This window comes from Balaenoptera borealis (genome assembly GCF_965194805.1).
Source record: "Balaenoptera borealis genome assembly, chromosome: 19".
NCBI lineage: Eukaryota > Metazoa > Chordata > Mammalia > Artiodactyla > Balaenopteridae > Balaenoptera > Balaenoptera borealis.
In genome coordinates this window covers 34,155,144-34,227,232 of record NC_138878.1, presented here as the reverse complement: position 1 = coordinate 34,227,232, position 72,089 = coordinate 34,155,144, and the positions used below count along the sequence as shown (strand labels likewise).

General features: G+C 45.1%; 1 long non-coding RNA gene across 1 annotated transcript; it reads left to right on the top strand.

Annotated features, from left to right (window-relative positions):
• Positions 1-18,003: 18,003 nt before the first annotated feature.
• Positions 18,004-48,466, top strand: LOC309616978. Its single transcript, XR_014237698.1, has 3 exons — positions 18,004-36,404; positions 36,850-45,071; positions 45,377-48,466. It is a non-coding gene; the product is annotated as an uncharacterized lncRNA (long non-coding RNA).
• The last annotated feature ends 23,623 nt before the right edge of the window (positions 48,467-72,089 follow it).

Here is a 72,089-nt window from a genome sequence, read left to right as displayed (position 1 = left end):
TTATGGTGGACAACTCAGGCTATGGCTAGATTATTCAGTTTAGTACACCATGACAAGAAGCTTGGTGTGTTATCCCAAAGATCATATTTTGAAGCAATAGGGGTGGTGGGTAATAAAATTTTCCAAACTGACCTTCCAAGTCCAGTTCAAGAAGGTAGGAATGTGGACAAGATGACCTTGAAGGTTCCATCCGCCTCTGTGATTCTGAGTTTATTTCCTATGTCCTCTCTCTTCCAAGGAGGCTTCTCAGTTGTCCATCACAACAGGCAGTTTCCTTGTTTATGTGATTATAGCATTTCCCGTATGACCCTCTCAACATAGTACCTATCATATACTTTGTTTATTTAATCATTCATTCCTTCAGCACATATTTGTCTGTGCTTTCTCCGTTATAGGTATAATGTTAGATTTTGTGTGTAAAAAAAGATGAGCAAGATGGACATAACCCCTACTTCCATGGAGCTTATGGTACAGCAGGGAGGCAACATTACACAAATAATGATGTAAGTTCCAGAGATTTATAGGCATTCTAAGATGTCATGAGTTGACTTGATTGCTTCTGGGGGGTAGAGGACCAAAGATGACTTCCCCAAGAAGTGTGGTTTTTTTCAACTGAAAATAAAAGATAGGTAGAGATTAGGAATAGAGGGTAGCAAGAGTACTTCAAGTGGAAACAGCAGTGTGGACCAAGGCCTTGGAGTGGGAAGGGCTTGTAGTATCTCAGGAACTGAAGAAAAAGCAGCATGGCTGAGGTGTGGAGGGGGATGAGGGAGAGGCTGAGACTGTAGAAGCAGTTCTGATGGACTATCGGAAGTGTTGTAAGGTCTTCCTTTGGGGTAACAGGAAGTCACTGAAAAATTTTGACATGATACTATTTGCATTTTACAAAGATTACTCTGCAGTGGGGAGACTGGCTAGGAGGGCCAGACAACAGAGAGAGCTTAGGGGGCCTTTACAAAGAGGCAGGCTGGATTAGGTGTGGTAGTGGAGATAGACAGAAGTGGACGGATTTTACTATTACTTGTTTGATTAGCTACAGGAGATGAGGGAGATGGGGTTTGTTGAGGGCTTTGGGCTTGTGTGTATATGCCACAGCCCACCAAGAGGTCAATAACTTCAGTGGTTCCTCCACCTGTAGAATAATTGATTTTTTATATTATAGGTACTTAGTAGATTTTAAAAAACATAACAGCTTTACTGAGATATAATTTATATACCATACAATTCACTTATTTAAAGTGTACAATTTAGTGGTTTTTTAGTACTCTCAGGGTTGTGCACCCATCCCCACAATCAATTTGAGAACACTTTCAACATCTCCCCAAAGAAATCCCACACCCATTAACAGTCACTCCCCATTTCCCCCTACTTCCCATAGCCCTAGGCAACTGCTAATCTATTTTCTATCTCTATGGATTTGCCTAATCTAGATATTTCATAGAAATGGAATCATAAAATATAAGGCTTTTTCTGTCTGGCTTCTTTTACTTAGCATAATGTTTTCAAAATTTATCCACACTGTAACATGTACTAATATTTCATTCCTTTTAATTGCCAAAGAATTTCCCATTGTATGGATAGACCACATTTTATTTATCCATTCATTAATGGATGGACATTTGGGTTGTTTTTACTTTTCGGCTATTAAAAATAATGCTCCTCTGCGCTATTTACAATAGCCAAGACGTGGAAGCAACCCAAGTGTCCATCAATAGATGAATGGATAAAGAAGATGTGGTACATATATATGATAGAATATTACTCAGCCATTACAAAGAATGAAATAATGCCATTTGCAGCAACATGGATGGACATGGAGATTATCATACTATGTGAAGTAAGTCAGACAGAGAAAGACAAATATCATGTGATATCACTTATATATGGAATCTAAAAAATGATACAAATGAACTTACAAAACAGAAACAGACTCGCAGATATAGAAAGCAAACTTATGGTTACTAAAGGGGAAGGGTTGGGGGCAGGGAGGGATAAATTAGGAGTTTGAGAGTAACATATACACACTACTATACATAAAATAGATAATCAACAGGGACCTATTGTATAGCATGGGAACTATACTCAATATTTTGTGACAAACTATTTGGGAAAAGAATCTGAAAAAGAATACATACATACATATATATATATAATATATATATATATTATATATATATATATATATATATATATAATATATATATATATATATAAAAATCACTTTGCTGTACACCGTAAACAAACACAACATTGTAAATCAACTATACTTCAATAAAAAAATTATCCTTCAAAAAAAAATAATGCTGCTATGAACACTTGTGTACAAGTTTTTTTGTATGGACGTATGTTTCCACTCCTCTTGGGTGTATATCAAGGAGTGGAATTGCTGGATCACATGGTAACTCTGTTTAAACATTTGAGGAATTGCAAGACTATGTTCCAAAGTGGCTGCACCATTTTACATTCCTACCAGCGGTGTATGAGGGTTCCGGTTTCTCTGCATCCTCACCAACACTTGTTATTTTCTGTTTCTTTATTATAGCCATTCTTGTGGGTGTGAAGTAGTATCTCACATTAGTTTTGACTTGGATTTCTCTGATGGCTAATGATGTTAAGCAGCTTTTCATGTGCTTATTGGCCATTTACACATTTTCTTTGGAAAGATGTCTATTCAGATTCTTTGTCCATTTTGAATTCAGTTCTTTGTCTTTTTATTATTAAGTTGTAATCGTTCTTTATATAGTCTAGATACAAGTTCCTTATCAGATATACGATTTTTGCACATTTTTTCTCATTCTTTGGGTTCTTTCCACTTTCTTCATTGTGTCCTTTTGAAGCACCAAGGCTTTTAATTTTGAAGAAGTCCATTTAATCTAGTTTTTCTTTTGTTGCTTATGCAATGGCCTAATCCAAGTTCACTAATTTTTACACCTATGCTTCCTTTTAAGAGTTTTATAGTTTTAGCTCTTACACTTAGGCCTTGATTCATTTTGAGTTAATTTTTGGATGTGGTGTGATGTAGGGGTGTAACCTCATTCTTTTGCATGTGAATAACTGGTTGTTCCAGTACCATCTGTTGGAGAGACTATTCTTTCCTCATTGAATGGTCTTGGCACCCTTGTCAAAAATCAAATGGCCACAGATGTATGAGCTTATATCTGGACTCTCAATTATTTTCCATTGTTCTATATGTCAATTCTTATGTTTGTTAGTACTACACTGTTTTAAGTACTGTAGCTTTGTAGTAACTGTTGAAATCAGGAAGTGTGAGTCCTTCAACTTTGTTCTTCTTTTTCAAGATTATTTTGGCTTATTTTTTCAAGATTATATTGGGGTCCCTTGTAATTTCATATGAGTTTGAGGATCAGCTTTCCTTTTCTACAAAGAAGGCCCTTGGAATTTTGATAAGGATTGTATTGGATCTATAGATTGCTTTAGGTAGTATTGATATCTTAATATTAAGTCTTCAGGTTCTTGAGCATAGGATGTTTTCATGTTTATTAAGGTCTTTTAATATTTCTTTCAACAATGTTTTGTAGTTTTCAGAGTATAAGTTTTACACTTCGATTAAATTCATTGAGAGGTATTTTACTTTTTAATGCTATTGTAAGTGAAATTGTTTTCTTAATTTCATTTTCAGATTGTTCATTGCAAGGGTAGAGAAATACAATTGACTTTATATATTGATCTTGTATTCTGCAATCTTGCTGAACTCATCAATTCTAATAGCTTTTTAGTGGATTTCTTAAGATCTTCTATACACAAGATCATGTCATCTGGAAGTAGAGATAGTCTTACTTCCTTTCCAGTTGGATGCATTTTATCCCATTTTCTAGTCTAATTTCCCTGGCTAGAATCTTCAGCATGATGTTGAATAGAAGTGCTAAGAGTGGGCATCTTTACCTTGTTCCTGGTAATAAATTTTATTTTAATGAACTTGAATTTAGATGGCAAGTTTCTTGAAAACCTCTTAAATGAAAAACAAACAAATAAACAAAAACTCTCAGTAAAACAAAAAACCAAACATGATACTTTGTAGCTATGCACATTCTACTCTGGAAGGCTTATCCGTCCTGAGATCTCTCTATTATGGTGCCTCAGTGTTCAGTGATGGCAGAGAGTGTATTCTCCCGAAACAATGGAAACTGTGATGCATGACTTGGCCCAGAAGCCCCCCTCGAGGAAGAACTTGTTGCCAGCTGCTGGGGATGCAGTCAGCAGATGGTCTCCAGCTATCAGCCCATTCAGGGATTATCTGAGCTGCCTTGCCCAAGGTCACACCTCTTCCTGGATGGTCTAAAGGCATGATCATCTTGCCCCAACTCAGGACAATTCTGAAGATCATTCTAACTCTAGAGCTCCCAGTGGGCTTGGCTAAGGCTATTGTCAGGGCTACACTGCACCTCAACTTCTCCCTTCCTTCCTCTTCTGCTTCCTTCTTCTCCTTCCATTAGTGTAGATCCCAAGGGCCTTCCTTCATAAACATCTAGCATGCTAAACTACGTATCAGAGTCTGCCTCCTGAGGAATCCCACCTACAGCACTCATGCCTGCCTGTTTCCATGTTGATGGGACCCAGAATTCAAGTACCTAAATAGGGAGATGTGTCATAAGGATAACATCTTTTGGGGAGATGTTTTTTTTTTTTTTGGCTGTGCCACGTGGCATGTGGGATCCTAGTTCCCCAACCAGGGATCGAACCCGTGCCCCCTGCAGTGGAAGTGAAGAGTCTTAACCACTGCACAGCCAGGGAAGTCCCTGGGGAGATTTAAATGACTTTTTTCCCCCATGTGTGGGCCCTGAGTCATTTCTCTTTTGGGAACCAGTAATAACATTTTATGCATTCCTGGAGTGATTTTTTTACATTTTATATATTCCTACGGTGATTTTCCAACCAGCTGTTGAGAGCTGGATGTATGATCTTTACCAGTATGCTAACTAAGGTGTGAATATCCTAGGATGGTTGATCCTAGCCCATGTTGAGTTTCATTGATTTAATTTTGTGCAGGTCAACATTTTTTTTTTATTGACTCTGGGTATAGTAGGCTGAAAAATGACCACCCAGAGATATCAAGACCCAGTCCTGGGGGCTTCCCTGGTGGCGCAGTGGTTGACAGTCTGCCTGCTAATGCGGGGGACATGGGTTCGAGCCCTGGTCTGGGAGGATCCCACATGCCGCGGAGCGGCTGGGCCTGTGAGCCACAACTACTGAGCCTGCGCGTCTGGAGCCTGTGCCCCGCAACGGGAGGGGCTGCGATAGTGAGAGGTCCGTGCACCGCGATGAAGAGTGGCCCCCGCTTGCCGCAACTGGAGAAAGCCCTCGCACGAACCGAAGACCCGACACAGCCAAAAATAAATAAATAAATAAATAAATAAATAAATAAATAAAGTAGCTATAAAAAAAAAAAAAAAAAAAGACCCAGTCCTGGAACCTATAAACATTATCCTCTAAGAAACAAGTCTTTGCAGATGTGATTAAATTAAGGGTCTTGGCATGGGGAGATTATCCGGGATTATCTAGGAGGATCCCAAATGCAATCACAAGTATTATATAAGAGAAAGGAAGAGGGAGATTTGACGCAGACGGAAGAGAAGGCAATGTGACTATGGAGGCAGAGATTGCAGTGATGTGGCCACAAGTCAGGGAATGCTAGCAGCCACCAGAAGCTGGACGATGTAAGGAACAGATTCTTCCCTAGAGACTCAGGTTGGGATGTGGGCCTGCCACCACTTTAATTTTGTCCCAGTGAAAGTGATTTTCAACTTCTGGCCTCCAGAACTATGAAAGAATAAATTGCTGCTGTTTTAAGCCATCAACTTTGTGGCAATTTGTTACAGCGGCTTCAGGAAATGAATATACTGAGCTTTACCTGTGCTTTCCCCCCCGGGCTGACATGTCTCTATACTCCTGAACCAATATTGAAGACAGGGAGAGCTCTATAAGTAACATCTCCACAAGCTTACAGAGAGGAGACAGCCCCCACCTTTTCCTGGTACAAGGTCTTGCTAGGCAACTATGCTGAAGGGCAGAAGATGTGGAGAGACAACTTCTCGATATTGGTACAGGTTGCAGCTAAAACCAAGGACAAAACAATGGGTCTGGAGGCTCTGCAGGATCCAGGCTCACTTAGGTCTTTTACAAATAAATTATATGTTTCTCCTTATGACTAGGAGTTGAATTCACCAAGACAAAGTGAACTAGACCATGTACAGAATCATCCTAATTCTTTCCTTTATTTGCATGCAGTCTGTCTCATTTTTACAGCATTATCATAAGCTGGGGACCCTGTTTCCAGGAAAATTGAGTGAAGTAAGAATGACTTAGATTTATGTAATCTTAACTTTCCTTGGTGAAATCCAACTGTGATCTTGGGATTGACCTTGGGTCCCCTCATTATGGGCGCACAAATGCAAATGTTAGGCATTTCCTCTTCCTTTCTGTTTATCTTTTCACCCAAGGTTTTGGTGTCCTTTTCCCTCAGTTTACTATCTTAACTAATTTCATTTCTATTAGTCTCGATAACTTCCTTCACGCTGATACAAAAGATTCCCCATGGATGAGTACTGTTAATACTTTTCATTGAAGACAGTGAAGATTTGCTTAACAAATCCACAGAGGATACAAACCTGTAAGGCAGAGAGAGCTTTCCAATTCAAGCATAGGGTGACAGAATCAGGATTTAGAAAGATTTTTCATTGTTTGGAAAGAGATATCCGAACCACCATATCGAAACAAAACAGAAAGAACTATAAAATCATACGTTTAGTTTCAGAATGATCAATTGTACATGTGCAGAAAGGGTGAGACTTTTTATTTTACAAGTGAAAGCCATTTATATGAAAAAGATCTGGATGATTTAGTTGAGCCCAGGCTCAATATAAGCCAACTGTGTGATGTACCTGCTAAAAAGTTTGCACAATTGTAGGCTGCATTAATAGGAGTATAGTGACTAGATTGAGGGAGGTGATTGTGTCTGGACTGGCCAGGTTGTACATGTTCTTTTCTGGTGTAGGATGGGTGGACTATTTAAGGGGAGAGTTCAGAGGAGGAAGATGATAGAGGATTTGAAACACAAAGAATGACTGAGGAATCTGAGATGGCTGTGCTGGAGAAGAACAGACCAAGGGCAGGCAAATCACTATTTCAAATTCTTGTGGGACCAGCTGTGTGAAGGAGACGCAGCTCAGGGCAGTCCTGTCCTGGGACCAGGGCTGGGCAGATCTCAGCTCACATTAAGCAGTAAAATCAGAGCCGTCCAGCAAAAGGAGGAGTTGCGCTGAGCTCTCTGGAGTCTTTGTGCAGAGGGAAAATGAACATCTGTCAGAAAAGTTCTGGAAAGGTTTCCTGTATTTGGAAGGAAATTGGACCAGATGAGCTCTTTCCAGCTCTGACAGCCCTTGGTTCTTTGACGTCCATTCAGGCCTCACATGAACTATGTAAGGGAAGCAGAGTGGTGATATGATGTCTGTTCCGGAGATGAGAGTTGAAGTAACTTGTCTAAGAATTGCAGAGGGGTGACTGAGCTAGGATCGAAACTCAGGCTGATGGACTCCCAGCCCACAGCTATTTCCACAAAACTGGGGTTTGCCCTGGAAGCACCATATGGAAAACTGATTGTTATTTCCGCCTGGTTTCCTGAAAGTCTCAGGAACCGGGACCCTCTGCTGGACCGGGCCTGGGGGAAGGAGGAAGGGGAGGGAGGAAGCTGCCACTTGCTCTGACTTTCTGAAATTCAGGTTTGCTCTGCCCGCTGTCCGCCTTCACTTTCCTGGCTGTGCACACCTGGATGAACAGTAAGAACAGTGACCAATTTCATGCCATCCCTCTGAGGAATGTGACGCCCCAGAGGAGCCAGACCAAATGGATCAGACACTTCCTTTCTGCCCAAGTCGAGGGGCGTCTCCCGGGCTTCTGTATGCTTTTCTGGCCTGGTGAGGCAGCGGATCTGACTCAGGTGCATTTTTTTTTTTTTTTTTTTTTTTTTTCACGTGGTGGGCTCCTGGCAGGAATCATCTGGTTTCCTGGTTGCAGATATCTTGGCAAACTGGGAATGATAGGTTGCAGACGGGAGACACTAGAGGTAGGGAGATGGTTAGGAGGACTTGGGGATGGCTGCTGGGGGGTAGGGTGAGTTGGTGGGGTGAGGAGGAAGAAGTGGATTTGAGAAATATTAAAGATGTGTTCCCTGGCTGCTTGCAGGTAAACTTCCTAGTAACTGGAAGGACTGAGTATTTAGGCGTTTCCAAGGGAGGGATGCTGGACCCCGCTGGTCCATCTGATAGTGGCTGCATCCCTGACTCGGCAGCCCTTGGTGTCTCTGCCTCTGTGTCCCTTCGGTTTCTCTTGCAGGTGGGTGTCCTTCATGGGAGAAGGCCTCTGTGGCCTTTGCTGCCCAAGAATCAGCTGGCTGAGAGCTGACCTTCCTGTTGAGAGCATGCGCATTAACCCAGGTCTTAGCCCTAAGCTCTGCAACATGCAGAGGCCATGAGGGCGCGTCCTCGGCATCCGTTCTCCTCCTCTGCTGCTTTATCCCCAAGCCTGTATTTCACATTTGACTTCCAGCCCAGGCAGAACCCATCCACCTCTTCCACAAGACGGCTGAGGTTTGTCAGTAGGCTGCAAATGAGCAGCTTCGATTGCTCAGGAAAAGATATTACAATTTTATCTCCTTGTACTGTTCAATAAAACGTTAGTATCTCAGCATTTTTATTTAACAATAGGCAACCTTAGGCCAGTAATTATGCAACAATTATAATCATAAAAACTGTCCCCTGCTGCTCACCTAGAAACACGAATATATTAAACCAAGACTAACCATCTAAAAGACGAGCAGCAAAGCCCCCTCATTTTTAATGTCCCCGCAGTGCACCATGGGAAGCTAATAATTCACCCTCTAATTAGTATCCCTTCTGCTGCTGCTGGCGCAAGGACAGACAAAGAGGCAGCGGCTTCGTTACAAACTCGCCTGGGTAATCTTTAAATGTCCGGATGCTCTGCGGGTTGGCTGAGCAGAGCGGGCCTAAATGGGGTGTGTGGTTAGAGGCGGGCAGCAGCGCACCTTGTCCTGACATGGGGCTCCTGCCCTAACGAGCTCCAGGCAAGCACCCCACCGGCCCATCCCCAGACCCCTTCGCTTTTGAGCCACGCCATATTTCTTCTTGCTTGTCCTTTATTAAACGTGACCGTAGGAAGGGACTGGGGTGGCAGTGCTTGTAGAGAGGGTAGACTGTGAAGGCATGACAGCCCCTCTCAGTGTCCCCAGGCCGGGGCTATTGATGGCGAGGGCTGCCCTAATTGAAGGGTGAGAGAGCCAGTGGGCACTGATGGGAGACTCTGAGGACACCATCTGCCCCGGAGAGGAGGGCATGTGTGTCTCCCCAAGTACCTGGTTTACTTCACTGCCCCTGATCCTCTGACCCCAGCCCAGAGGCCTTCCTGCACACAGCCCTCTGAGGGGTCATGGGATCAGGTAGGGCTCCTTAAGGACCACGGAGTCCCTCCTGGTTAACCCTGTCATTGTGCAGGTGAAAACAGCCAAAGCCTAGGTCAGGAAACAGTCACCAGGGGTGACAAACACAAATGTTTTCAAGGCCCCCAGTGTCAAGGGTAGTAGGGAGTGGTGGGGACTGCGGTGAATTGAAGCTTACACACTCCAGCCATAGCGGCAGCTCCTACTTAATTCTAGCTGGTTAGCAACATGCTTAGAACTTGGGCCTAGTGTGGTTAGATCTTTGGATTTTGTCAGAGAAACCGGAAATCTATAGAATTTTTTAGGTGAAATCTTCTGAAGTAAATATTTTTTAACACTTCAGAATTACACAATTGTGCACTTTTTCTTGTTTTGTTTTGGTTTTATGTTTTATGCAACATGCTTCGCCAAGTCAGACCTAGACTGCATGCTTTCAGTGTGGGACTTCTGGGTCGTGGACCAGCATCTGTGGGCCACCTAGCCAAATGACATGGATTTCTCTGTGTTTAGTTTTGGATCCAATTTGACCAGTAATTGGCCTTCTCTGCACCTTGCCTGTGTGGCCAGCCGGTCAGGCTCTCTCACTGGACAGTTGCAACCAGGGTGGGAGAGAGTCGTGGAATAGCTGGATACAATCAGGCAGCCAGGATTAAGCCTAGGTTTAAGAAAATGAGGCATTTCTCTCTCCATCGCCAGCTCATTAAGTTTCCCACTTTGACAGCTGAAGCATTCCCAAGGCTGGCTGAAGCCAGATTTCTTTCCTCCAGAGCCAATTGAGAGCGAGAGTACTGAAGATTGGGTAGCGAGGTTCTCTGTGATCTGAGATGAGAGGGCAGCAGAGGGTTGTCATGAACTCCTGGGGTATTTGGGCTGATTCTCTCAGAGCGCCACCCTCCATCCAGAGACCGGGTCTTGCCAGGGGAGATGGATGGCAGAGAACTGAGCCGAGAGGTCAGGACTGCTTTGCTTGAAAAGGGGAGAAGTCCCCAGGCTTTCACTGGAGCAGCCATTGCTGCCAAGGTCTTCTTGGCATGAGCCTTCGCCACATCCCTGCTTTTGAAGGCTGCCCCAGCCGTTACCAACAGGAATGTCTGGATCGTCATCCAGGGTGGGACAATCCAGCAAGAGTGTCAGCAGGAACCTCAGTAAGTTAGATCAAGGTTGAGGAGACATCAGAGGGCCTTTCTTGAGCCCCAGGGGACCAGAGATTTGGACTATCTTTAATGCAATGATCTCAGCTACAACGGACTCACTGAGTGTCTTTTCCTGGGGACTCCCTAGCAGAAAGAGAATGCATTTTATTGGACCCTTTTGTTTTTCTCAAATAGGAAAAATGAAAACAAGACTGGAGCTCTCCTCCTGGCCTGGGGAGGAGACTGTGTCCTGAAAGATGTCTGGAGCAGCAGGCGAAGCTGCTGCAGTGACTGGGAGAACCGCCCGGGCACTCAGTGGCTGATCTTTTGGCAGGAAAAGCTGAGGGCTCTTTTCCTGGGGAGGGCGTTGCTTTAAGTAGGTTTTATTCCTTTTTGAGCAGTAAATTTTAAAAATTTACAATAGGTTTTGATCCAGGAAAACACCATCGATTGGTAACACAACAGACAGATATTTCTATCACATCCTTGAGTTCTTGTTTCAAATATCTACTATCCAAGCAAATGGAGGAAAACTAACATTTTTTTACTCTGTTGTTAGGGTTGAAGTCATATTTTCTCATGTAGTTTCTCAGTTACATTTTCTCACTCAGTTTCTTATTCGTTACATTTTCTCATGATGTAGATATTATTTTCCCCATTTGCAGATGAGGAAACTCGGGCTCGGAGAGATTAAGTAATTTGACCCAGGTCACACAGCTGGTAAGAGGATGGAGTAAGTTTCAAATATACATAAAGACGACTGTAACCCATGTCCTCCCACCATCTTGGGTGGTATCCCCTCGTTTCATCCTGCAACTTAGTGGTTTTCAACTTGGAACATGTTTCTGAATCAGATTCCCGTCTTTCATCCCAGAATTACTGAATCATAAACATAGCAGGGCCCAGGTTTTTATTTATTGATGTGTAAGGCCTCACAGGCGCTCCTGATGCACACCTCTGAATGAGCACCGCTGGTTTAGAAAGAAGGATAGAAGATCTGGAATCAGGAGTCCTGGGTCTGAGTCCTTTATAACGCCCCTTCTCACCTCTCAACCTCAGCTTGTCATCTTAAAGCAAGTTCAAAGATGCATTACCATGAAAGTTTGTCCTAGGAGTCAAAGGAAATTCTGTCCGTGTAGGTACTTTGTAAACTCTAGAGTTGCTATGCAAATATTGGTCATCATTCTTGTAGACACACCAAGATTTGGGCCCAGTCTTTCCCTCCAGAATTACACAAGTTCAGGGTCACACTGGCACTCTTAGTCAAGAGCCCTTATTTGAAAATCCGACAACCTGGCTTCTTCTTCCTGCACAGTTGTTTGTTGATGAATTAGTTCTATGTGTAGCATAATAAACGTCATTAGCATGACTAATCACACACCTGATTATCCAACCCACTCCCCCTTCCCCAATGTATTTTCTGCATCTCACACCTAACACATCCAGCGTTGATGTAGAGCCCTTGTTAGGGCTGATGGATGGTGCGTGGGGATGTTTGCTGGATGTGCGCTCAAATTCCGCCCATGACCGGAAAGACTTTTTGAGAGTGGCCACACACCAGGGCAGAGATGCTCAGGCCCAAGGTACCAGGTTTGCCCCTGCTTCTTTGGCTTGGCTTCCAGGCATTATTTTTACTGCTGTTGTTGTTGTCGTTATTTAGTTCCTACTACTACTACCATTTGTTGAATTCATGTATCAGGCACTGTGTTAAACCCCTTTATGTTCATTATTTTATCCATGGAGGTATTGTTTTATTTATTCCTTACAGAAAACTTAAGTGTGGGTATTACTATAATTATTCCCATTTTAAAGAAAAGAACACTGAGAGAGAAATTAAGTAACTTGCCCACATCATCCATTAGGAAGTGGCAGAGCCGTTTGGTGCATAAGTCTGGCTGGCTCAAAAGCCCATGCTCACAACACTATCCCACACTGTCTCCCTGTGCAGAAAGGAAATGAGCAAGACCTGCTCTGCTGGTGGATTTGGGTAATTTAAGGGCTTGATGAGTGGTGGAGATGGGTGAGCCAAAGTTATGGGGAGCTGACAGGTGTGCTCTCCTGGTCGCTAGGGAGGCGGAGTGGGTGGTGGCATGGTGATGTCGTTGGCAGTGGTCCCCTGTCCACGGTGGCTGGGGGTGGATAAGAAGGTGCAGTTTTGTGCTGTGCAAAGAGGACAGGATCTTAACCAGAAGACCCATGTCCTGGTCCTGGCTCTTCCTCCTACTTTCTTTCTTGCCCTTAGGCTTATCACCTAACCTGTCTGGACCTAAGTTTTCTCATCACAGGGCTGTTTTTAGGATCAAATGAAATTAAGGTTGTGAAAGCAATTTGTAAGCTGTGAAGTGATTTCCATATGCAATGAATTATTTTTAACCTTCCCTGCTGAATGAGGGCAGACAGAACTGAAGACCTACATCCTCGAGTCTTACAAAAGTGGAGATTCACCTTCTAGCTAAGCTGGCAGTGGAGGTGGGGAAGGCAAGGCAGGTGGTCCACACTGGTGCAAGGATGCCAATTCTGGAGAGGACCCTCACCCCACGAGCCCTTCCTGTGACCTTGTTAATGTGAATGTTCTGTGCTTCTCAGAAAAGAAGCATTTTTGAGAGTAAATTTCTGTAACGGTAGTAAAAAAGAGCCCCCAAATTTGAATGTGCAACAATCAGAGTTGTTTTTTCTGCTTAGCACTAAACCTTCCAGTCTAAAGACAACTCAGCCAGGCCTGATGTGTGGGATGAGTGACACTAGGTGAAAAACTGTCCAGTACCTATGCATTGTCCACCGTCCCAGAACAGCAACACAGGTCTCTTGTCCTACAGGTTGCCTCTGTGTTTTCACAACTTAAAGGAACAACTAGGTTTGGGCTGAAGGGTAGAGCAGAGGGCAGGAGATAAAGGAAGAGCTGTCCATGGTAGCACGAGATCTTCAGAGCTCGATTAGTCTGGCAGGGTGAACCCCTCTAAACAGGGAGCGTGAGAGACTCGCTGCTGAAAGATTCTTTGGAGCGGATCCAGACTAGTCATGGCAAACGTGGGGCCAGTGTGCTGCTCCTCTGTCTCACCTCCCTAGTCCTCCTTTTCTTTGATCATGACAGACATCACTAATCGATAATAGCATTCTTTCCTGTTAAACCTCAAAACTCTTCAACTCTGCACACTGAGCAACCATCCCCAAGAAACTGGAGTTGCCATGAGTAAAGAAACCCAGAATTTGCTGCTTTGGAGCAAACCACTCATTTCTAAGAAGGGGGTTTCAAGTCCCAGAGAGGGAAGGAGATTTACGCAAGATTACTGGCAGAGTTATAACCAGAAGAACTCTCTTCACTTTACATCCTGGAAACTCGAGTCTCTTCTTAACCTGTCCATACCAAATAGAGTCATTTACGTACTAATTTTTAATAGGCTCCTTAGGAGAAGAAAATACCTATGGTGTAGTGAAAGGAAAGGTAAGAAGATATGTTAATTATCTACCACTGAATAGCAAACCACCCCAAAACATCTTAAAACAAGGACCATTTATTATTTCTCGTGAGTCTGTAGGTTCATTGGCAGTCCTGCTGAGCTGGGCTTGGCTGGACTGATCTCAGCTGGGCTTGCTTATGCATCTGCGGTCAACTGGTGGGTCAGTATGTCTCTCCTCCACACAGCCTCTCACCCTCTAGCCGGCTGGTCCAGGATGACTTCAGTGGGGCAGCATGTCTCTCCTCCACATAGCCTCTCATCCTCTAGCCAGCTGGTCCAGGCTTGCTATTGTGGCGATGGCAGGTTCCAAGTTGAGGCGAAGGCTCAGAACTGGCATGATGTCACTTCTGCCACACGCTATTGGCCAAAGCAAGTCTCGAGCAGGACTAGGACTAGGGTGAGGGGAGCGAGGCACCTAGGGCACACATTTTAAGGAGGCACTCACTCTCGGTTGTTGACCTTACACAAGCTTGACCCCGAGAGTGAGAGCCTCCTTAAAATTTGAGCCCTAGACACCTTGTTTGCCATACCCTAGACCTAGCCTGGGTCACAAGGCCAGCCCAGATTTAAGGGGTGAAGAAACAGACCTCACCTCTAATGGGAAGAGCTGTAAAGCTACATTGCAAAGGTTATCTATACATGGAGGGGGAAGAAGCATGGCCTTCAATCCAATCAATCAATAGAAGGGAATTGCAGGCCCTCAATAATTGGGGTGAACCAAGAGCTTCACAGAGAATGGTCAACTGAAGTTTATAAACCTTAACTTCATGATTTTCTCTCATCAACCCGATAGCCAGTTATCTCAAAGTTATTTCAAAGAGACCTTCATCCCATCTCCATTTGCTATTCCTAAACACTTCCTCAGTACTGCACTAGTTGGAGTCAGCTGCAACACCGCCGGCCCTTGGCATCCCTGAGTGTAGTCTAAAGTCAAGCGTAATGGAGTCAGTGTGGTGACCAGTGACCAGGACTGCTACATAGAGTCATGGATTTTAGGTTTCCAAAAATAATAGGCATAGCTACCAATTATTTAAAAATTGATTGCCAATGACACTTTTCTACAGAGTCAAAGGGTTTTTTTTTTAATAGTATGTATAGCTTTAACATATTTGCTAAAATCTATACTATGTTCTTTCTCCAGTAGTATTCTAGGAATTTACAGAATTCATGGGTGTTCAATTGAAGAGATTTCTAAAGGATCCAGGTGTCTGAGTGCATGTTTATATCTGGACCTGAAAAATGTGGATCCTTTGGGGCCAGAGATATTGTGAATAGAATCAGCACCTGGATTCATGGCTGCAGCAGATGGAAGCTGTTTTCTGCATGATGATGGAAATCTAGTCACCTGATATATTGTTAACACAGTTGATTTTAAAGCCACTCTTAAGCCAAGAGCACCATGCTGGGTCAATAAGAGTGAAATTCATCAGGCTACTTGCTTGAGTAATGGCATCAGCTATGGTATGATGTCCAGGATCTGGGTCCTGCATCCAACTCTGGTCCATTTGTCAAGGAGGTCTGGACTTGGCCTTTAAATTTTTTGTCTTCCTTTGCCACCCAACCCTCACGTCCTGACCTCTAAGGTGGGCCTGATAGAAGCCTGTCCAAAACTGAGCTCTAATCATGTCATGTTCGATGGCTCTTAATGGTCTCCATGTACCTGGTCCTGATCCCTCTCTCTGGCCATATTTCCTTATGCTTCCTTCATACAGAACATTCTCCAGTCAAACTGAACCTGCCTTTCATATGTGCCCATGGCCTCCCCTTGCCATGCCATTACTCACTCTGTCCCCTTTCCTTGGAATGCCCCTCTCCATCTCTGTAAGTCCAGATTCTATCAATTTGATTAGATTTGACATAGATTAGGTTCCACCTCTTACATGAAGTTCTCCTTGATCTCTTTCTAGAAGTGATTACTTCCTTCTCTGAGCTCCCCTGACATTTTGGGGGTATTAAGAATATGGTTAAGGATGGAGTCTTTGGAAATGGCTTAGAATCAAATGCTAATTCTGTCATTTTTTGGCTGTGTGAATTTGAGCAATATTCTTAACTCCTCTGTGCCTTAGCTGGAAAATCGGATTAATAATATAATCAGTTTATAGGTTGTGGTAAGAATTGAACACTTTATTACATGCATAGTAAGTGATGTGTCAATGAATAAAATATGGCTAATAGCAAAATCAGTCACCAATTCAGGCTGGAGCTTTCCCTAAACCCATGCACACATGGTCACCTAATTTATCACAAAGGAGGCAAGAATATACAGTGGAGAAAAGACAGCCTCTTCAATAGTGGTGCTGGGAAAACTGTACAGCTACATGTAAAAGAATGAAATTAGAACACTACTTAACACCATATACAGAAACAAACTCAAAATGGATTAAAGACCTAAATGTAAGACCAGACACTATAAAAGTCTTAGAGGAAAATATAGGAAAAACACTCTGACATAAACCACAGCAAGATCTTTTTTGACTCACCTCCTAGAGTAATGAAAATAAAAACAAAAATAAATAAATGGGACCTAATGAAACTTAAAAGCTTTTGCACAACAAAGGAAACCATAAACAAGATGAAAAGACAACCCTCAGAGTGAGAGAAAATATTTGCAAACAAAACAACGGACAAAGGATTAATCTCCAAAATATACAAACAGCTCATGGAGCTCAATATCAAAAAAATAAACAACCCAATTAAAAAATGGGTGGAAGACCTAAATAGACATTTCACCAAAGAAGACATACAGATGGCCAAGAGGCACCTGAAAAGCTGCTCAACATCACTAATTATTAGAGAAATGCAAATCAAAACTACAATGAGGTATCACCTCATACTGGTCAGAATGGCCATCATCAAAAAAATCTATACACAGTAAATGCTGGAGAGGGTGTGGAGAAAAGGGAACCCTCTTGCACTGTTGGTGGGAATGTAAATTGATACAGCCACTTTGGAGAACAGTATGGAGGTTCCTTAAAAAACTAAAAATAGAATTACCATATGACCCAGCAGTACCACTACTGGGCATATACCCTGAGAAAACCATAATTCAAAAAGAGTCATGTACCCCAATGTTCATTGCAGCACTATTTACAATAGCCAGGACATGGAAACAACCTAAAGGTCCAAGAACAGATGAATGGGTAAAGAAGATGTGGTACATATATACAATGGAATACTACTCAGCCATAGAAAGGAACGAAATTGGGTCATTTGTAGAGATGTGGATGGACCTAGAGTCTGTCATACAGAGTGAAGTAAGCCAGAAAGAGAAAAACAAATATCATATATTAATGCATATTTGTGGAATCTAGAAAAATGGTACAGATGAACCTATTTGCAGGGCAGGAATAGAGACATAGACATAGAGAATGGACATATGGACACAGGGAGGAAGGGGAGTGTGGGACGAATTGGGAGATTAGGTTTGACATAAATACACTGCCACGTGTAAAATGGATAGCTAGTGGGAACCTGCTGTATAGCACAAGGAGCTCAGCTCAATGCTCTGTGATGACCTAGATGAGTGGGGTGAGCGGGGGTGGGAGGGAGGTCCAAGAGGGAGGAGATATAGGTATACATATAGCTGATTCACTTCATTGTACAGCAGAAACTAACATAACATTGTAAAGCAATTATACTCCAATTAAAAAAATCCTCTAAAAAAAAATTGTTGGGCATGGACTCTGGATCACATTGGAAAGATCTTGAATATGACACTTTGCCTGGAATCCTGGGCCAAGGACAAGGCCTGGCATGAGGAGCTGGTTAGAAGTAGGGACCAAGGGCAGAAGTCCTTCCCTATGGTGTTTTGGGGCAGACTGCCCTCAATTCTCCTTGCCACCATGAAATTAATCTCTTGTTTCTAAATTCTAAAATATGTAAAGCTGATGCAATAGGAAACATATTAGCTTGGGAGTCAGAACATCTGGATCTCAGTACAAACCTCTCCCCCTTTCTGAGCCTCAGTTTCCTCATTGGAAAAATGAGGTGGTTGGTTTAGATCAGCGGTTTTCTAACTCATCCTCTTTTTTCTCTATTCTTTTATTTGTTCCCTTCTTTCTCCTCTTCTTATTCCTATTGTAACCTAAGCCATTTTTACCATAAATTCATATTCAGAGAGGTTCTGTTTGAAATGAGACTGGAAATCGTGGGGCTTCTGACATTCAACTCTCTTTCCCTTCATTACTTCCTATATTGGTCCAAGAAGCACTTCTAAAGATCCCTGGGGTTCCAGCAAACCCTGGATTGGGAAAACCCTGGCCTCTTTGTTCTTAGGGCCCTTATGCTTCAGCATTCTGTGACTCAGGGCAACAGAACCCAAACGCCTTTAATTAAAATCATGTCAACTTATCCCCATTAACTATGATTGATGCACCAACCGGAGAATAAGTGCATTAATGCTATAATTATCTGTTGAGGATGTTTTATTGATTCTGCAATGATATTTTAGTCAGTTTGTATTATTTAGTTTCTGACTTAAGTCAGGAAGAAATGGCTATTGGTGAAGAAATTAATCATCTAAATCAAATTGTCATTGATGCTTTTAGAAATAAAAGCCTAGCATAGGACTACATCTCTTAGAGGCTGATGTTCGTTGTTATGATGACTGATGATTTGGGCTGAGGAGAAGGCTTCGGTCTGCCCCTCCAAGGTTGCAGGTGCAAGTCCCCCTTGGGCTTTTGTAAAAGTCTTTTCTCCAGCTCAGCCTTCTGGAATCCATTCTGCGTCAGTAGACAACTCCAAGGCAGGGCGATCTTAAGGATTTGTAAGTTTCCAGGTCTTCAGGAGCTTCTCTGTCTGAGCAATGGCACCTCTGCTCCTTTGTCACTTGAGGGGACAATGGGGAAGGTCTGAGAGAATAAGGACCTCAAATTGGGAATCTGTTTCAGTGAGAAGTCTTTTAGTTGCAAGTGACAGGAAACTCAATGCAAACATACCTGAGCAAAGAGAAAGCTGGCTCTCCTGAGCAAAATGTCCAGGGGAGGATCAGCTTTCAATGGGGTCTGGTCCAAGCTCAGGTGATGTCCCAAGGCCTGGCTTCTCTGTGCCTCAGGCTGGTTCTCCTACAGATCTGGGTCTTATTTTCTAACCTTGTGGTGGCAAGAAAGGAGCAGCAACTCCATCTCCCCACTTCCAGCTACATGTCCTCTGGGGAACATTGCCTCTGTCTCTCCTAGACACCCAGGAGAAGACGCACCGTACTTCGCTGGCTCTGCTAAGTATTTCCCTCTAGTGTAAAATGTTGGTGGCCATGGGTTGGCCATAGTTTCTGTGGTCCTGCTGGGTTCTGCTGGGCTCCCCACCATGTGCCTTCTCATTCAGGCTGCAGGAACAGCCCCTATGTGAGAAAGAGCAGGAAACTGAGCTGACCCACACAATCAATTTGAAGCTTCTACTTAGACGTGGTGTGTCATGACCACCTGTATTCTATTGGCCAAAGATATTCACACGGCGAAGACAGTGTCATAGGGGCTGGGAGGTATGCTTTTCCCATGGAGAGAGAAGTGAGTGAGCATTTGCAAACAGTAATATGATCTACCATAGTTCTCAATCTATATAGGCTGAGAGGGGAAAGGGGGCTTTCCCAAAGAAAACCAGTGTGCAATCCTCTGGAAGAATGGTAAAGATCAGTCATCTTCCTTTGATATATTTTAATCCCCCCATCCACTAACTCAAGTTTCTCTGCTGCCTGAGGTACCACCTACCCTCTCTCCCCCAGTGAAGGGAGTCGTAACCTGCAGAGGAAAACTATTCTATATATTGATTGCTCTGCCATCCCTGCAAGAAAAAAACAGTGAAAAGTCTTTCTTTAGCTCAAGCTACTGCTATGGGCTTATACAAGAGGAAGGTGGGGAGAAAGATGAAAAAGACCTTGTATCTCATTTTGGGAGCTTCACTGCATGGAAAAAGAAAGAAAGAAGCAGGGTATGGAAGGCAAAAGCAAGATAGAAAACCATTCTTTCAAGAGCTCTTTATTCTAACCTGTGCAGAGCAATGAAAATGCTTGCTACCCATACATTGTTTAGACCAGAGTGATGGATTGGTGAGCAAAGGCAAGAATCCTGGTCGGGGCAGAGGGCAAGTCCTTGCTCAATGGGAACATGACTTCCTTCTCTTTGATGTGTCTTTGGATGAACTATTTACTTGCACTTGCTTTTAATTTACCGGCCAACAATTAGAGCTGGCTAACAGGCCAAAAAGCTGGCATAATGTACCCAATTATCTCCTGAAAATGTATTTCTGTGATTGGAACTTTAATTGCAGCTTAAATCAAATGCTCATGAACCCAGTCACCATCGAGGGAATGAGACCAGCTAATGAAAAAATGAGAGCTCTGACTCCAATTCAGAGGTGGAGGGACACAGGGAAAGGAAATTGTTCCTTTAAAAAATTCCCTTCCCTTTTTAAAAAAATTGCTGTTGAAGACATGAAAGTCATAAATCCCACCACAAGGCAGCGATGTTACAAAATGGGCAGCGTGTTCCAATCAGACCACAAATGGAACACGAGTCTGTTTTGTTTCCTGGGATTCACTCTCATGTTTGCCTGCCTGGGTTTGTGTGGACACCAAGGTTCGCGCTCCCATTACTCTAGATCAAACAGCTACGGCTTTAGATTTCAAATTCGCCAAACGGGCTCCCCTCTGTGAATGACTTTATCTGCTGATCTGGATGTGGAGCTGTGCTGCAGGGTCACATGGGGAAGGGGCCCGTGTTCCTGGGACTGATTCATTTATGCAGATGTGGCCTATGCCCAGAGCCCAGAGCTCCAGGCACCTCTCCCCGCTAACTCATGGTGCTTAATTCAGATTACTTCCTTTTATGAAGAGCCAATTTGCCAATTATCCTTGAGATTGTTGATTAGGTGCCTTTTACCTAAGATCCTGTGCCATGGGCTATGGATTTCTGAGGTTCATTTAGTTTCCTCTGAAAGATGAGAGGGGCTTGGCTGAGAATCACAAGCACTCCACTATTTTCCAATACAAGCAAGTGTTTTTTCTTAGAGTCTCATACCTTTGGCTTTGCATCTGGACAATGTGGATTATACACAGCAACAGCAACAACCATAATAGCTACCATTTACTTAGTGAAGTGGCTGTCTTTCTAGCTGCAAATTAGAATCACCTAGGGAGTCTTAAATAGTACTGATGCCCATGTTCCCACCCTCCAGAGGTTCCAGTTTCATGGGTCTGAGCTGGAGACTGGACATCAATATTTTTAAAAGCTCCCTGGGTGATTCCAATGAGCGCCCAGGATTGAGACCCATCAATTTCATGTTTCCAATGGGCCAGGGATTCTGTAAAGAGATAGGCACAGAGTCACAGGAGCTTGAATGAGGTGAGTATTTTTATCCCCATTTTATAGACAGGGAAACGAAGCCCAGAAAAATTTAGAAACTCATCCAAGATCACTCAGCTAATAGGTGGTGATGGCAGGTTATTAGGATTAGGTTCTCCGAAGAGGAGAGATGTAGGCACAGGCTGTTTGAATTGTTTGAGGTTTAAAGACCAGGGGAGTTGAGACAGCATGAAAACGGATGGGAGAAACAGATGAGTGGCAGTGTTTTCCTTTCCCAGAGACAGGTGTGAAGTCCTCTGTGAGAAGCCACACCCCTAGTGCAATAAGCATACACACCATGCCTTTGGCGCAACACAAAGCAGGGGATTGTACTCGGTTTCCATGAAGAACAGCTTATCCAAGTATCTGAGAGATGCCTGAAGAGAAAGCTCAGTGTCCTCAATCTCTCCTTCCAAGAGAACTGATATTTGTCAGATAGATATTACTCTCCTTCCTCTGCCCAACAGAGGAAGAAGCTCTCCTTTTCTTGCCATCAAAAGCCAAAAGAGAGCTGGGAGAGACATCCGATGGCAACATGAAGAATATACATGTTGGGAGAGGGAAGGCTGATGGGTTGCCTGGGAGGTGGGTTGGAACTGAAAGTGAACAAGGATAAAACAAGAGGATGCTTCAGGCTGGCATTATATGCAAGGAGGGATGGGGGGTGGGGTCTTTGAATCTGAATTGCTCTGAAAAAGAGTCTAGCTGCCAAATCTGACCACAGAGGAGATTGGCCACTGTGACTCCTAACCCTCTGTTGTCAAAGGGAACAGCTCTGGCACTGGCTAAGACTTTGCTTTTTGTCATATTGTGTTTGTGTTCAGCACTTCTCACTATTATTTCTTCCCCACTTGCCTCCCTGTTATGTTATGCTGGCTGAAAGAATGCCCATATGTTTTAGAAACACCTTGGCCATGGATGTAGGGGCTGAGCAGAAAACAGATATGAGCTATCGTTTTGCCAGTCTCTCTGTGTTCTTCTTGTTCCACATGCCAAGAATCACCTCTTGGGAGTAGGTCAGCAGTTCTAGAATCTGTTTTGTTTACTGATATATCTCCAGTACAGTGCCTGGCACATAGTAGGTGCTCAAAAATATATTTGAATGAATGGATATATAATGAAGTCCAAGGAAAATGGGAAAGTCACAAAATCACCAACCCAGGGCTAAGAATACCAGAAACCATTAGAGGCAAATTCTCCTAAGACTTCTCCACTGGTACAATGGCATTAAGTTGAGGTGGGATACAGGATTGTCATGAAATGTCCCAGATTTTATCCTCCATCATTTCCCACATCCACTTACAAGTGAGGTGGATTTGGGCTGTGGATCATTGTGATTCAATATCTTTGCATGTAGCAAGAAAATAATACCTTTCTTAAAGAGTTTTGGGAGGATTAAAAGAAGTAACACATATAAATCACCTACTATAATGCTCAGCGAATGCATTGAGCATAAGTGCTCAATGAATGGTAGTTAATAATTATTATCCAGAAGGTGTGACATGCCCCCTTGACACTGCATACCAGGGATGATTAATCTGTGACCTTTGGTTAGCTAGTTGTATTCTTCTAAGCCCTTTACTCCCATTTACCATTCATTTTCTTATTCCACTACCTATACTGAGTACCTACTTAGCCAGATTCTGAGCTAGATTCTGGGGATGGAATAATAAACCAGGCAGAGCGTTCCCTGCTGCAATACCCTTGATGCTTCCTGCTGAGATGACAGCCCTCATCCCAGGAGCCTCCCTTGTAGATCCACCCACTTTTTTCTGGTCAGGGGAACATCTGGCCTTCTGTCACACAATCTATAATGTCAATCACTTTACTTAGCTTGATTTGTGGCATCCACAATAGGGGAGATGGAGAGCCACTGCTCCCTCTATTGGAATGCTTTTCCCCTAGAACCTTGTTTGGCTTACCCCTCTTCACTCAGAACTTCACACAAATGGTGTTTCCCAGGGAAGAATTTCTGCATTCCCAATCTACTCTACCCCATCGGTCCACGTTACATCACCTGTTCTATTATCCTCAGAGCACTTACCAATGTCCAATGTTATTTGAGTCATATAATCCTTTATTTGTTTATAGTCTGTCTCCCCTTCTAGAATATAATCTCATGAGGTCAGGGACAATATATGCTTTTTTAATAGTTGGTACCATTGCACTGAGAATGGGGACTGGCATATCATCGTTATTTGATACATGTCTGTCTCCAAACTCCCAGAGGCTCCTTTGGGCATCTCCCAGAGATTCTGGAAGGTAGAATTTTCTACTGCAGGATGATAAGGGATTCATCTAACAATAGAGTCAAAGAAATCAGCCATAACCAGCGGAGTTGACAGTGTCCTTTTAAGAGCTGGCATGGAACATTTGATAAAAATACAGTGAGAGATCAGAGCACAATGAATCATATTTAGGAGAAAATTTCTTTTGAAAAGCCCAGGGTAGGTCATGTTTTTTTCATGCTTGTCAACTTGGCTGAATAATTTGCTTAAAATAAGTGGACGAGAATGGTAAGTTGCTATGTAAGGGAAATGAAACAGACTCCTGACTTCGTGTGCAACACTTTCCAGCTTCTGAAGGGTCTGGCTTGGGTGGTGGTGAGCTTTGTGGGTGGGGAGGTGGCTCATGCATTTAGACAGGTTTAATGTCTTCTTGGCTTCAGCACAAGATTTCTGGGGCATCAGCACATTAGCCAATTTCCAATGCAAACAGATTTGATCCATCACTGACGTTGAAAAAAAGCCCTACCTCTCAGATCTGTCAGGTTCTCAAACATGAGGCAAATGAGTTAATATCTTCTCATTGTTTTCTTTATGAAGCCTTTGTTAAGCCAATCTTGAATAATGATGTGTCTCTGTCGGCAGTCTTTTAATAAAGTGAGAGTTCCTTTATATAACTTCTCCAGGGAGAATGCTGTGGCTTTAAAAACACGGGGAACCACAATGTCCAAAATGTAAGCAACAAGGCTAATCTCCACAGTGCTGGGCCTGGGATTTTAGCAGCAGACCAGGGAACAGCTCATTATTCGTGGCACTGGCTTTGGGGGCAATGTGCACAGGAAGCTAGAGTTGGATGTCTTTTAGGCTGTAGAGGGAGAGGACGGATGCTTTGGTGACTGGGACAATGTAGACTTAGTGCCAGTCTTAGCAATGGGGGAGGTTCAGTTTATGACTTAGTGCCAAAGCCATGGCACAGGGACAAATGGAGAAAAACCACATGGAATGGCCTAGTTCTCCTTGCTTCCACCTGTCTACAAATAGGGATGCAAGTCTCTGGGAAACCCATATATGGCTTACTGGCAGTTCACAGCTTGCTCACCAGGCCCAACCTGGACAGCACCCAGTATTCCAAAATTGTCCCTCCTTCCTCCTTTTGTCAAAACCCCCTTGCTGTCACCCAACCATTTTGCTGTAAAGAGCTGGTAAACGAATTCATATTAATGACTTGTGTTGTAGGTCACTCATAAGATGGCCCCAGTGATCTTTACCTCCTGGTATTCACAGCTTGTGTAAACCTGTCCCCTTCTAGCCAGTAGAATACTTCAACACTGAGGGAATGCTACTTCCATGATTAGATTAGAAAAGATTACTGTACATCTTACTAGCAGACTCTCTGTATTGCTTTCTCAGCTTGCACGCTCCTGGTGAACAAGAAGTCAGGTTAGAGAGGCCCATGTGGCAGGGAACTGAGGTCATCCCCTAGGTAACAGCCAGTATGAAACAGAAGCTCTCAGTCCAATAATCCACAAAGAACTGAATCCTGCCAACAACGGTGTGAGTTTGGAAGTAAATCCTTCCCAGGGGAGCTTTCAGATGAGACCTCAGCCCTGGCTGATATGTAGATTACAGCCTTGTGAGACACTGGATATAGAGGACCCAGCTAAGTTGTGCTCAGATTTATGACCCACAAAAACTGTGAGATGATAAATGTGTGTCCTTTTAAACCACAGAATTTGTGTTAATTTGTTGTACAGTAATGGAGAACTTGCACGACTGACAAAGGCTTAGTGGGCTACATGTTCTGGGGAGGGTACATGTCAACAGACTACAGCCCGGTAACCAACGAAGCACATCTCTGATGGTGAAGCTTTGTGGTGAGCAGGATGGACAGTTTGTGGAGTATTAACAGGGAGAGATTGGGGGTGGTTTCTGGAGCTTGTTTCTGAGGTTTGTCAAAAGACTGTCACTTCACTCAATTGCAAGGAACCACAGAATCTCTGTTTCTTAGTTTTTCCCTTCTAAAGAAAACCTCTCAAGGCCTAGCCATCCTGTCCCAGAGGCAGGCATGATCTGCCTTCTTGGGTTTTCATGCTGACAAGGGTTTAAATGACTTCCCACCCATTTGCTTGGCAAGTACTAATCCATGACCTCTCTTGCTCTTTTATCAATCAACTAATGCCCTGCTTGCTTTACATTTATGTGACCTGCTGGCCCCCAAGGGCATCTGAGTTTGCTACCCCTGGCACCGGAATCCTCTAGGAGCATTTTTGGCTTTGTCATGCTAGAATTCTACTAAAGCAAGAGGGAAAATAAATGGAGTGAAAGAGAAGAAAAGGGGCAGAGGGAGAGGGGAGGAGAGAGAGAAGAAACAGGAGAAGGTGGGGGAGGAGGAGAACAGTGAAGTGGAGAAAGAGATCAGATAGGAAGGAAAGTTCTGTTCAAGATTCACCCTAACCTGTCCCTTTGGTCAAAAGAAAACCCACGGCTACCTTTGAAGGAAATGGCACCAAAAGAAGGAAGCAAACTCTGGTCTGGGAAAGACCCCCATTTCTGGACACTGCCCAGGAGACCTCACCACAAGCTGGGTCTGGGGATTGACCCGTCTCTGTTCTGTAAGTATTCCATCTCCTTCGAGGATCAGAAAACCCCTCAGATTTGACTAACCTTGAGAAATGGCACAGACTTTGCCTCTGGGGCTCCTCACGGCCATGGGGGTCCAGGCTGTTTCTAGGGCCAAACCCAGGAGGAGCCCAAGGCTGGGAGGGGCCGGGCCCAGAGGTTCTGCAGCCCTGACCATGGTCCTGAATTATTAATGTTCATTTCAGTTATCCTTTGGTTCAGCAGAAATATGACAAAGCAATCTCAGATAATGAAATCACCCATATTTTCTGCTGTTCATAGCAGGCTTTCAGGGGCAAATTCTGCTCCCACCTTCACAGTGCTATTGAGTTACACATTTCTGGGTGGGGGTGTGACTCTCCCTGTGTTGTTGATCGGTGTGTAGAACATAGATTAGAGTGACCTGAAGACTTCCCTTTCACCAGGTCAGTGACTGTTCATGGTTAGCCAGTAGAAGAGGAACCTTTGCAGAACATGCAACTTTCATTTTAAAGAGGGTCTCTGGGGGGCGTCGGGAGGCCAGGCAGCCCTATTCTAGCCTGGAAAGCCGTCATTGCTCTCCCTGATCTTCCCTCTCAATCACTGGACCTTCAGACTTTGAATTGTGCCCTTTTATGGCATCTCAGAACTCATCTAAGATTCATCTAAGCACTTTTACAGAAGAAGGGACTTGCCTAGGGTTATGCTGATTTCTTTTCATTCCTTCCCTTAGCTTCCCTCTACTATCTCCCCATGACCCTTTGATGTCAATTTAAAAAAGAACGCAGAATCCAAAAAACCAGAAAATGAAATTACCGTCTCTCATGCAGAAACGCCAGGACCCCAAATCATGTATAGCAGACATTTGTCAATGGGCAGACTGCCACTCAGTCATGGTTTATTTCTTCATGGTGATCAAATCACCTCCTTGGTGATTGAAAACATCAAATTCAGTTGACTAAATTTTAAAATTGGGGAATCACATAAAAATCTAGAGGCCTGAATTCTTCTGAAATATCAGAAGATCTGGCTATTCAAGCCAACAGAGTATCAATTGTCCGATGATGAAACTTGAGAGTATTTTATTTTTCTCCAGTTGCTTGAACATTGGCAATGTATGCAACCTTCTAAGACTGGTTAACTAGCATATACTGATCCCCAGAGTCAAAAAGCAGATAGAAGAAGATTTTGGTGGGTTTTGCCTTAAATATAAGTGGAATTTATATGATGCTGGCCTTGAGGTGGTTGGCTTCCAAGTGTTATTTCCTTTTGAAATATTAATAGCTAGTTAACAATGGTTCGCAGATCTAATTTTAAACTTTTATAGGAGATAAGAGTACCCTTATCCAAAGAATAAAAATATTTTCCAAGCTGCGGTAGGTCAATATCACCCTAGGAGGGGGATGGAGAGTATCAGTGGTCTCCAGAGAAATGAAACTAATAGGATACACACACACACAACACACGGATACACACATACATACAGATTTATTATAAGGAATTGGCCCATGTGGTTATGGAAGTCCAAAAGTCCCCTGATCTGCCATCTGCAAGCTAGAGGCCCAGGAAAGCTGGTGATACAGTTTCAGTGTGAGCTCAGAGGCCTGAGAACCAGGGGTGCCAATAGTATTAGTCTCAGTTCAAGTGCAGGAGGGGATCAAAACTCAAGTAGCCAGGTAGAGGGTGAATTTTGTTCTAGTCAGGCCCTCAGTGGATTAGATGGGGAGAGCCATCTGGTTTACTTAGTCTACCAGTTCAAGTGCTAATCTCATCTGGAAATGCTCTCACAGACACATCTAGAATAATGTCTAGCCAAATATCTGGGCATCTCGAGTCCTGGTCAAATTGGCACATAAATTAACCATCATAGATGGTAAAATTAAATTGAGGATAAATGTGGTGTGGAACAGACATATATGCTCAGAAAAGCTGCTCTGGGCCAGTCTGATGGTGCTTTGGCCCTGCTGGTGACATTGGGTAATACTTGGTAATTGTTAGCTATTGGGTAGAGCTACTGGGTGACACTTGGTAATTGCTTGCTGTGCCATTCACATTGAGTTTTGGGATGTTCTCAATTCCCCTTTGTAGCTACTTAACAAATCCTGTCCGCCTGGTCCTGGGACTCCCTCTTCCCCACTTGGGTCACTTGGGGACGCCTTTGTGGAGCTGATTTGAGCTCCGTCATGTCTCTGGCTGGGGTCAGGGCTGAGCAAATGGTTTGCACTGAGGCCAGGCTTATGGGTTGCAGTGTCTGCCCGACCTTGTGGAAAGTGAAGATAGAACGGCAACAAATACACAGAACATCACCCTTTTGAAATCTCTGGACTGGATCTTTGGCTCCCCGACATTTAGTTCTCAAAAACAGCTCTGGCAAACAATCAAACATTCGCACAGAAGACAAGAAAAGACAACATCCACAAAAAATTGGGAGATAACTCACAGCTTTCCTGGAAGAATCTCTTTGGAGGTCATCTTGTCCAGCCCTGTGCCTCCAGGCAGACTGACCGTGGCTCCACCTCAGAATGATGGAAACCTTCCCTCTTCTCTAGGTCTTAGACCCCGTGACCCCATGAAGGTCATGGGCAGGATAACCCATTATTCTGACAGCAAAGCCCTGTGGTTTGCTTTGGGGCTGTGAGCCTCAACACCAGGCCCTCGGAAGCCCCTCACTTGCCGCTCCCTGGCAAATGTCTCCTTATCAGTTGCCAATGATTAGCTTCTCAGAGCACCTCTGGCTTTTATTTTCTCCCCAAGGACATTATCTATTTGTCCAGTTCATCCCAAAATAGCCCGGCCCAGCCATCCCATAATACCCCTATCCTGTGTCACTCAAAACAGGGGCCCGGCAGGAGCTCTGAGCTCTTCTTCCTGTCCTTTCTCTTCTTTAATAAGCAAACCCCGGGCTTCAGTCAGTGCCTTCCCTCCAGATTCATGAGTTGGCTGCTTCTGCACCAGCCCCAGATCCTGGCAGATAAATCTACCCCCGAGCTGTCAACACAGACAGAGGGGAACGCTCAACCGGGTCCTCAGAGAGGCGACCGTGGAGACACCAGATTTATCAGCCACGCTGTCCCTTAGGGTGTCTCCTCCTTGACCTTCAGGATGAAGCAGGGCCAGTGTATGGTTTTTGCTGCCAGGGACCAAGATGCCAAAGGTACTACCTCCAAAGATGCCCTCCCCGCTTATCCTTGGTGACCAGTGGAGAGCCTGGTCGAGGAAGATGGGAGGTGAGGGGCCCTTTAGCTCCCCAAGGAAGGAGTGACTGAGTTGCTGGCCTTGTTGGGGACTCGCCGCCACTGGAGGGAAACACACTGATTTCCAGCCCTGCTCTCCAGGGTCACTCTGGGTTAATTTTAGCTGCTTCCCTGCCCCTGGACGGGCCACACATTTTTCCTCCTTAACCGTGTCCAAGGCTCTCTTCTCACGCAGCCCCAGCGCCTGCCCAAGCAAAATTGAGACATGTGCTTATGACAGTGTGTTTCCATGAAGACAGATTGCTCTCTCTCCAAGGTCAAAGCTCCCGCTGGCCAGGCTCTTCGGCAAACGATTCGTCAAACAGGGCAGCGAGCAGCAAACCGTCAGCTCTCGGGCCCCTGGCCGGTCGAACCCTTTCAGAGGATTATCGTGCCCTGTAGAACTTTTCTCCTTCCACTGTCTGTCTGTGCCTCCCCTGATGACCCCCAACACAGAGGGGTGAGTTGGCACAATATTGGAAATTATGACAGGGAACCAGAAGGCAAAACAAATCCTTCTGCAGAAATTGGGAAATGTCTCAGTCATTTTGCAAGGCAAGAGCCGCGGTCCCTTGTGAGGTTTAAAAAACAGAACAGTGAAGACATGGCCTGCTGTGCCTGTCCAGTTCCTTGTCTGGCTCACCTGCGAGCAGGTCCACGTCTCGTCCTCCACCAGCCCGCAGCACAGTGCTGGCTTTTGTTAATTTGTGTTTTTACTATTTTATTAAACGCCTAATATTAGCCTGGCACTGGGCACATATGTGGTTCTTGCCCTCATGGCCCTTACTGCCTTGTTGATGGTGTCACACTATAAAGAGGTGAAAGAAATAAATGGGAAATAATGGATTGAGAAACTGTTACAGAGGTTACTTTGGGAGGCAGCCCCGAAACGGTGCCCAACAATCCCGTGTGCTAACAGTCAAGTGTTCTTGCGATGCTGTTCCCTGCAGGGTGGCCTGGGCCCAGTGACACTTCTGAGGAATTGAAGGCGGCAAAAGTGATGGGATGTCATTCTGAAGATGATTTAAAAAGTGATTTCTGTCGTGCTTGCTGCCAATCTCTCTCTCTCCCAACACTAAGTCTGATGGCGGCCAGCTGCCCTGTGTGTAGCCCTACCAGGGGCCCACGTGGCAGCGAACCATGGCTGCAGCCAACAGCCAGCAAGTTCCCGAGTCCTGTCAACAGCCTCGTGAGTGAGCCTGGAGGTGGCTTCTTCTCAGGTTGACCCTTGAAGGGACTGCTGCCTCAGTCAACACCTTGATTCTAGCCTCTGAGGGATGCTGAGCCAGAGACCCAGCTAAGCACAGTCGGATCCCTGCCCCACAGAAGCGGTGTGACATTGGATGTTGGTTGTGTTAAGCTGCTAAGTTTTTTAGTTTTGTACAGCAATACTATCTGAGGAGTTTTAGAATAGAGGTTTCCAGAGGAAGCCCTACCGAAGTGGGGTGGCAGGGGAAGGCCCCTCTGAGGACATTGCATTTAAGGTGAAGATTGAAGGATGTGTAGGACCAGATGTACAGAAAGCTGGAAGAACAGCATTGCAGGCAAAGGGAACAGCATGTGCAAAGCCTCTTAGGCAGGAAAGGGCTTGGATTATTTTAAAAGCTGTGACTGAAACGTTATGTCTGGATGCTAAGCTCATCCCTCTATTTCCACTGTATTTATTTCCCAACGCAACTTTGAAAAGTGGGCATTATTATCCCATTGCTGGGGGAAACCGAGGCAGAGAGTGATTCTGTGACCAGGTTAAGGTCATGCAACTAGAAAGGGAGAAGGGCTTGGAGTCAAGCCTAAGTTTTTCTAAATATTGAACCTGTGTACTTGCTCATACCTCTTAATACCACCTGGCTTCTTCCAACCATTTCTCAGACAACCCCCATTCTCCTGCTGTGTCCCAGGAACACGTGGTTCCTGTCCTGACGTAGCTCACAACTTGGAGGGAGAGAGAGACAAGGACAGCAACCATCTTCCAGGGCTTTACTCTTGGATCCTCATATAAACCCTGCAAGGCAGCTGGGGCTGGGGCAGGCATCATCCTTGTATCCATTTACAGACAGGGAAAGGGAAGCCCAGAGCGGATAATGGCCGGCACAGGACATCTTGTTAGTGAGGGCAAAATGAGGTCTGGACCCCAGGGCCTCTTACTCCGATTCTCATACTCTTTCCTCCATCCGCATGGTCCTGATTGACACAGGAACCTCTGAGAAAGGTGCTGAGTGCCTTCTAAAGTCAAGAGACTCTCTTTATAACCAGCTCTGGTATCAAACTAGATTTGTATGCATCACAATTGCTCAGACTGTGGTCCATGCATATATGACCATTGTCACAAAGCAGCTGAATATGGAAAACTTATGTATGTTACAAACAAGTCTTTAACTGAAAGTCTTTCACAATTGGCTTCATTGATAATAACTAGACTTTCTGGTTCATTAACCTTAAGAACTTGAGGAAAAACCCAAACTCACAGAGCTATGTGTATCTCTCCAAGTGGGCAATTTACCTCTTTTCATCTACCTAACTCTCACCACGCTTGGGTCTTAATTTAAATGTGACTCCCTCAGAAAGGCCTGCCTTGAGTCCCGACCCCAGTTAGGGCTGTGCTCCCTCGCAGTGCCCTGCCCATCTCCTTCTTAGCTCTTACCGCCTGCTCAATAGACATTAACTTGGGGTGCATTTATCCAGCGTGTGTCTCCCTCACTCAACATGAGCCTCACCCAGGCAGGCTAGTGTGTTCGGAGTTTACCATTGAATCTCAGACTAGGATGGTGCCATTGACTCATCACAAACACGCTGTGGGGCCAGTTGTTGAGTGATGGGCACAGGAAGTGGGGAGGAATACCTTTAGGGTAGGGGTGATGCTTCACGTGAGCAACCAGAACATAATAACAAAAATTATAATAGTAGCTAATGTTTTTGAGAGCTTTAGGGAGCGCATGTAAGTGTTTCAAGGGTACCACATGTTAAGTGGTTTCAAGGAATAACTTAGAGACAGTTATTTTGCACACAGACGTTCTCACATGCAAGTGATAAGGTGACCAAGTTGTCCTAGTTTGTCTGGGAATATCTCATTTCTAAAACTGTAAGTCCAGCATCCTAGGGACGCCCTCCGGCTCTGGCAAGATGAGATGGATGGTCAACTTAGCAGGGGGGAAAACAGTCAGTGGACTTTTGCTAAAAAAAAAAAAAAAAAAATAGGATTTACAAGAGAGGAGAGAGAGGAGGGAGAGCAAAAATCTGCAGTGAGTCTGGAAACAGTGAATCTTGTTTGCATTTGTCAGGTGTGTGTGTGTGTGTGTGTGTGTGTGTGTGTGTGTGTGTGTGTGTGGAGAGCAGGTGGTAAACTGATTAGTTAGCAGCTAGAAAGGAGGCTGGGTTGTGCATCCTGTCCTTGAGCAGGATGGAGAAGGGTATTAAAGAAAACAGTTTTAATTCTGTACGTTTCTGCAGAAAACCTGTGCAGGCGATGCAGCGGGCCACTCTGTGTCGCGTCAGCTGGGTCCTTCCCACAGACCTCCCCTAAGCTAGGCCAGCTCTGCACCACTACCCTTAGCAACACTTCTTAGGAGTCTGTGCTAAGTACACAGCACCAGGCTTTGGGGACCCAGAGCTCGGGAGACCTCAATTCCAAGATGGGGGAAAGAAGTTGTCACCGGGGGAGGCAGAGTGTTCATTTTCTCTGTGTTTCAAGCGAAAAGCTTCAGTCCTCAGTTACCTGCCCCAAATAAACGTCGCTTTGCATCATCAAAGCGTTCTTGGAGACTCTTAGTGGTTGTTTCTGGAACTTGCGGTCCCTTGGGGAAGTTCTGCTCATGCCATGGCACTGGCAGGTGAGGGCTGCATAGCTCTGGGTGCAAATTCGAGGCGCTTGTAACCCTTGGCTGCAGAAACTCTCCGTGTTCTCAGGCAGCAGATAATGAAGTGTGAAAATGAATTTCTCCATGACCTGAAAACACATCCTGGGTTCTTAAGGATGAGGGGGATTCCCAGATGTAACAAAAATGATCCCATTTCTGTGTGGCTCTCAGGAGCACTCACAAGACGAGAAAGAATGTTTTGTGCAGAAGGCAGGGAGTGGGCAGGAAGGCTGGGCTCTCCATTCTTTTTTTTTTTTTTTTTTTAATTATTAACACCTTTCATTATTATTTATTTTTTATTATTATTATTATTTTTTAGCTGTGTTGGGTCTTCGTTTCTGTGCAAGGGCTTCCTCTCGTTGCGGCAAGTGGGGACCACTCTTCATTGCGGTGTGCAGGCCTCTCACTATCGTGGCCTCTCTTGTTGCGGAGCACAGGCTCCAGACGCGCAGGCTCAGTAGTTGTGGCTCGCGGGCCTAGTTGCTCCGCGGCATGTGGGATCTTCCCAGACCAGGGCTCAAACCCGTGTCCCCTGCATTAGCAGGCAGATTCTCAACCACTGCGCCACCAGGGAAGCCCCATGGGCTCTCCATTCTTGACTGGGACAAGTCCCTCATGTATTTGTTTGCTTATTAAAATCCATTCCTTTCTTCATTCTTTCATTCCTGTCCATTCATTGGTTTGCTCATTAATTCCTTTATTCTTATGTATTCATGGGTTCACTTATTCCTTTATTTGTCCTTATTCCCTCCCTCAACCCCATTCTTTTAATCAGTTCTTACTGAACATGTACCGTGTTGTCAGAGATGTACTGAGTATTCTGAGCTAGAAGAGGTCTCTGGGGAGCTCTCCTTCCCACTGGGGTGACAGATCTTTCCCCCATAACCCTAATCCAAGGCGTCTTGGGCTGAGTTCTGGTGGCAGGCCTTGGATGATGTCTGTTTGGGAACACTGGTCACTGCAGCTGTGTGAAGAACTCCTGGATCCTTCGAGTCACTGGGAGACTCAGTAGAGAGTCCATGGGCCTTTCGGTCATGCCTCTGGGCACTAGACCCCCGTGGGTGACCAGTAAGATGGTTCTGGCCTCCAAGTAGATTTCCTCTTGGCTGAGACAATGGAAGTCCAGATCCCCCTTTCTTGGTTTCGTTGGCCATGTTTACAAGATAATGACAGAGCCAGATAGGATCAGATTATATGGGCAGCCCAGATGTCCTTTGCCTGTCTACACAACCCCAAGAACCTAGAGGTTCCAGAGAGAGGATTTTGCTTCTATATTTCTCAAAATACCTACAGGAAACCAAGCCACGTGGGAGTTCAGGAATCAGGCAACAAAATTCCAAGGAAGGCTGTCCAAGGCCAGGTGTCCCGTCTACCTGAGCCCTGCTGAGCGCTCAGCCGTGCTGGGCATCGTGTGGAACCCAAGAGGGAAGAAACGACTTAGTCTCTGCTTTTGAAAGATGCAAGAAAATAACCTGAAACACAAAAATAACCAACACGTATACCATTTACAAACAGTTTTTAGATTGCTCTTCTCATCTGTGCCTCACCCGGGCTGTGTGAGGAGGTGAGATACTATTACTATCATTTTACATGTGAAGAGAACACTGGAATTGTCCACAGTCACACAGCTAACATACAGCAGTCAGGATTTGAACCCAGGTCTCTTTGATTCCAAATCACATGTCTGTGCCATGAGCCTGCACCACAGCGTGTAAACTGTGAGGGCTGGCGGTGGCCTCCTTAGGTGGGGAGAGTTTGGAGAATGGGAATGGTCACTCTTGCTAGTTGTGGTCAGAGGAGGCTTCTCGGAGGATTTCGAATTTCCTTTGTATTGAGGAGTCAGGACCACTCACGAATTTACCCGTTTTTTTACCTTCCATCCTCCTTAATATAACAGGGAATGGGTTTCACCTGCTAGATCTCACCTCTGCCTGGGGAATGGGAAACATATCTTTTATTCCTCAGTAATATCGAGACTTGGGCGTGAGACCTGAATGGCTCAGAGAATTTAATCATTCAACAAGCAGCTTTGCCTAGGAGCAGAAATAAGAACTGTCGCGGAGTCTTCTCTACCGGTAAATATAATTAGCCTGGCTATTATGTTCCAAATCCTCCCTAAGCCCCTACGCTCAGGTGGAAAGAGAACCTGCTGGCTTTTGGTGACTCTTGAAACCAAGAACCTTTGCTGGGGCTGCAGTAATTTGATTTATCTCAGAAAAAAGTCAAGCCAGTACAAGGCTGGGTTTGCAATTTCAATATGCAGAGATTAATTTATATGCAGAGCTAATTAAGCAACTGAAACACCCACTAATTGATTATTACACGAAAAAGAACACATCAATTTGGAGAAATACACTCTATAAGGTTGTACAATAGTTGCAAACTTAATTGCCAAGTGGAAATTCCTCTTCTAGTGGCTAATAAATTTAACCAATTAACCTTTGCTGGGATGGTCTTTAATTCCTGGAGTCCAGGCAAGCTTTAGTCTCTGCCTTTTCAAACTCAGTCAGAAAAGATAGCAGCTCTGGGCTGCTTTCTGCCCTTGTCTCAGGCCTGGTTCATAGTAAAAGCTCACAGTAAATGCTGTGAATGAAGGTCCAAAGAGTCTATGGCAGTTATTTCCCATTTATTTTTTATTATGAGAATTGTTCCAGATCATGCTCCTGGAAGGCATATTAATATTCTCCCCCTGCCCCAACCCTTTTAAAAAAGCTACATGGCATTCACAGAAGCCTAGTAACTAATCCAGCCACAGATCTAGCAGGGGGTGGATTTTGGCCTTGAACTCAGATCTTCTGACTCCAGGTTCAGTGCTTTTTCTCCATTTCAGGCTCTTTCTTGTGTCCCAGTGACTAAGACTGACTGTCCGCAGGGCTGGAATAGCCACCCAAAGGGCGTGACGTAATGGATTCCAAAGGCCTCCAGCTTTGAAGCGTCACTCCCACTGGTTTGGCACCAGGCTGGATCCCATCCCAGAGAGTGATTCCTACGACTGAAGGAGGGGCTGGGTCTTTAAGTCCTGTGTCAAAGTGCAAAGACCTCTTAAAGGAGTCGCCATCAACCTCTCCCAGTCATTATTACCCTGGCGAATGTGCCTGTGTCAGGCAGATTCACTTTTTATTTTTATTTATTTATTTATTTTTTTAAGACTTACCCCAAAGGGTTATTTAACAAACATTCTTTTTTTTTCTGGTCCTTAATTACGTATGATATTTTGGGAAGCAGCTAAATAGTCAGCAGCTGAAAGCCTTTTTATTTATTTATTTATTTATTTATTTATTTATTTATGGCTGTGTTGGGTCCTTGCCTCTGTGCGAGGGCCTTCCCCAGCTGCGGCAAGTAGGGGCCACTCTTCATCGCGGTGCGTGGGCCTCTCACCATCGTGGCCTCTCCTGTTGCGGAGCACAGGCTCCAGACGCGCAGGCTCAGTAATTGTGGCTCACGGGCCTAGTTGCTCCACGGCACGTGGGATCCACCCAGACCAGGGCACGAACCCATGTCCCCTGCATTGGCAGGCAGACTCTCAACCACTGCGCCACCAGGGAAGCCCCAGATTCACTTTTTAGATGGAGTCACAGACTGCAAGGATCCAAGGGTGTGGGACAGATACGTCTTGACAGGTCAGACAGATGGCATAATCATCTGGGTCTGTGGGCCAGGAAGGAATGGTCCTGATGGAGTGGGGGTCCTGAGTTGCTAGAATCAGCCCAAGGGCACTGGTACATGCAAGATTTTTGAAGCAAAAAAGGTAAAGATTATGGGCAAGGGAAAGGTGTACTGCTACCCTTCATGTGTGGTGTTGAGAAAGCTGTGCAATGCCTGCAGGCCTCCATTTCCTCACCTACAAAATGAGAGTCAGGAGACTGCCCTTCCAGGCATGTGTGAGGCTTAAATGAGCCAACATCAGAAGGCTCTTAGCACAGTGCCAGGCACTCAGGAACCGGCCGGCACCTGGGGCTCTTCCTGCAACTCTTCTGGGCAGCTTATTTCCCCCCAATGCTGGACAGAGACTCAGAAGGCTTGTGTTCCAGTCCCAGGTCATCTGCAAACTCACCGAGGGCCCTTTGTCAATGCTCTCCTTCTTCAGCCCTCACTTTCTCGTCTATGAAACGAGGCAGTAAAACTGGATGACTTCTAAGGGCCCCTATACCCAATTAATTCATTTATTGATTTGCCCAGTGACTATGTCTTAAGAGCCTACTGTGTGCCAGGCACAGTGCTAGGCAGTGGGGATACAGCTTGGAGAGACAAGGCTTCTGCTTTAAGGGAGCTGATGTTCTAGTGAAGGAAGTAGACGAGTATGTGAGATACTTTCAGATAGTGATCAGTTATGTACCGGAAAGCAAGAGAATCTGTGTTCATCAAACTTTTCTTTGTTCTCCCCAAGGTATACGAGCCAGTGCTGACAAGTTAAAAAAAAACAAAGGCAGGGGCAGGTATTTATTGGCAGGATTAGATATTCTCACAACGTTTGAGGAAGATCTGAATACCAAGCCCCAGGAAATCCAAGAACCAGACCAGCTCTGGGACCCCACAGCCAGCTTCCATGAAGCTTCCTTTCTGGAAAGCTCCTAACAACTTACCCCCGTTAACTGTTTCTTTGATCTGCCCTGTACATTGGCTTCCACCTTCTCTGTTCCTGTGGATTCCATTTCCCACACTATGTAGTGAAAGATACGGTCAAAGGTCACGTGCTGCAGCCCTCCAGAGACTCTGTTCTTTCTTTCTCAATCACGGCCCTAAATTCCCAGGGGAGGTACTCTGATTGGCTCACCTTGGGTCAGGTGTCTACTGTGGACCAATCAGCTGTGGGTTGAGCAGTGTGTATGCCGTTGCGAAAACATGGCTGCTGTAACCATAGAGGAAGAAGGCAGGAGAAACAGTTTCCAGAAAGTTGGGAGCTGCCAATCCAACACACAGATTAACCAGACTGTGATGCATGGAGAGGTTCCCACATCCAATTTACTTTGGAGTTTGAAGTCACTTCCCAAATAAAAGGTAGTGATGAAGCATGCTGGAAGTTTGTTCTGGATGTGGAGTCCAAAGACCTGGATTCTCCCAAGTCTCCACTGACCTGATGCATGACCTTAGACAAGCCATTTACTCTCTCTGAACCCTCAGTGGAAAAGTGGGATAATAATATTAGAGTTATTGTGAAGTCCAGAGAAAAGTAAGGATGAAAAGCGACTTTCAAAATTCCGCAGTAAGGCACAATATTGGAGGCTCTCAGAGAAGGGTGGGTGCTGCAGAGATGAAAGGAAGGGAACTTACTGGAGAACTCTGCAGGAATCCTTCCCCAGAGTCGTGAGGTTTTTCTTGATTCCTTCCCCCAAAGCTTCACATGTGGGGCTCTTTGTCTGATTCACTACCAGGACATATGCATCCGTGTTTACAACCAGCATAGGTCATTCCCAGAATGCAGGCTATTGGCATGTTTATAATTCTACCAACTCAGCCTAGCAGATAGACACGTCTCCCCCCGTGGAGTGAGACATAAATTTCCCTGAGTAAATGGAGCCAAGCTGTTTGGTGCTATCAACTGCACAGGGCTTCACAGGCAGCAGGAGAGGGAGGCTGGTCCACTCCCCACCTGACCCAACCCTACTGCCCTTCACAGTGCAATTCCAGCTTCCTCTCTACGTGGGAACTCGGGGTCTTGATGAGGAGTCATCCTAGACTCCTTTCCTCAACCCCAAGTTCTGCTGATTCTTCTCCAGAGTATCTCTCCCCTACACTTTATCCTTATTGCCATCACACTGTCTCTTGTCTACATTACTGCATCACTCTCCTAAATGTTTTCCTTGTCTTTAATGTTCCCCCAAGATTTGATCATGCCACTTTCTTGCCTAGGATCCACTGGGTAAATCATTACACACCCATTAGAACGGTTGACATAGTAAACACATTCAAGTGCCATTGATGATGTGGAGCAACTGGAACTCTCATACATTCATTGTTGGTGAGAATGCAAAACGGTACAACTATTCTGGAAAACAGTTTGGAAGTTTTGTGAGAAGTTAAATGTGTGCTTTAACATATGACACAGCAATCCTACTCATAGGTATTTTCCCTAGAGAAAAATTTATGTTTATACAAAGACCTGTACATAAATGTGTATAGCAGAATCCTGGTAGATTCCAGCCCTGGCCGTCCATGGCAGCACTTGTAACAACACACCATTTTAATGGCTTTTCCTCCTTTGCTGTGCCACTTTTTCTATTTCTTCCCTCCTGCTTCCTGAGATCACCTCCCAAGTTAAACACCCACACCCACATCCTTGTCTTGGACTTCACTTTTGAGGGAAATCAATCTAACACACCTTCTTTTCTATTGCAGGGGTGGAGGGGAGGATGGGTCTGGAGTGATTTGCATGAGGAAATTTCCCAACAGGGCTCCATTCTGAGTCAGGAGACCATGGCTCTGCCCCTATCTATTTAGGAGACCTCGGAAAAGTCTGCCCCTGTCTGAGCCTTGTTTAGCTCTGTGTTGCAGCTTACGCTTTCCAGAAACTGAGTTTGGGGTACAAAATTTTTATTAGAAACCAATCTCTGGGAAATGAGGGGGGAGAAAGCGGGAGAAGAGGAAGAAATGAAACTGCACTGAAGACCTGACCAAGCATTGGCCAGCCCCACCCAAGAAGCACATTCTGCCTGGGAGACTTGCCTGGCAGGGCCTTTATGTCCTCCACCTCACTCAGCCACCAGATGTGACACTGGCAGCCCTGGGCAGGGTGTGACCCCCGGTGAGACAGCTCTCTGCAGCTGAGGCAGACCCTGAAGGAGAGACAGAGTGAGGCTGTCTGCTGACCCCACTCTCTGTAGTTGAGCCGCAAGCCCTTCCTTGCAGGGTCATCTGGACAGCACGTCTCATCTCCATATCTACACCAAGGCCCAAGGGAAAATGCCTTTGGGCTCCAGGCAGGTAATGCCAACACGTGAGGTGGGCTGCGTGTGATACAATGTGGAGTAGTGGGGACAGTGGTGACCTGGGGTATAGCCACTACTCAATTCCAGTTGACTTGTGCAAGGAGGCATATTGTTGCCAACTCTAGAGACTCTGGGCATTTCAAGTTTTATATAAAATTTCTTGGGAATTCCCTGGAGGTCCAGTGGTTAAGACTCCATGCTTCTGCTTCAGGAGGCGCGGGTTCCATCCCTGGTTGGGGAACTAAGATCCCAGATGCCACACTGCATGGTCAAAAAAAAAAAAATTCTTGTTCTTGAACCACCATATCGTTAGCTAACTCATAACACCTCTGAATGCCTCTGGGTTAACCTCTGATCTAGAGGGCTAGCATTCATCTTGGGTGGTCCTGGGGGCAGGAGAAAGCCTGAGGTGTTTCTGGGTGGGTCCAGAGCCATCTCGCAGAGCTGGGGAGCTCTTAGGGGGAAAAGGCTGGGCAGGGCCTGGAAGGGGCACAAGGTTTCCCTGCGTGTACATCCTGCAGGCACTTGTCACTCAATACAAGTGACTGAAGTCGAAACCTTGGGTGCTTGCGTTAGAAGTGAACTCGTCTCAGAAATGGGAAACAGTCCCTGTTGGGCCCCCAGATGCCTGGCTTCAAAGGCTCTGAGATCCGTGGCCTGTGCAAAATGAGGCCACATCTGTTCCTGTGCACCTTAATTACACCTTCCCTGGGGCTGGTGGAGCCAGGACTGTGCGTGTTTAAGGTAGTATCTCCGGTCCTGTCCGCTCACCCTTGCTAATGTGGCAGGCCAGGTTTTGAATTCCATGGTGTTGGAATGCTGGAGTGTGGTTTCCTTAGTGAGTACCGCCAGGCAGATCTCTGCTTGGAAGGAGGGAGTAGCAGGACCTGGGAGACTGAGGGAGAAACGCACAGCAGGTCTCAACGCAGCCCAGCAGTGCCCTCTGGGTGGGGGCTTCAGAAGTCACAGGGGACACTGGGTGAGTTCTGGAGCATACTGGCCAGGGCTCATGCTGCTGCAGCTGCCTGCCCCAGCCTCTTTCACTCCCTCTTGGAAAAGACTATGGATTCTCTGGCCAGGGGCTCCTGTAAAGAGTCCAGGTGAGCTCTCCCTCCCTCATTCCTGTGCAAGGGCAGGCAGAGTGAGTGGTGAAACAACACTGTTTATTTTCCAAAGGTCAGCTTGGGTAATGGGTGAGGTTTCTGGGAAACAATTTGCATCAGCTGCCATAATGACTTACGGGTTGGGGACTCACAAAGAAGAATACGCGCTTTGTCAAATCCTCTGGACTCCTAAGTTTGAATATTGCTGAGAAGAAGAGAGGGATATTGTTTTTGGGAATCTACTTTGTGCAAGATGGAAGGGACCAAAGTGTTATGTGTTATAACAGTTATCTATTGCTGCATAAGAAACTACTTTAAAACTTAGTGGCTAAGAACCATAGTCATTTATTTGCTCATGGTTCTACAGGTTACCAATCTGATAAGGGTCTCCCCTGTGACCACAGTCATGTAGCAGCTTGGCTGGGGCTGGGTGGTCTAAGATGGCCTCATCATGTATCTGATGATTGGTGCTGGCTGTCAGCTGAGTCACATTTTCCCAACAAGTTATTGTGGACTTTTTAACACAGTGGCTATGTTCCAAAAGTAGCAAGAAAGAAAACAAGCCCCCTTGTACAAGATTATGCTTGGGTCATTCTTGCTAATGTCCCATTGGCCAAGGCAAGCCACATGACCAAGCCCAGATTCAATGTGGGAGGGGCCGATACAAGGTTGAGGATATAGAAAGTTATGTTTCATAGGGACCATTACTATAATAATCTACCACAATATGTTCAGGAAGACGTTGGGTGTAATTCCTACTGCATTCATTCATTTTTAATAAGTATTTATTGAGTATTAACCAGATGGCAGATACTCATGGGCACAGGGGATTTCACAGGGAGGCAGACAAACATCCCTGCTCTCATGGACTTTATCATCTAGTTGGGGAGTCAGACAATAAGCAAAATACAGTCAGATGGTATGTCTAGGGACAAAAATAAGGTAGAGGAGGATAGGGAGTCCAGGGCATCCTGGCTCTGGGAGTTGTGGACAAAGACCCTGGCAGAGCATGAAGTTTTCAGAAGGGAAAGAACCCTGGGATGCCCTGGTAAATGCTGGGCCAAGCAATGGAATGTCTGGCACAGAGAAGGGTGGTTCTACTGACAGGGCCAGAGGGAGGTGTCGCAGCTTCTTTGAGGGAGCTCCTCCATCGTCCAGAGGCCGGAGTGAAGCTGAACCTGGCTCTGTGAACATGGAATTCACAGCTTCAGATAGAACTGGCCCGACCAGGACCCCTCCCCAACACCCATATGTCTGCAGACCTGGGAGGGAGAAAGTACCTACTATCATCTTTCTTCCTTGTCCCCCAAACTAGAAGAGTTAGAAAAAGAAAGAAGAGGGCAAATCTCAGCTCCGAACCTTGTACTTCTTTCTCCTCTCTAAGCAGCTTGAGGCTGGCTGGGGGAGTGAAGAAGAGGAGCTTTGAATCAAAGCTAGAGATTAAAGGGGAAGAAATTATAGGAGTGAGTCTACACTCACATTATTTAAATAACTGGGAGTGGCTGAAGAGTTATGGAGGTGGACCAAGGTATCATGGGTGGGTCTCTGCATTTGGAATGTGAAAGGCCTGATGTCTAATACTCTGCCTTCTCCCCTGTCACCACAGAAGAATCATCTGGGCCCCAGTATGAAATCAGTCCCTCCAGTTGTACACTAGGTCCCACCCATTCTTGCCTCTCAGGGACATCACTCCAGCAATCCATTCCTCTACCTCCTACTGCATCAACAATCTCCTCTCTACTGGGGCTTTCTCTAAAACATACAAGCAGTGCTGTTATTTCTCCCCACTTAAAATGATACCTTGACCCCTTTTGACTGTATCAGCTACAACTACGTTTCTCTTCTCACTTCTGCAGCACAACCTGTGGTAGAGTTGTCTGCATTTGCTGTCTCCAGTTCTTTCCCTCCCCTGTTCTCTTAAACCAAACTCAGTCTAACTTTTACCCCCATCACCACACCAAAATTGCCATAGGCAGGACCATCAGTGACTTCCATGTTGCCAAACCCAATGGTCAATTCTGAGCCCTCATCTTGGTTGAACTCTGTTACTTTTCCTCCTTCACACTGTTTACTCCTTCTTAGTTGTTTTCTGCCTCCTCCTCCTCCTCCTTCTCTCACCATCTCTGAATGTTGGAGGTCCCAAGACTCAGTTCTTGGCCCTCTTTCCTTGTGTGTCTTCCTTTGGTTTCACCCAGTCTTAAGGCTTCAAATACCATCCATATGTCAGTGGATTCCCAATGTATTTCTCCAGCCTGGACTGGAGAAATACTTGTCTTTCGCTCAAGAGAAGTATACCCCGCTACCTACATGACATTCCCACTAGGTTGCTGTATCAACCAGGAGAGACTCGGTTATGCTTTGCTAATGATGACCTCGAGTCTCAGTGGCGTTTCACAAAAAAGTTTATTTTTCACTCATGCTACATATCCCCCACGACCTGCACTATGTCATCTTCACTCCAGGATTCAGGCTGATGGAGCAGCTCCCATCTGGAGCATTGCCGATCACAGTGTAAGGGAAAATAGAAAACATGGTAAACCATAAACTGGTTCTTGAAACTTCTGATCATATTTCATTGGCCAAATCAAGTCTTATAGTCAATCTTGACATCAGTGAAGTGGGGAAATGCAGCAAACACTTGTGGCAATTGCACAGTTTATCAGATATGCCCAGTAGACATCTTCAACCCATTTAATCCCAAACTGAACTGCTTCCCCCACAAACCTGCTCCCCTCAGTCTTATCCATCTCAGTCAATGTCGATTCCATACTTCTGGTTACTCAGGTCAAAAATCTTTGTGTCATTCTTGATTTTTCTGTTTCACATCCCATATTCAGTCCTTCAAGCTGCATCTTCACAATATATCCAGAATCTAACCTCTCGACATCAACCACTCTATCCACCTATCGACTTCTCACTATTGGATTATTTTGATAGGCATCCCTGCTTTTAATAATAGGCCTCCCTGCTTTTATCCTTGACCTTCTCCTGACCCTCAGTCCCCAATAGCCTATTCTGAACAGGGCAGCTAGAGTGATTGTTTTAAAATGTAAGATCATTTCTTGCTTCTGCTTGAAATCCCTCAGTGACTCCCAATTTCCCACAAAATAAAACCCAAATTCTTCCACTGGCCCACAAGGTCCATACAGTCTGGTCCCTGCCACTTCTCTCACCTCTTTTCCTGCTATTCTCAACATCACATACACTGGCACCCTTGTTGCTCCTTCCGCAAGGGCCTTGGCAACGGCTGGTCCCCAGCCTGGAATCCTCTTCTCCCAGATGCCATGTGGCCCCTCTCTCCCTTTCTTCCCAGCTCACCTTCTCCATGAGGCCTACCCTGACCATCTAGTTGAAGTTTTCATTCTCTCTTTCAGAATCTCCTAATCCCACAGCAGTTTTTACTTTCTCACTTACTATAAAATTTCCTTATTGAATATGTTTACTATTTGTCTGTTTTTATCATTAAAATGGAAGCTCCAAGAAGGCAGAAATGTTTTGGTCTGTTTTACTCACTGTTGTATGTCAGGCGTTTAGAACAGTGCTTGATATTTATCCATGGAATGAATTGAATGGATGAATGAATTAATAACAGTACAGTGTGATGAATTTTTGATAGGGAAGATCGTCTTAGTTCCAAAAGGATCTCGGGCCTTGAAAGTCATAGTAAGGTGAGTTCAGATTAGTCCAGGATTAATTTTAAGTCTCACTGAGTCTCAAGGTGTGATGGGAACCACTGTAAGTGTGCAAGATTTTTTTTTTTAATATTTATTTATTTATTTTTGGCTGTGTTGGGTCTTCGTTTCTGTGCGAGGGCTTTCTCTAGTTGTGGCAAGTGGGGACCACTCTTCATCGCGGCGTGTGGGCTTCTCACTGCCGCGGCCTCTCCTTTTGTGGAGCACAGGCTCCAGACGTGCAGGCTCAGTAATTGTGGCTCACGGGCCTAGTTGCTCCGCGGCATGTGGGATCCTCCCAGACCAGGGCTCGAACCCGTGTCCCCTGCATTGGCAGGCAGACTCTCAACCACTGCACCACCAGGGAAGCCCAGTGTGCAAGATTTTAGGTGACACATGGAGGAATGAGTTTTATTTTAAGAGTTATGTGCTGATTTTAATTAATTACAAGTGATCCAGTTTTTCATCAATGGCAATTGTGTTGCAAAGTTTCCTTTTGTAAGTAAATAAAATAAATCAAATTGAAGGAAAAAGGCTCTTTGGTGGGACTAATGGCGGACTTGGGAGGGCTCACGCCAAGGAGTACTTCCCAGAACTTCTGCTGCCAGTGTCCTTGTCCCTGCGGTGAGCCACAGCAACCCCCTGCCTCTGCAGGAGACCTTTCAACACTAGCAGCTGTGTGGCTGACAGGGTCTTGGTGCTCCGGCCAGGTGTCAGGCCTGTGCCTCTGAGGTGGGAGAGCCGAGTTCACGACATCAGTCGAACATAGACCTCCCGGCTCCATGTAATATCAAACAGCAAAAGCTCTCCCAGAGATCTCCATCTCAATGCTAAGACCCAGCTCCACTCAATGACCAGCAAGCTACAGTGCTGGACACCCCATGCCAAACAACTAGCAAGACAGGAATACAACCCCACCCATTAGCAGAGAGGCGGCCTAAAATCATAATAAGGTCACAGACACCCCAAAACACACCACTGGACGTGGTCCTGCCCACCAGAAAGACAAGATCTAGCCTCAACCACCAGAACACAGGCACTAGTCCCCTCCACCAGAAAGCTTACACAACCCACTGAACCAACCTTAGCCACTGGGGGCAGACACCGAAAACAACAGGAACTATGAACCTGCAGCCTGCAAAAAGGAGACCTGAAACACAGTAAGTTAAGCAAAATGAGAAGACAGAGAAACACACAACAGTTGAAGGAGCAAGATAAAAACCCACCAGACCAAACAAATGAAGAGGAAATAGGCAGCCTACCTGAAGAAGAATTCAGAGTAATGATACTAAAGATGATTCAAAATCTTGAAAATAGAATGGAGAAAATACAAGAAACATTTAACAAGGACCTAGAAGAACTAAAGAGCAAACAAACAATGATGAACAACACAATAAATGAAATTAAAACTTCTCTTGAAGGAATCAATAGCAGAATAACTGAAGCAGAAGAACGGGTAAGTGACTTGGAAGATAAAATAGTGGAAGTAACTACCACAGAGCTGAAAAAGAAAAAAGAATGAAAACAATTGAGGACAGTCTCAGAGACTTGTGGGAAAACATTAAATGCACCAACATTCGAATTATAGGGGTCCCAGAAGAAGGAGAGAAAAAGAAAGGGACTGAGAAAATATTTGAAGGGATTATAGTTGAAAACTTCCCTAATATGGGAAAGGAAAGAGTCAATCAAGTCCAGGAAGTGCAGAGAGTCCCATACAGGATAAATCCAAGGAGAAACACGCCAAGACACATATTAATCAAACTATCAAAAATTAAATACAAAGAAAAAATATTAAAAGCAGCAAGGGAAAAACAACAAATAACATACAAAGGAATCCCCATAAGGTTAACAGCTGATCTTTCAGCAGAAACTCTGTAAACCAGAAGGGAGTGGGAAGACATATTTAAAGTGATGAAAGGGAAAAAGCTACAACCAAGATTACTCTACCCAGCAAGGATCTCATTCAGATTCGACAGAGAAATTAAAACCTTTACAGACAAGCAAAACCTAAGAGAATTCAGCACCACCAAACCAGCTTTACAACAAATGCTAAAGGAACTTCTTTAGGCAGGAAACACAAGAGAAGGAAAAGACTTACAATAACAAACCCAAAACAATGAAGAAAATGGTAATAGGAACATACATGTCAAAAATTACCTTAAATGTAAATGGATTAAATTCTCCAACCAAAAGACATAGACTGGCTGAATGGATACAAAAACAAAAACCCATATATATGCTGTCGGCAAGAGACCCACTTCAGACCTAGGGACACATACAGACTGAAAGTGAGGGGATGGAAAAAGATATTCCATGCAAATGGAAATCAAAAGAAAGCTGGAGTAGCAATTCTCATATCAGATAAAATAGACTTTAACATAAAGACTCTTACAAGAGACAAAGAAGGACACTACATAATGATCAAGGGATCAATCCAAAAAGAAGATATAACAATGGTAAATATTTATGCGCCCAACATAGGAGCACCTCAATACATAAGGTAAATGCTAACAGCCATTAAAGGGGAAATTGACAGTAACACAATCATAGTTGGGGACTTTAACACCCCACTTTCACCAATGGACAGATCATCCAACATGAAAATAAATAAGGAAACACAAGCTTTAAATGATACATTAAACAAGATGGACTTAATTGATATTTATAGGACATTCCATCCCAAAACAACAGAATACACTTTCTTCTCAAGTGCTCATGGAACATTCTCCAGTATAGACCATATCTTGGGTCACAAATCAAGCCTTGGTAAATTTAAGAAAATTGAAATTGTATCAAGTATCTTTTCCAACCACAATGCTATGAGACTAGATATCAATTACAGGAAAATATCTGTAAAAAATTCAAACACATGGAGACTAAACAGTACACTACTCAATAACCAAGAGATCACTGAAGAAATCAAAGAGGAACTCAAAAAAATAGCTAGAAACAAATGACAATGAAAACACGATGACCCAAAACCTATGGGATACAGCAAAAGCAATTCTAAGAGCAAAGTTTATAGCAATACAATCTTACCTCAAGAAACATCTCAAATAAAAACCCTAACCTTACACCTAAAGCAATTAGAGAAGGAAGAACAAAAACACCCCAAAGTTAGCAGAAGGAAAGAAATCATAAAGATCAGATCAGAAATAAATGAAAAAGCAATGAGGGAAACAATAGCAAAGATGAATAAAACTAAAAGCTGGTTCTCGGAGAAGATAAACAAAATTGATAAACCATTAGCCAGACTCATCAAGAAAAAAAGGAGAAGACTCAAATCAATAGAATTGGAAATGAAAAAGGAGAAGTAACAACTGACACTGCAGAAATACAAAGGATCATGAGAGATTACTACAAGCAACTATATGCCAATATAATGGACAACCTGGAAGAAATGGACACATTCTTAGAGAAGCACAACCTTCTGAGACTGAACCAGGAAGAAAGAGAAAATATACACAGACTAATCACAAGCAGTGAAAGTGAGACTGTGATTAAAAATCTTCCAACAAACAAAAGCCCAGGACCAGATGGCTTCACAGGAGAATTCTATCAAACATTTAGAGAAAAGCTAACACCTATCCTTCTCAAAATCTTCCAAAATATAGCAAAGGGAGGAACACTCCCAAACTCATTCTACAAGGCCACCATCACTCTGATACCAAAACCAGACAAGATGCCACAAAGAAAGAAGGCCAATATCACTAATGAACATAGTTGTAAAAACCCTCAACAAAATACTAGCAAACAGAATGCAACAGCACATTAAAAGGCTCATACACCATGATCAAGTGAGGTTTATCCCAGGAGTTCAAGGATTCTTCAATATATGCAAATCAATCAATGTGATAAACCATATTAACAAATTGAAGGATAAAAACCACATGATCACCTCAATAGATGCAGACAAAGTGTTCAATAAAATTCAACACCCATTTATGATAAAAACCCTCGAGAAAGTAGGCATAGAGGGAACTTACCTCAACATAATAAAGGCCATCTATGACAAACCCACAGCCAACAATGTTCTCAATGGTGAAAAACTGAAACCATTTCCACTAAGATCAGGAACAAGACAAGGTTGCCCACTCTCACTACTATTATTCAACATAGTTTTGGAAGTTTTAACCACAGCAATCAGAGACGAAAAAGAAATAAAAGGAATCCAAATCAGAAAAGAAGAAGTAAAACTGCCACTGTTTGCAGATGATATGATACTGTACATAGAGAATCCTAAAGATGCTACCAGAAAACTACTAGAGCTAATCAATGAATTTGGTAAAGTAGCAGGGTACAAAATTAATGCACAGAAATCTCTTGCATTCCTATACACTAATGATGAAAAATCTGAAAGAGAAATTAAGGAAACACTCCCATCTACCACTGCAACAAAAAGAATAAAATACCTAGGAATAAACCTACCTAAGGAAACAAAAGAACTGCATGCAGAAAACTATAAGACAATGATGAAAGAAATTAAAGATGATACAAACTGATGGAGAGATATACCATGTTCTTGGATTGGAAGAATCAACAATGTGAAAATGACTATACTATCCAAAGCAATCTACAGATTCAATGCAATCCCTATCAAACTACCAATGGCATTTTTCACAGAACTAGAACAAAATTTCACAGTTTGTATGGGAACACAAAAGACCCCGAATAGCCAAAGTAATCTTGAGAAAGAAAAATGGAGCTGGAGGAATCAGGCTCCCAGACTTCAGACTACACTACAAAGCTACAGTAATCAAGACAGTATGGTACTGGCACAAAAGTGAAATATAGATCAATGGAACAGGATAGAAAGCCCAGAGATAAACCCACGTACATATGGTCACCTTATTTTTGATAAAGGTGGCAAGAATATACAATGGAGAAAAGACAGCCTCTTTAATAAGTGGTGCTGGGAAAACTGGACAGCTACAGGTAAAAGAATGAAATTAGAACACTCCCTAACACCATACACAAAAATAAACTCAAAATTAAAGACCTAAATGTAAGACCAGACACTCTAAAACTCTTAGAGGAAAACATAGGCAGAACACTCTATGACATAAATTACAGCAAGATCCTTTTTGACCCACCTCCTAGAGAAATGGAAATAAAAACAAAAATAAACAAATGGGACCTAATGAAACTTAAAAGCTTTTGTACAGCAAACCATAAACATAAACATAACCATAAACAAGATGAAAAGACCACCCTCTGAATGGGAGAACATATTTGCAAATGAAGCAACTGACAAAGGATTAATCTCCAAAACTTACAAGTAGCTCATGCAGCTCAGTATCAAAAACACAAACAACCCAATCCAAAAATGGGCAGAAGACCTAAATAGACATTTCTGCAAAGACAATATACAGATTGCCAACAAACACATGAAAGGATGCTCAACATCACTAATCATTAGAGAAATGCATTAGAGGTATCACCTCACACCAGTCAGACTGGCCATCATCAAAAAAGCTACAAACAGTAAATGCTGGAGAGGGTGTGGAGAAAAGGGAACCCTCTTGCACTGCTGGTGGGAATGTAAATTGATACAGCTACTATGGAGAACAGTAGGGAGGTTCCTCAAGAAACTAAAAATAGGACTACCATATGACCCAGTAATCCCACTACTGGGCATATACCCTGAGAAAACCATAATTCAAAAAGAGTCATGTACCACAATGTTCATTGCAGCTCTATTTACAATAACCAGGACATGGAAGTAACCTAAGTGTCCATCAACAGATGAATGGATAAAGAAGATGTGGTACATATATACAATGGAACATTACTCAGCCATAAAAAGAAACGAAATTGAGTTATTTGTAGTGAGGTGGATGGACCTAGAGTCTGTCGTACAGAGTGAAATAGATCAGAAAGAGAAAAACAAATACCATATGCTAACATCTATATATGGAATCTAAAACAAAAGGTTCTGAAGAATCTAGGGGCAGGACAGGAATAAAGATGCAGATGTAGAGAATGGACTTGAGGACATGGGGAGGGGGAAGTGTAAGCTGAGACGAAGTGAGAGAGTGGCATGGACTTATATATACTACCAAATGTAAAATAGATAGCTAGTGGGAAGCAGCCGCATAGCACAGGGAGATCAACTTGGTGCTTTGTGTCCACCTAGAGAGGTGGGATTGGGAGGGTGGGAGCAAGATGCAAGAGGGAGGAGATATGGGGATGTATGTATAGGTATAGCTGATTCACTTTGTTATACAGCAGAAACTAACACACGATTGTAAAGCAATTATACTCTAATAAAGACGTTAAAAAAATTGTAGGAAAAATAATTTTTAAAGAAGAAGGTACAGATGATATGTGAATATGGCAAAACCTGTGAAGATGCCATGTAAGTGAGTGACATTTGAGAAACCCCAGACCATACAAAGGAGCTAGTGAAGAGCTGTGGGGAGGGAAGAGGCAGTGCTCATGGACATGGTGGAGCCAGTATGGGCTCTGGGCAGGGCCTGGGCCCCTGGGAGTGACTGGGAACCCCTTCCCTCAAGGCTGCCCAGATGCTGCCTGAGCCTGGGCTCCTGTGGGCTGCTGGCTCCTGGAGAAGGGAAGCCCAGGAAGCAACACTGCTTGAGGGGGTGTAGCAGTGGCAATGGCACCTCCAATCTGTTACCATCAAGTTATAATAGCCATTTTCCGGAAGTGTGGTTTGCCTCATTAGACTTGAAATAAACAGCTTATGTTTTTTGTCACAATTTCCATTCTGGCTTTGTTTCTGCTGACCTCATTTTCTCCTTGTGCTTCATCTTCTCCTGCTTTGCAGAATGAGGTGGGCCAGTGAGAAACAGACTATGCTGTCACCAAGGCGCTTGATATTTATATGGAGCCCACAACTCAAAAGTCCATCCTAGGGAGATGCCAGGCCCAGCCCAATGAGAGACAGTGGGGGAGACAGAGACAGAGAGACAGAAAGACATAGTGAGATATGCCATTATAGTACAGAAGTCTCCACACCTCTCAAAGCCATTTGAAATTTTCAGTGTCCAACATTCTTCCCCATCCCTCATCCCAGGAAAAGGAGAGGAACCTCAGTTCCTAGTTCCTACTCTGTTTTTACAATCCTTTACTCTTGCTGTCAAAGGCTCCACCCCAGTCAGTCCTGTGCCCTTTTCATATACAAAAGACAACATGAGGAAGAGAGATGACCTGCATCAACCTCTTAGCCTAAGTAAGGCATCTCTCCAGCTTCTCCTAGTCACTCTTAAGCCAACTTCCCTTCAATTTTTCTAACCTTAGGAAGCCACCCTAAAACATTTGAGGTGACTGGGTTCCATCCATCCATCCATCCATCCAAAGCATTTGGTGGTAGTTACTGAGGTCTTTGCTGTATGGGGTGGATTAGTGTAGAGGAAGGGTTGGAGAAGTTATATGGGGTTAATACTCACAGTTTCACAGCCAGCCTGTGAGGAAGGTAAGATAAAGGTTGTTTTCCCCTTGTACATGTAGAAAAAGTGAGGTTGAGGAAGGATAAGGATGTGTCAGGGTCACAAAGCAAGTGCGTGCAGGAGCCAGCTCAGAACCCAGGTCTGCAGTGTTCCACGTCCTCCATCTGGGTGGGTGAGGTTAGGCTGGGGAAGAGGCTGGGGCAGGCAGTTGGCCCGCTTATTCCAGAGGAAACTATGGTGCATTTCCCCTGCCCTAAAATTGTTGTGCCTTATGCTATATCTTAATAACACCCAATTCAGTGAACTTTGAGAAAAACTGACTAATCACACATAGATGCATTTTAAGCCCCTTCTATTCCCATGGGGGGGAAAAACTCTGTTCTGATGTAAGACTTTGAAATTACAGGTACAACCCCAGTTAGCTCTAAATTATCCTCATATGACCCAGAGAACAGAAGGGGGACCTCGTCTGAATCTCCAGACCTGCTGTGTACATTTTCTGGGCTTGCCTCTATCCCAGGTATGTCAGAGACACTAGGAGTTTAAAGCACATGTGACAGACACAGGCCTGACCGTGAGCTTTGCCCCAGGGCCAGCAGAGATTCGATTTTTTTCATTCTGTCCCTTGCTCTGATGGACACAGAGTCTCATCTATTGGGCTGACACAGAGGATCAAACTAAGCAGAGACAGTGGCTAAAAGCTGCCTGTGGAACAGGAGAAGGGGATAAGAGGGTTTTTCTGATTGCAAAGAAGGCAAAAATAGGAGAATGACATGCAAACACATTATTTAGAGTAGCCGTTCATCTCCCTACCACTCTCTGTCGCATCACTCCCATTTCAATTGTCTTCACAGCATTTGTCCTGCTCTGGAATTTCTTATTCTTTATTTTCTTACTTGTTATTGTCTGTTTCCTCACTAAATTGTAAGCTCCATGAGAGCAGGGATCTGGTCTACCATGACCACATCTTCTAGAACAGCGTCTGGCACAGAGGTGCCTGATGCGTAGTCACTGAAGGCACAAACAAGGAAATGATTACCTAAAAGGGGTGTTGAGAGAGGTCACCTGGGAAGCAGGACAGATAATGGACATGGCTGTGGATGCGCCTAAACTTACCAAGAACCAAAGAAACTCACAGAACGGCATAGGGTGGTCCCTCAGTTTATGGGCTTTGGATTTAGACCTGGTATCAAGTCCCAACTCCTCATCCCAATTTCCTCATCTGTAAATGGGTTAAGAATATTTCTTGAGTACCTGCTCTGTGCCAGGCTCCATGCTAGGTTCTGGTGATCTAGAGAAATCCACCACTCCTGTGGACTGAATTCAGGCAGATGTCCACTCCTGCAAGTAAACAAATGAGCACATCCTCTGTGAGAACTAAAAAGGAAGAATAACAAGGGTTACTCATCTGGATGGTCAGAGAAGGATAGAGCTGAAGCCTGCCTGAAGGTGTGTGCAGAGGGATGTCAGATAAGGGGAAGGGCATGCACCAAAGAAGGAACTGCAACTCGATGTCACAGCATATACAAGATGTAGTGGGGCCAGAGGCAAGAGATGAGTGTGGAGAGATAGGCATAGGCCAGATATGTCTCCATTCATTCATTCACTCATTCAGTTATTCAACACATTTATTGAGTGCCTTCCATAGGTCAGAAATTTTTCTCATCATTGGGGATACAGTGGCAGAAAAACAGCAAATTCCCTGCCCTTAAGATCATCTATGCTGCTAAGGATGTAACGTACACCATGACGACTACAGTTACCATTGCTGTATGATATATATGAAAGCTGTTAAAAGAGTACATCCTAAGAGTTCTCATTATAAGGTGCAATTTTGTTCTCTTTATTTTTTCCATTTCTTTTTACTGTATCTATATGAGATAATGGATGTTTACTAAACCAATCGTGGTAATCATTTCACAATATATGTAAGTCAAATCTTTATGCTGTACACCCGAAACTCATACAGTGATATATGTCAATTGTGTCTCAGTAAAACTGGAAAAAGAAAAGAGCATCTATTCTAGATGGGTAAGACAGATGATAAAACAATAACCAGAATAAGTAAATTATTGAGTATGTTAGAAAATGATAAAAGCTGTGGAGAAAAATAAAACAAAGGAGGGGGCATAGAGAATGCCATGGGGAGGAGTGTTGCAGTCTTATGTAGTGTGGTCAGGGCAGGCCTCATTGAGACTTGAAAGGAGGCAATTCCCATAAAGATATAGAGATTTCAGCAAAGGGCTGGTACACAGTAGGGACTCCAGAAGCCAATTAGCCAATCAACCATGATGATGATGATGATGAGGGTGATAATGATGGTGGTGGTGATGAAGATGGTGATGGTGATGATGGAGATGGTGATGGAGAAGATGAAGGAGAAGGACAGAGAGAACGGGGAGGAGTCAGTAATGGGAAGTCCTTTGCAAGAACTCCGAATAGTGGCCAATTCCTTCAGAAATTCATCTTCCAAAAATTGCTTTCCATCCATTTTGCTCCAATTCCGTTTTATTTATTACCTAGCAGTGAGCAGATGAAGCCATTTTTTTTCTCGGAGCTGCTTGAAAGAGACGCATTGCAATTGTGCAGCAGGCTTGGGGGCTGATTTATGGGCTGTGCGCCCCAGGAGCCAGGGCCAATGCCCCTTCCCGTACCTGCGGCTGGCAGAACGTAACACTGTCTGGCCTGACTCTTTGTGGGCTGCCATTTGGGGAGGTGCCATAGGTGCCAACACGTTACCTGGTCAAAGACACCTTACCCGCTGCCATCCTGTGCCCGTGTTGAAGTCCCTCCCTCCAGGCCTCTAACCCTGGTCTCACCTTGGTGAGCAGGAGGGAGAGAAAATGTTTCTCAAGACAAAGGCAATTTCCTCCTGCCAAAGGAAACGCCCGACCACATCTTTAATCATCTGAGCTTTCAGAGAGCTTCTCGGTTGGGCCATTTAGAAGTTATTATAGAAGCTAATCTCTTCTTTGACATTTTCTATTGAATTTTCAGTTCCCTCATTCAAACTTGAAAAGATTATGACCCCATAATGTGGCCTATAAACCCACATTATAACTACCAATTGAACCAAATCTTTATCTTTCCTGCTTACTTTGTGTGTGACTGGGCAACTTGTCGGACTTCTCCAAGCCTTAGTTCCCACATCTGTAAAATGCGGTGGCTCTTGGTGGCGAGGAGTCAGAGGGGTAATGCATGTGCACTGCTTAGCTCTACATCGGGTGCATGATGAACGTTCAAAAGAAGTTACCTAGTATTGTTTAAAAATATGATAATTGTCTTTCCTGTCAGAGCTGAATTTCCTCTGTTAATTTGGAATCTGCGGGCCAGCTGAGTTTCTACCCACGTGACTTAGGACGGCTATTTTATTCAAACTGACCCTCATATTTTATAACTATGAAATGGGGAGAGCAACCTCCCCCCAGGGCTCTGGAAAGAAAAGAAACACTATATGTAGAAGTTTCTCGTAGAAGTCATATCCCTGAATAAAGGCTGGGTACTGCCATCTTTTTATAAATAAGGTCTGCATTTATTTTCAAGGTAGATCTATTGCCGAACAGAGACACGCACGGGCCTCCTGCAGCCCTCTGCCTAACTTCGCACAGGGTCCAGGGTCTTTTGGCCTCTCCTCCGATGCCTGGAAGCCTGGGGTGATAGGGACGGAGTGAGTCCCCTCTCCTCCCTGGAGGCTTCCCCTAAAAAGATTCTGCAGGAGGTGAGTCTGGGGTTCTCCTTGGTTCAGATGACTTCAGCATATTTGGGGGGCTCATAGGAACCCCCCACTTAGCAATCAGAGTCTGGAGTCTTGGCCGCTACAAGATTAGGAAGTGGTTAGCTTCCTATTTTATTTCCCTTATATGATCTCCTGGCTTTTCTCCCAGCTGATATCTAGACCCTATTTTGTTATTTGTTTGCTAACTGAATGATGCTGGGCCCAGGGAGAGACCTAAAGAGCCAGAAGGCTAGGAACTTCTGAATCTTCAGTGTTTTGGAGGATGCAGACGATGGTACTGTGACCCAAGCTCCCAGGACAGGAGGCAAATGTTGCAGTTGGGGAGGAGTATGGTGGGAAGCTCATCCATATTGGCCCTCCTGATGGTGTTCCCTTCCTGTGTCTCTTCCTCCTGCCATCTTCCCATCAAAACGTGTCACACTGAGAGGGAGCTAGATTGGGAATGTCAGCTTATAACATCTGTGTGAAAGCTCCTCTCCCTGAATCAGTCTTGACCTATGATGTAAGGTAACTCCTAACACATGGAAGACTTTCTGGATTGATATAATCTCCAAAGATTCTTCCAGGCCAGTTGTGCCCTATGTCTCAGCCTCAGAAACCTAAGGTCCCTGTGATTACAGCCTTAAGAGGATGCGTCCTGTCCAATGAGCCCCTTTTTCTTCATATGTTCTAGATCAGCAGAGCCCAATAAAACTTTCTGCAATGATGGAAATGTTTGATATCTGTGCTGTGCAATATGGTAGCCACTAGCCACAAGCGGTTATTGAGCAGATGTGGCTCATGTGGCTGAGGGACTGAATTTTTAATTTAATTTAATTCATTTAAATAGCCACATTGACCATATGATGTCACTTATATGTGGAATCTAAAATACAACACAAATGAACATATCTATGAAACAAACATACTCACAGACATAGAGAACAGACTTGTGGTTGCCAAGGAGGGGTGGGGAGAGGGATGGAGTGGAAGTTTGGGATTAACAGATGCAAACTGTTATATATAGAGTGGATAAACAACAAGGTCCTCCTGTATAGCACAGGGAACTATATTCAATATCCTGTGATAAACCACAATGGAAAAGAATATGAAGAAGAATATATATTATTTTCCTGTGCAGCAGAAATTAACACATTATAAATCAACTATACTTCCATAAAATTAAAAAAAAAAAAGTGGCCATACTGTGGCTAGGGCTACTGTATTGAACAACACAGCTTTCAACAGTCTCTCCTTTATTTTATGGAGTCACTCTTTGGCCAAGAGGAATTGCTTGAGGGACTCCAAGGTGCCACCCCCCGTGCCAGGCTCTGCAGGGGACAGATGAGAAGAGAAGGCTTAGTGCCTCCTCCATGCCTTGGAAAAGTTTCACTTCTCACCTGGGAGGAAAGGTGGAGAAGGAACAATTGAAGGCGGAAGCAAGTGCTGGGTGAAGAAGCTGAGGATGCCGTTAGTCTTGTCTGCCAAACAGAGAATGAGTTCCTGGACGGCAAAGGTCAGCTCAGCCCAGGCTGAGTGCACAGTGGTTGCCTAATAAGGACAGATGTGCTAAGAGGGACACAGTCTTTAGTCAGGGGCCCACTCAGCCATCTGGGCAGCTTGGCATGGCAGTGGGTGATGGAAGGTAGGAACTCCTTGGAGCTGATACCTGGTCCTGTCTCAGGAGAGGACCAGGACGCAGATACTGTCTAATCCCCAGAAAAACCCCAGGGCACCACTCCGCAGCCCATTTAGCAGCACCAGTTCCCAGCGCTCATAAGAAATGACCAATGACATCCAAACTTAGTTTCTTTCCGTGACTCTTTCCGGAAGGGTGCTCTGGCTGAACTCTCTGGCAGATACCAGGGGCACATCGCAGCCTCCTTCCCTGATGGCTTTAATCACCGAGAAAACATTGAGGCCGGCTGGCTTGCTGGCTTCTCTGGGCAGGGCAGGTGGGTTCTGTCCCTCTGTCCAGAATGGGCGGTTTCCCCGAGTCACAATCAGCTCTGACTCTCCCTGGGAGCTGGGCCTCCCTCTGCTTTTGCCCAGAATAGACAGTTTATACTTTCAGGACAACAACTTTTGCTCCATGAATGTCAGAGTAGATTTTTTTTTTTTTTTGGTAACAATTATTGTGAAAAATTTCTTCAACTTGTGCAGGAAGCAAATGACTACAGCATTTATTTAATGAATACTCATAGTGTTTTCTATGTGTCAAGACTGTTCTATGTGTTTTACAAATATGAATGTGCCTCCGAATTATAACAATGCCAGGAAGCAGCTCTGTTCTGAAGACTGAGGAAGCCAAGGCACTAGTAACTGAATTAACTGGCTGGTGAACCTTCAGGGTGACCAACCATCCCAGTTTGCCTGGGACTGAGGGGTTGCCTGGGACATGGGACTTTCGGTGCTAAAACCAGAACACTTCCAGGTAAACCAGGATGAGTAGTTGGTCATCCTATACCCTGGGGAAGTTTGGCTCTAGAGTTCCTGATTTTAATCTCCATGCTCTATCTTCTCAGTGTGGGCACTGAGGGTACCTGGCAGAAGGTCAGTGAATCAGAGTTAGCTTTGTCCTATAGACAGATGTATATATCTATATATCTGTATATATATGTATATAGCTTTGTCATATGTTTGGCCCATATATATAGCTTTGTCCTATAGTCTTATTCTATAGATGAGAAAGCTGAGGTCTGGTTGATACTCACCCAGACCTCAGGGAAGTCAGAAGCAGAAATGGGACTACATCTTGATCTACCAAGTCCCAGCCCTGGGATCAGTTCATAGGTTTCTGGAATTTCTTTATTCATTTAAACCCCATATCTATGCAAAAGGGATTCAAAAGGGATTCACGTCCTATAGGAAAGGACGTGAGAACAAGTTGCCAAAATACAGGCAGCAAAAGAAAATCATGACCAAAGTTTAATGCAAATACACCAGCTTTAGTAGGTAATTTGGCCTTGAGCTTACTGGCACCCACAGTAAAAAAGGAACGCCCTCAGAGTTTTCTCTGAGGAAACAGAGTGATATTATTGTTTATAGCTGAATTATACTCTACTCAAGATTCTTAGATAGAAACTATTTACTAGGAGAAGGTGCTTAGTGCTAGTTTCCTGCGAAGGCAGAAGCATATTTCCATGGCTGCCCATACCATCCCTTTCTAAAAGCCAGGGCATCTGGTTAAAGCACAAGTCAGGAAAGTGACCCAGAAAGTGGCTAAACTAAGGTGGTCCAGGTTTGAAGACCTCTGAGGGCTCAAATATAATCCCAAAAACTCTGATGCAGGGGTGCGCCTTATACAACAGTTACAACCAGTGGTTTAGGGACCTGGAGGTCTGCCTGCTCCTCTCGGCTGCCACCATAGCCTGAGGCTTTCCCCAGAGCCACAAAGACTCTGGAGTGAATTCTCTACTCTGGGTCCTGCCTGAGGACAGACCCAGGCCTTTGGAAGCCTGACTGGCAATTCCCTGGCCTTGAGGGCACCCTGAGCTTTAGGGTGGGTACCCACCAGCATTGCCTCATCCCACCCTGTATTCCAGAGGCCAGGTCTCAGCTGGGCAAAAGCGGGCATTCCCTGGTACCCTTGCCTGAGGCTGGGGGATGGTTGACTGCTCAGCCAGGAACGACCTGATTCACCCTTGTTAGTTTCTCATCAGGTTTTTTGTTGGCTTTTCTTTTAAACAATTTCTTGGGTTTCTTTCAAGGTCGAGGAGGAGGGTGCCACTGGGGGAGGTGGGAGAGCCCCACCCTAATCAAATCTGAGCGGGGACAGGATAAAAATTAACCTTCATTTGAATATGTAAACAAACACTGCACTTGGTAACTTCCAGCCGTCCTTGGCTTGGGTCCCTGAGGAGTAGCCCAAAGTGATTCATCTGCCAGGTCTCTTCATGGCAGGAAAAACTTTATTCTTAAAGGCTTTTTGCACTTGAATAAGTGCTAAATAATAATAATAGGCCAAGACTGAAAGAAACTCCTTCCCCTGGAAGGGTGTCACCACAGGCAGGATGAAGAACTGAAGAACTCCAGTTTGGGAGGGTGTGACAAAATCTGGGTTGATGAATGCTGACATTCTGAATACAATCACTCCATGCCTTCACCTAGGTCAAGAAACGACATTGTTTTCCTGAGCGGCGGTGACAGCGAGGTGACAGAGATTAATAGCTTGGTATTGACTGAGCAACTTCTAGTTCCTTATCTTTGTCAAGTCAAGGCTGCATCCAAGGGCTGAAAGTGTTATTAGACTTATAATTGCAAAGACATTTAAAGGGTTTCCCCTTAAGGGACTATGAAATCCAATAAACCTTTCACAAAACCTCCAGCACCGGAGTACGAAGCCCGTCTGGGAGAGCAGTGTGCTGCCAGCCAAGCGCCGGGAAACCTTGAAGCCGCCAGCATTGAATAATGTTTGATTTATGAAGTTGGTTTTGCATTTGTATCAGTTGTTTTATTAAAAATATATGAAAGGAAGTTTTAAATATAAGCAAGCCCTGTAAGTGCTCGTCTGCAGCCAGCCCCCGTCTGGCCCAGCCTCGTGCTGCCTCCTGGCCGTTCCCTCCATCCCGGAGGAGCCGGAACAGAGGAACCCGTGGCTAATTTGTGGGGTTCATTTGATCTGCCGGGATTAAGTCTCAATTTCTCACCTGGGTTTAGGGGCTGGAGAATGGGGAGTGGGCGGGTACGGAGTCAGAGGGTTTGAGATGTTGTCTGTAAGGTGGCCCCGGGACATCTCTCAACTGGGCTGCATTTCCTTGTCAGTAACAACAGCTTCTACTTCTGGAAGAGGTGTTTCCGCTTCCTTTCAGGAAGGCTGTGGCACCAGAGGATGTAGGCAGGGAGAAGATTGGTTTGTAGGAGACCTGTCTGGGATGCTGGATGTAGGGACCGGGGACTGCGGAGCAGGTTAGGACTCTGGGCCTCAGTTTTCCCATCTGTCAAATGGCACGATTGAACAAGATCCTCCCTCCCTGCCCTTCTACCGCCCTAGGGTCACCTTTGGTCCTGTTGTTCCTTGGAGCGGTGAGAGGAGCCCACTCAACAGGGCAGGACCTTCAAGGCCAGCCCCTCATCACTTCATGGCCAGAGGAGCACTGCAGAGAGAAGCGTGTTCATGAGAAGAGCAGGGACTGAGGCCCAGTGGGCGGGGCAGGCTGCTGGCATCCTGGAATGAGGCGCGGGTTGTTGAAGCATGTTGGTAAGAAAGGTTTCTGTCTTCAGGGCCAACCTAGGTGACAGCCAGCACACAGGCCACGTGGGGGGCTGTGGGCCTTTGCAGACATGTGGGAAGGCATCCACTTCACCTAGGACTTAGGAACGTCCCTACGGGAGGATGCTTCTCAAGGAGTGAAGTACCTTCTGCTCCTCACCCCTCCCAAGCTTTCAATGAGGAGCCCAGGCAGTCAGAGGTATGGAGGCCCTTGGGGTCTGACCTCAGTAGTCCTCTCTCCAGAGGGGGTCCCTCTGTTCTTCCTGCCCCACCTGCAATGAGGAGGAGGCTGGCTTGCCCTGGGCTGCCACAGCCCTACCTTTGTATCCCTCCATGTCCCCTGTGTCAGGCACAGAGTTGATACCTAATAAATATTGGTTCAACGAGAGGATAAAGGCCCTTCATCAGCTCCCATTCTCTCTTCCACACCATCAGCACTAGCAAAGCTGGCCAGCCAGCGTGGCAATTCTGCCAGAGGCAGAATTTTGGCATCTGCCAAAACTGGGGGGAGGAGAGCTTATTTCAGGTTTGACCTGGGAGCCTCCTTAACAGGTGTGTGGTTTTGAAAGTCCCGAAGTGCTCTCTGGTGCTCTAGGGCTGTACCCCAGTGAGGAGGCTGGGGGAGGGAGAGCCATAACGGGCCTCAGGGATGGGCCCTGGGAGCCCTTTGTCGGGGTGGTCTCTCGCTCTCTCTCTGCCTCCCTCTTGCAGGGAGGGGAAAGTCTGGGCATCCTTGGGGATCCCGCATCCGCTGTTACGTCACTGTTCCACTAGCCTAACACCGCTGCCCTGTGCCTGGCACATTGTAGATAAATATGTGTTGAATGGATCAATGAATAAATGAAGCTATCCGTCAACTGCAACAGCACCCAACCCATTAATGCCACCCCAGGTGGCCGGCCAGCACACTGGCTCTGCCGGGGAGATGTGGGCATTGCAGACACTGCCTGCTCTGGACCGTGTTGTGGTGTTCCCCCATCTTCCTAGTTAAACTCCTTCTGTAGGTGTTATAACTCATCACCACAGGCCTTCTAATCCCTTGGTCTCCCAGTACCTCGCACTTGTCCTCAAGACAGTTTAGCAACCTTCTCTGAACCGCTTCCACATGCCAGGCACAGCCATGGGAGATAGCAGGAAGGGCAGTGATTAGGTAGCCGGACAGATCTGGCTTCAAGTTATGACTCTGCCACTTTTCAGCTTGGGCAACTGATTTCATCTCTCTGAGCCTCAGTAACTGAATTAACTGGCTGGTTACAGATTTCATCTCTCTGAGTTCTCGTCTCTAAGATGGAGACAAATATTGAGATCTGCCTTAGAGGGCTGTCCTGGAAAAGAAGGATGCGGAAGCATCAGATATCTACTCACCATCGGCAGCATGCTGAGCTCTTGATGCTGAACGCTCTGAGGTATGTACCACTATCGTCCCAGGATTCCCGCTTGACGTGTGAGGACACGGAGTCCAGAGAGGTTACGTTGCTTAACCAAAGTTGCGTAGCTCACAAGTGGCTGTGCAGGGCTTGGACCAGGTCTGGCAGAACTTGAGTCTGATTCCAAAGCCCACAATTATTATGAACTCGCTCCATACTCCAGACGCCTGTCATGGATGTTTCGAGGTGGCCCCTTGATGCTGAGAAGGAGAGGGGGTACTTCTTCCTGATGCTCAGTGCTGACCACTGATTCAACACATCCTTTGTGAGCACTTCTCACCTGCAAGGCCCTCATCTCGGGGCTGGAGATGCAGGTTTGAATCAGACAGACCCATGGTCGGTAACATGCCTGCTCCGAGGCATTCCTTCAAATCATAGAGGACTGACTTGGTGGAGGACGGCCCTGGGTAGTGGAGGAGTGTCCTGGGTGGTGGAGGACCACCCCAGATGGAAGAGTGGGGTACGGAATGTGCAACCAGCTGACCCCTCAGGTTTATAACCCAAGGCCAGGGCTTCCTCCCGGCAAGGCCCTGTGGATCCCTGGGACTCCTTACTTTTCTTAGGCTTAGTAGGCAGAAAGTGTGGTTCCCTGGGGCAAAGCCAGCCGAGGCAGTGGTCACGTCGCACCTGAGACAGGGCCTAAGAGGGCCAGGCGCTGGGTCCAGGCTGAAAGCTAGTACTCTTGAGCCGGCACAGCCCTCCAGAAGGCAGGCAGGAGGAGTGAGGGAGAGCAAACCTCTGGCCTTTCCTCTCTGGGCATTGGCCCTCCACCCAAGGGGGGGCCGTGTCAGTCGGCAACGCTGGTCTTCAGGGCAGATGGCAGAGGGGCCTGCTCCCCAGGCCGCTGAGGTTGGGCAGCCTTTCAGGGCCCTCCGCCCCCCGCCAGGGCCGCTCCTTTCCCAAAACAGATGGTCCCAGGCCACCTCCATCTCATGCTTCTTCCTGTTCCCCGCTCCCCTCACTGCACTTACTTGCTCTGGGCAGGCCAGGTGCGCTCCTATGTCCTCCACGCTCCTGCATAGCTCCTGGCCCTGCAGTTCTCGTTAATTCTCCTGCATGCTCAGGCTTACCTTGTCTCTTCCTGCACCAGCTAAGCCCTGGGGCCCTCACACCTTGAGAGGAAATAGTCCTGGGAGGTGTCACTGGAGACCATGTCACCTCTTAGCACATAGGACCCTGGTAACCTTTGTGCAGCCAGCCTTGTAACACCCACCTTCTGGCCCTGCCTCCTGGCTGTCAGCTTCGGGCCCTATAATTCTCAAAACTCTTTGTTCTTCCCTGCCTACTAGTAGTTCAGGCTGACTCAGTCTTTTGCAGAGTTGAGCTCTTGTGACATTGAATCTGTGGGACTGTGGGCTGTTTGGAAGTCGGTCTTGAAGGTTGGTCTTCAACAGTCTGTCATGCTTTGTATTTTTCACCTGCTTTTGATCAAACTTGAGCAGAGGTTTTCAGTGCTGTGAGGTTTTAGAAACTGGAGACACCAAGGAGTGGGAGGAACAGAGAGGAACTCAGGAAGGACAGACAGAGAGGGATCTATAGACAGTTCCCCTTGAAGGGGTGCTTACACCACCCAGCGGCTCCCACGCTGGCTGCAGACTCAGATCACTTGACCTCCTCTGCCCCAGGTCCAAAGCGCTCTGGCCATCAGGCCATTTGGAGGGCAAATCAACCTGCTTCACGGAGGTTTCACTGTCTTGTGTTGTCTTTCCATGGGATTTCCCAGGGCTCAGTCAGCTTACCTGTTGAACTAGCCCATGCAGATGTACCACTGGGGAGGTTGAGACGGTCTCTTTCTCCTTCAAGAACTGGGCTACCCTTTAATTGGATATGAGGCAGTCAGGATTCTTTTGGAGCAAATGACAGAGACCCAAGCCAGGCTGATTTGATCCAAAAGGAGAATGGACTGGCCCCCACAACTGAAAAGCAACTGTGGGTTCAGGCAGCAGAATTCAAGGCTCAAATGTGTATTTTGGAACTTGGTTTCTCTCCATCTCTCAGTGTTCTTTTCCTCTGGGTCACTCTTCTCAAGCAAGCTGGTCCCAAGTGGTGCCACCAGCAGCCCCTGATTTACACGCTTTTCTTCGTTGCTCTGGTGGACTTCTGGAGACTGAGTCTCCCTGGACCTACCTAGGCTACATGCCCATCTCTGAGCCAATCACGAAAGGGGCAACAAGTTGATTGGTCAAAAGTGGGGCATGTGCCCAGCCTGGAGTTGGGTCAATGCCAAGTAAACCACATGGATTCAGAGTGGGGTCCAGGCAGGGGAGGAAATCTACTACCCAGTAAAGGGCCACTGCAGACATTCACATTTTCCAGCTGTCCTACCTTTGCTGATGCTGTTTCTTCTGTCTGGAGCTGTTGTCCCTCCTCCCTGCTTTGCTTCCCTACCCTTCACCTCCCACCTCCTCATGTTGAGTTAGTTGTCAATTTGATGTCAGTATGTTACTTGGAGAGATCTTTCCTCTTTCTGTGTCTCAGTGTATACAAAAAAAGAGGGTTAGAATAAACCCCATGGCTTCTTCTAGCTCCTAAATATTAAGCTTTTCAGGGCTCAACTGAAGTGCTGCCTCCACCAAGCAGGCCTCTGGTATGTCCTCCATCTGCACAGCCTGATTTTGCCTTGAGTCTTGGCTCTTATGTTATACATTTTGTCTCCTTCTTATCCCACGAGCTCCTCCAGGATGGGATAATGTGTGATTTATCTCCGATTCCTTGACAGATCTCGCACACAGTAGGTTCTCATAAGACCCTCAGGAGTTAGATGTGGGTAGCTTCTATATTTGATTCTTCCCCTACATTAAAAAATGAAGCAATGCCAAAACAGGGCAACAAAAATTGTACTAAAATTTTAAATGTTTTCTTTGAACAAATTAGTGCTTTAACACTAAAGCAAATAAAACACAACAGTTTACTAATCTGCGCCCATAAAATACATGTCTGAGTAATTTTGATTAATGCAAAAATGTCAGAATATTTATGGCAAAATAATGGCACTTCAGAACTTTTGATTCCACACACAGTGTTATACCAATCATGTTCTAAATGATAGCTACGTGTCACTCATAATCCCCCAATTTAGTTCTGCTTTCAGTGTTCTACCACAGGTGACAATGTCCTACAATGTAATTTGCTATTCACAAGATAATTATGGGATTTATTTTTAAGAACTTAATTCACAGTGCATGCCAGGTGGTGGGGTCGGGGGAGGGGACCCATGTTTGAAGTTGGAGGATGAGTGTCTTATTTCAGTCCTCTTGTGTATCACTGTGACTTTAGCTATAATGTCCTTTGGTGAAAACATGGAGTCTGAATTTGAGGACTTCTGTGAATCTGCAGCTGCCTCCCATTTCTCCTGCCCACACCCGCCATGGTCAGCAGTACACTCACTGGGCTTGTGAAATCACCTTTACTGCTGCTAATTCAGAGGTCTGACAGTACAGTGGAGATCTGGGGACTGACAGGCAGGGAGGGTGGTGCTGGGACCGGCTGGCATGGGCACATTTGGTGACTGCGATCACGCTGCGGGGGGCTGGACAGCCTTCTTGGCCCATGCATATGCATGGACCTGCCCTGGGGAGCTGGGGAGTTGGCCGGTCTCCAGGAAGGACACCATATGGAAAGTGTGTGTGTGTGGTTTTTTCTTTTTTTGAGACTACCAAAACAAAAGAAGTAAAAGAGGAAAAAGGAGAAAGGAAAAGAAAACTTAGAGATAGGATTGTACAAGGTTAATGATTAAAAGAATCATAAATATCAATGAACTGCTCCAGCCCTCACATGACCCAGACGCAGAAACTGATGGGGAGTCGAGGGGGCCACGTCCAAGTCCAAAGGCAGAAGGAGAAGCCAGGGGTTCCAGCACAGCCCCCTAGAGAAGCATGACCTTTGGTTCCTGAGTCTCCTCCTGGCCCTCTTGGGATTTCCTAACGGGACAGCGTGGTGATCTGTGGTTTTGCATTTCCAGATTCTTCTAACAATCAAATAATTTCCTGGCAGTTGGTGTTTTACATAATTGGTTCTCCAAACCTATTACCCAAGATGATTCTTTTTAATTATATAAGCCTTTAAATTCCCCTGTTGGCTTAAATCAAAAAAAGTTTAATTGTGGTAAAGTAAGCTTAACAAAATTTACTAAGCGTCATCATTTGGGATGACGATGTAGTTTTTATTGACAAGGGAATATTTGCACAATATATTCTTTTTTAAAAATTGTGGCAATAAAACACGACATAAAATTTACACACCCAACAATTTCCAAGTATACAGTATAATATTGTTAACCACTGGCGTTGTTGTATAACAGATCCCCAGAACATTCTTCCATGCTGCATGACTGAAATTCTACACCCACCGAAGAACACCATCCATCTTTCTCTCCCCCAGACCCTGGCAACCACCAATCTACCTTCTGCGCTATGAATTTGACTATTTTAGATACCTCACCTAAATGGAATCATGTAGTATTTGTCATTTTATGACTGACACTTCACTTAACATAATATCCTTAAGTTTCATTCATGTTGTAGCATATGACAGAATTTCCTTCTTTTTTAAGGCTGAATAATATTCCATTGTAGATATACCATATTGTCTTCATTCATTCATCCATCAGTCACCATTTAAGTTGCTGTCACTTCTTGGCTTTTGTGAATAATGCTTCAGTGAACACAAGGATGCAAATATCTCTTTGAGATCCTGTTTTCAATTCTTCTGGATGTGTACCCAGAAGTGGGATGGCAGGATCATATGGTAGTTCTATTTTTAATTTTTTGGAGGAGCCTTCATACTGCTTTCCACAGTGGCTATACCATTTTACATTCCCGCCAACAGTGAATAAGTGTTCCAGTTTCTCTGCCTCCTTGCCCCATCTTAACCATTTTTAAGTGTACGTTTCAGTAGAGTTAAGTATATTCACATGGTTGTACACCCCGTCTCTGGAACTCTTTCATCTTGCAAACAGCTTAAAGCCATTTGGATTGGTTACTATGACTTGCAGTGAAAGAGCCCTAATTTATACACCACCAGTAAAATGCACCCCAGTTCCCTGATGCATCTGCATGTCAGTACATTCTTAGTTTGTAGCAGTGGGTGGATTTGGGGGTTACAGGAGAGAGCAGTGCCGCAGGATTTCTGAGCTGGAGTGATAACGCTCCTGAGAGGTTGGAGAAGAGCCTTCTTAGGAGGAGGAGGTTGATAACCCAGGGTACTTTGATGTGTGGGATCACATACTAGACCTCTGCTCCCTCACTCTCGTGGACAACTGTTTTTGCCTAACAAAAACAAATGTTCATCCTCTTAGTGCCGTGCCTCCAAATTTAGCATCCCCTGGGGTACTTGCTAAAAACATCAATGCCAGGGCCTTGCCTCATCCCTCAGGATGGGGGATTCTTCAGGAGGACACGCCTCAGGTCCAGATAATTCCTAAATTCGGAGATTGAAGCAACTGTTTGCTTTGGGGCCAGGAAATGCCAGCACCCCTCGTGGACTTCCCAGGCCAGCAGAAGGGCTGCTTTTGAGAGCACCTGGTGCGCTATTCCTATTGCATTTTCTCATCTTTTCCTTCTAGAAGGGCTGTTGAAGGTCACCCGGCAAACCGGATGTGTGTGTCGTAACAACAGAGAGTTCTTCCCTGATAAAAGAGGTAGTTTGGGGGAACAAGTGCTTGGCTTGGTGATTTCAGAAGCCCTGATTTGTCAAAGGCAAGAATAGCCTTGTAATGATAAAGGGAAAAAATTGCTTGCGATTCCAAAGGGAGTCGTGATTTAGCGATAGTCCCGAAGGAAAATTAGGGTGTGTGTGTGACGGCTCCACTCCTTCCTGCTGCCTCCTGAGAGACGATTACTCATTTGTAATTTATTAGCTAATTATGCACGGGCAAAGGAGTATGAATCACTTCATTTAGATGGTAGCAATTAGTGAGGGCTTGTTTCTGTTCTTTCTGCTGGGGGTTCTGAGTGTGTTTAGACAACATAGGTGCTGCCGAGGCCAGGACACTTCTGGGGATGAGATCCTCCATTTCCTCTTCCCCTGCCCAGCGAGCACGTCATTCCCGTCCCAACTTCTCCCCTCACCTCCTCTGACTGTACCACTTTCTGATTTGTCTGCCTTTCCCGTCTTACAGGCTCTACAAATTTGGGCAAATCACCTTATTTCTCTGGACCCCATCTGTAAAATGGAATCATCTACTCTCCTGACTCACATGCAGGAGGCTGGAAGGATGATGGAAACTTTAGACCACGAGTTTGGAATCACTGGATGTTAGGTTTGCTCCCAGCACCCCCAGAAGGTTGGGGAAACGCAAGCCCTTAGAACCCAGTGACCCTACTGCTGCACACTTACTGCAGAGACGCACCGTACATGTGCACACGGATCCAGCCTCCAGGGTGCCCTTTGCACCATGGCATTTACTAGCAAAGTACAGCAGACAACCCCGGTGTCCGAGAATAATATTCCATTGTAGGAATTATTAGAATTGGAGAACCGCTAAATAAAATGTGCTATATTCAAATGATGGAATACTACAAATCAGTTATAAGGACTGACCTCGATCTCTGTATGTCAACATGGATAGTGGCAAATTGCTGTATAATATATACAGTAGGATCTCATTTATGCCAAGAAATTGATATAAAATGTTACACATTTTCTATGAAGTGTCTCTATCAATCAGTCAGTTGATCAATCCTCTATTTAGATGTGTATTCTGGCGAAGGATAAAGCAGGTCCATGACAACACATCAAATTAATGGTTATAAATCATCAGAATATCATGATAAAGTCCCTTTAGCTATTGTGCTCTCCAATCCCAAATCCTCGATCACTTTCTTGGAGAGTGGGATCTGGATTTGGGAGGATGAGGAAGAGGACTAACTTCATCTGAATGTTCTAACTTTGAAAATGTTAATTAGGCAATTATAAACACCTGCAGCCTCAACTTGCTTCAAGTTTCCTGCTCAGCACCCCGGAAGCTCCTCCCAGCCCAGTGCCACACTTGCCTCAGCCTTCCAGCCCCCAGCTCCACTCCTCTCTTTATACTAAGACAGATTTTAATAAAGCTGCTGCATGTGGAAGAGGATTACTGCTTCATCTGACTTCCGCTATTTGAAGTCCTGGGGGAAGGAAAGCCTTGTTTAACTCAATTCATAGCACTATTAATCCAACCATAAACCTTCCGATGACTTGAAAGGAGAGAGGAGAATTCATTACAGCCCATCTCTAAGCGGCAAATCCTGCCTCTCACAGGCCAGCAGGTGAGGCTCTGGGGGCCGTCGGCACATTGTCTCTCTGAAGGTCTTCTCAGAACAGAGTCCTGGCACAGAGCCGACTGAAAGGAGATGGTGTCAGAGCTCTCACCCCTTCCTTCTCCTTCCACACTTTCCACATGGGGTAACGGGGGCCCAGAGAGGTTGGGTAAGTTGTCCAAAGTCACAGAGCTAAAAAGCAAGAGACTGGACTAACTCAAACTCTCCTGATTTTATGTCATCCATTGTGAAAACAGTTTTAAACGTGCTTTTATAGGTTTGCGCACGATCATTCTACTTCTGGATATCTAGTCTGAGGAAGTCATTCTAAATATGGAAAAAGCTATATCCCTACTATGTTCATCACAGTATAGTTCATAATGTTAAATCCTGAATCAGACTCATGTGTACCATTAGGAAAATACTCTGCTAACAACCCAACTCAATTGGTTATTATGCTATAAAAAACGTTTCAAAAGACTCAGATAACATGGATAATACTCATACTGAACAAAAAAAAATGGCAGGATGAAAATGGCATATATAAAGTTGTTTGATTACAATTTTAGAAAAAATACACACATAGGAAAAAGACTGGAAGAAACAGAGCAAATTGCCACATAATGGCTTGTCACTGCTTTCCCACATATTTAATAATAAGCGATCAAATTGCTTTAAGTTATTATAGTATGACGGTGATCTATATTTCTCTTTTCTAATTCTGTTCCTCCCAAATATTTTGTAATGTGCTAATATTGTTTTTTAATCAATACATTTTAATTTTGGAAAAGTGGTTTCACCTATCGTCTTAGGTCAGTTTCTCTGTACAACAGATTTTGAGAGAGAAATTTGCATGCAGAAGTTTGCTGGGAAGGGCCCTCAGGACAAAGATCTCTGAGGGATGAGGGCCACAAAAGCACACAGAGGGAGAGGTTGGGCTACAAGGCGGTCACAACAAAGTTCTCAGCTGATCCCATGGGGATGTCTGCAGCTGGGATGGGCTTCAGGGTGCCCTGAATTGGGATAAGAAAACCAGCCTCTGTGCCCTCACAAGGACAGGAATTGGATGGGGGCTGCCCCCAGGAAGAGGATATAACCTTGGGAAAGGCAGCTCCCATCAGCTGAAGACAGCTGCTGGGGAAGGACTCAGCTCTGAGCCATTAGTAGCCAATGCTCCGCAGCTGAGAGAAGGTGTTTCTTGGTCGCGAAAGAGGGATCTGGGAAGTGCACCACAGCATCTGGTAAACCTATCATAATATACATGTGCCTGGCAGCAAAGCTATGAGTTAGGGCAAGTTGAATAGGACTCATTTTATAGATGGGGAAACTGAGGCATAGAGCACCTATGTGATTTTTCCAGGTCACAAAGCCAGAGAATGCATTTACTTAAAAATCATGGGAGCAAGGCCAGGACAAGAAGCCAGGCACCCTGACTCCCAGACTGTCCATTGTACCATCCTGTCTGAGGCATAGCCCTAAGAACTCTGGCCAAAAGGGTCAGGGTTTAGGGCCAAGGAGGACCTGGGATGCTGAGCTGTGCCCTGCGGGGTCTGAGCCAAAGAGCAGGGATTCCTCGGGGTGAGACACTGGTGTCTGCTGGCCTCTGGTGGGCTAGCTGTAAGGGACCAGGGGATGGAGCCCATCATTTCACAGGACCCAAGAAGCACAAGTTCTGGTCCTCCTAGGCCTGGGCACCTAGAACAGACGGCCTGCCATCCCTGCAGGAGCTTCCTCAAGAACCTGGGGCCAGAGCGGGGAGGTCAATGAGCCACTTGATCCTTGATTTACTGGCCAGTGTTTCATGCAGAACTGGGGACACTGCAGTGAAGGTGGCAAATGAGGGGGTCCCTCCCTGTGTAGGGGCTAGAGTTCTGTAGGGTATCCTGAAGAGGCAGTTAATTGTATGGCTTCAGAGTCCAGGCTTCGGGGGCAGACAGCCTAGGTTTGAATCCTAGCTCCCCCGCTGACAAGCTGTGAGAACTGGGGTGCATTTCTCTCACCCTGCCTCATTTTCCTTTCCTGTGAAAATGGGATGATGGTAGCAGTATCTTCTGTATCCTTTCTAATCCACATTTATGCAC